Genomic DNA, 72,089 nt, shown 5'->3' with positions numbered 1-72,089 from the left:
GAGAAAACCAGGTACAAGAGGTATAAGGGTGGATCCAGCCATTGCTAGTGAGTCAATGATTGTGGATGATGCTGACAAGGAAAGACAATTTCAGCAACATTACAGAGCTGAAATTGATAACATTTCCTTGGATGCTGACACTTTTACTCATCCTGTGTCAGCCTATCAATTGTTGGCTACTCAGGGCAATGAGGAGGCAGAAAAGACTTTAAACCTAGTACATACTTCAGAATCTCTATAAAGGGATAAAACTGCTGTCAATATGATGCCTTCTACAGCTGGAGAGCCATCTGAAGAATTTGGAGTAAATTCTAATGATGATGACTCTGGTTCTTTTGATGGAAGCATAAGCTTAGGGGGAGATGAAGGCCCAAGCTCTATTCCAGAGTAACCTGAATGGGCATTGACAAAGGAGTCTACACCAGGGCATTTCAATGTATCCTTAGTCAAACAAGTCATGGCTATCCAAAAGGCAATTCATAAAACTTCCAATGCTGGTACCAAGGCCATTCTCCAAGCCCACTTAGATTCTCTACATCTCATGAAGCTACAACAATTGCAACAAAATCTAAGTGTGGATGAACACAAAAAGGATATAGCTGACTTAAAGTCCTACAATACTGAGAAGCTGGATGCAATCATGCCCTTTGGTACCATGCACAAACTGTTACTGAGACTGAGAAGAGAATCAGATGCTGAAAAGAAGATGGCCAAATTGGAGGAAAGAGTTCAAATTATTGAAAACTCTATGGTGATCATTCTTCAAAATCAACAGTCTCAGACTAGTCTTCTAATGCAACTGGCTAAAGTACAGGGCTTGACCCCTCTCCTTGATGATAACAAAAAGGGGGAGAATAAAGGGGAAGGGGAGCCATCTACACACATTCCAATATTAAAAGTGCTAGTTCCTGCCATCACTACTTCTCCAACACTTCAAATCAAAGGAAAGCTTGATGGAATTGATCTAATCCAGCTAGCAGCAGCTGAGATGAAGGTGAAAGAGCAAAGGAGGAAAATTGATGAAAGGATGCAACAAGTGTTTGGTTCTACAACTGCAAAATCTCTATCTGTGAAACATAACACAAAAGTTGAGCCAATCATTATGGAGCACAAGCCAGTAAGAAGGAATAAGGTTGGAGAAACCTCTTCAAGAAACCTGAAGCCCATGGTACTCAGGCCAACCACTAGATTCAACAAGGCCTCTACAAAGAACCCTCTAACACCTGCTCAGCTAAAAGAAGTGGATTTTCCTCTTCCAAAGCCTGATGAAGACAAAATTTTGGATGGCAATATCATAAAGCACAAGGAGACCAAGGATGTAGTGGAAAGAATGAATATGGCTATCATCTATAGAGAGAGAAAGTGTATCTGTGTGATTCAAGGACATCCCAAATTCTCAATAGCTAAGAGGGAAGAGACCATGAGGTTAAAGGAAGAAGCTAAAAAGCTGAAGGATGGCAAAAGAGCACAAGCAAAGCTTGAAAAATAGCTAAAGTCGAGTCTAATTGAAGAAAAGAAGAAGATTGAAAACAAGAGTGAAGGAAACAAGAATGAAAGCATAAATCTAGATATGGAGAATATGGTTGGTGAAAGTGTGGAAGAAGAAAGTGCGGAAAGAAAGAAATGGCAGAAGGGTAACAGAAAGAAGGTTAGGGCAAAAAGGAAGAGTGGAGATGACACTGAAGTAAGCCAATCAAAATCCAAACCACAACCTTCTATTCCTGAACCTTTTGTTGCTAATCCCAGTATAAATATCCATGGTGAACCAATCATCCCTAAAGAGGAACCTATTGATTAGAACAAAATCAAATTTCCTACCTTCTTAACTACTTCTTCACCACCAAAGGAACTGAAAAGAAAATCCAAATCCATACCTCCCCCAACCTCAAGGAAATTCACTCAGAAACATAAACCTAAGCCTAAGCCACAAACCTCAAAGGATGATTATGTTCACATTTGTGACATAAAAGAATATACAGATATTGAACTTTACCTGGATGAGCTGGAGGAAGTAAGGGGAATAAATGCCTATGGACAGCTACCAGAAAGGCTAGTGTTCAAGTATAAAGGAAGTGTGGAAAGGACTTGGCCTCTTCAAAGAATTCTAAATGAGGGCTATTCTACCTTGATTAGAGTCTACTTAGCTATAAAAAGGGACACTGGTTTTACCAGGACTGCCAAGACTGAGATTCTCAACAAGATTGCCAGCAGAAGGAAGACTTGGTGGGAGTCAAATTCCTTGCCTAGAACATTAATCATCCCAGAGCATGGAACTACAATTCATAAATCACCTCATTGGTTGATGGAGTTTAGAGACAATAAAGGAGTCAGAAGATTTTTCAGACTTAAAGACCAGCTTAAGATTTCCAGTAATGAAACTCTCAAAAACATGCAATCTAAGTTGGATATCAGTGATGAAGATGAAGCTGAATTCTACAGACAACTCCAACTCTAAGTAGAGGAAAATGACAGGAGGCTAGGGAAAAAAACAAGGGAACAAAGGAAAAGAAAATGATTTGCTCAGGCTAAAGGAGCACCCTTGGAAACACTGTAAATCTTCAACTCTATCTCAGTACATACACTTTTGCAGTACTTTTGAATTTCTACTTGGTTTCAACTAATATACTTGTTAAGTGTTTTGTTATCATCAAGTTAACCCTGAATTTATGCCTACAATTTTAGTAGACATAAATAGGGGGAGATTGTTAGGAATATATGTGTATTAGTTTGATGATAAGTTAAACAAAACACTTAAGTAGAAATCTAGTGTTTGTAGCCTCAACGGATAAGACCACTTTGGCTATCCGTTGATGGAGTAGATTTACTTAGAAATAAGTTTAGTATTGTAGCACATTTCAGCCTTTGTAAATGATTTATTATTCTTAGAAGTTGTAGGAAATTATAAGTCATGTTGACTACTAGTGGATATGCAAATAGGAGGGCTAATTATAAATATTTAATGCCTTGTAATTTTGTATAAATGAATTAGTATCGACTGGTAAATTAAAGTCCTTCAACGGATGAGAAACAAAGCCTCAACGGATGTCTATAAAGCTTCAACGGATAACATCCATCAACGGATGAGTGCATCAACGGATAAAGCTTCAACTACTAAAGCATCAACGGATAAGAGCATCAACGGATAAAGCTACCAACGGATGAAAGCTTCAATGGATGCTCAGTTCCATAGCAGTTGATAGTGACAATTGATAAGCTGACAGAGGCACATGGGTTGACAGAGATAATTGGAATGTGATAGCCTCTTGGAGGAATCAAGAAAAAGCAGCATTTCCATTCTGGTGCAAACAAGGAAGTATTCAAAGATTCACATATTATCTTAGATTGCATTGGATAGAGAAATTAAGAAGAAACATGTGAAGAACTATTTTATAATTGTATTTTATCTTTGTCTTCACTTGAAATACTTGGTGATATATAAACCAAGTTACAGATTAGGTGTGATTTTCAAGAGCTGTTTAGAAAAATTCAGAGAGAAAATCATCTAGTTTGTACTAGGAAGTAGCTGTGAACAATTCTTTGTATCACAGATTTTCTGAAATACACATCTCTGGTGGAATAACAAATCCACCAGAAAAGTTTTTAAAGCCTCTGTGTTCTTTACATTTGTGTTTTGAATATACATCTGTCTGCACTTGCTTAAAGTAATTCACACACATCTGTTCATCATACACTTAGCTTTTGAAACTGCTCAAAACTTGAAAAAGTTTTAAGATTAACATTCAACCCCCCTTTCTGTAAATCTCCTTGGTAGTTCCTTGGGAATAACAGAACTGCTATCATCATTTTCTATCAAGGCATAGTTTTCCTCATCCTCAGAATCTGAAGCATCTGACCAGCTTTTCTTCTTTGTGACAAGAGCCTTGCCTTTGTCACTTTTCCCTTTTCTGCAATCTGGAGATATGTGGCCTTTCTCACCACAGTTGTAGCATTTAACATTTGAGTAATCTCCTCTGTCAGACTTTCCTCCTTTGCCTTCAGATTTTCTGAAACCTTTCTTATCAGAACTTGCACCTTTCCTGGAAAACGTCTTTCCTCTCCTGAATTTCCTGTATGCAATCTTTGTGATCCCTTTCACCATAAGAGCACACAGCTTCATCATCTCCTCATCAGGGTCTATCTCCGGTATACTTTCAGTTTCTAAGTCATCATTATCAGAAGTTGATGACTCAGTATCAGACTTTGTGATGAGAGCCTTTCCTTTGCCTTTCATTGAGGCAGCTTTTTTGGGAATTTCCTCCTCAGCCACAAAAGCAAATGTTCTTGACTTTCTTCTATTCCTCTTGCTTCTTTGTTCCATCTCAAGTTCATGAGTCTTGAGCATCCCATAAATTTCATCAAGAGTTGTTTAATCAAGATTATAATTATCTATTATTATTGATTTCTTCAAATCCCATCTTTTAGGAAGTGCTAAAAGGAATTTAAGATTTGAATCTTCAATATCATACTCTTTGTCAACTAATGACAAATCATTCAAGAGTTTGACAAATCTGTCATATAAATCAGTTAATGATTCATCAGGCTTTGAGACAAAGTGCTCATACTCTTGAGTGAGTATCGTCTTCCTGTTCTTCTTGATTGTATCAGTTCCCTGACACCTTGTCTCCAAAGCATCCTATATCTCCTTTGCAGTCTTGCATTGAATTACCCTGTTTGACATGACATTATCAATGGCACTATGCAGCAAGTGTCTTACCTTTGCATCCTTTACAATCGATGAGATATCTTCAGCAGTGTAATCACTTTTCTCCTTTGGTACAGACTTTGCTGGCTGACCTGCAACTTCCACAAAGAGTTTAGTTGGCATATATGGTCCTTCATAAATCCTGTCGAGATATTCTAGATCTGTAGCTTCCAGAAACATAGCCATCTTCACTTTCCATAAGGAATACTCAGAAGGTTTCAACATGGGAACTCTTATAGTCTCATATCGACTATGGGTTATAGTTTTTGGAAGTTCTTCAGTTTTGGTGGGCTTGGTTGGAGTTTCTTCTTCAGACATGATTATTTTTGGATCTTAAACTGCTTTTGTGTTAACAGATTGCTCTAATACCACTTGTTAGGTCACACACACTGTAGAAGGGGGTTGAATACAGTGTTTACCACAATCAAATCGAATATAAGAACTCAAGTAACTGAAAACATATTTTATTCAACACATTAAACTCTGTTACAATATGGAACTGTCCTCTCTCAGTGATGAACAAATTATCACGAGAGCTGCTAGAGTAACAAAGAATAATAACTTCGATAATCGTAACACATGTAGTGTAAACCCTATGCCTGTGTTTATATACTACACAGTTACAAGATAAATTCTAATTGATATGGAATATAATTCTGCTTCCTAAAATATATCAACTAGTTATCTTTTCTTCCAAGTATTATATTCTTCATAGAATTCCTTCTTCATGCATAATTCTTTCTGTCTTAGTCTCGATCTTCTTTCCTTTCAATCAGCCGTCTGCCTTATCTGAAAGTCTTCTTAAGTCCTGATATTATCTCCTGATAAATATCTTTTGATCACTTAAGTTTTGATAACTTAAGTTCTGATGTCTTAAGTTTTGTCTTCAGTATAAGTGCTGATTTCCAGTTAAGTACTGATTTGTCCTGTTAAGTAAGATCTGAAAACTAAACACAAATCATATTACACATGACATTATCAAATATATCTAACAGTTTATATAGACACACAGTTACAAGATAAACTTCTAATTGATATCGAACATAAGTTTGCATCCTAAAATATATCAATTAGTTATCTTTTCCTCCAAGTATTCTATTCTACATAGAATTCTTCTCCATGCATATCTCTTCTTATGTTTGTCTTGATCTTCTTTCCTTTCAATCAACCGTCTTCCTTATCTGAACGTCTTCTTAAGTCCTGATATTATCTCCTGATAAATATCTTCTGATAACTTAAGTTCTGATATCTTAAGTCCTGACTTCAGTATAAGTACTGATTTCCAGTTAAGTACTGATTTGTCCTGTTAAGTAAGATCTGAAAACTAAACACAGATCATATTAGACATGACATCACAAATATATCTAACAATCTCCCCCAACTTGTAAATTAGCATAATATACAAGTTTAATAGATATTTGATGATGTCAAAAATATTAAGTACAAATGCATGAGAATTTGATTAGATAACTACAACTTACAGTCCTTACAGCTTTACCATCCTTAATGTCTTATATCAGCTTCAGTCTGTATATCCTTCAAAATTTAAGCAGTTGTAGGTCTTTGACTTGGTTTCAATTTCTGATCTCTTTGATGTCAGGAGTTGTTCTGACATAGTTCTTCAACAGACTTCTCTCAGCATATTCAAGTCACTGACCATCCTCCTTTTAGCATTTTTCAGTTCAACTGTATCTTCACCAGTTTGAAAGATAGCAGCCCTGAGATCATTCATTTTAGCTTTTCTTATATCCTGATCCAGTCTGATGATATAGGCTTTATCAGACTCTAGATTGAATTCAAGTCCCTTAATACCAGAAAATGTAGTGATGATTTTAGCAGTATTAGGCTTCATTTCAACAATATCTCCATAGTGAGATCTGTACTTAGGACAGTATGGGTTGTCACACTTTACAGAGTAAATCCTCTTCTGTCTTTGAATATTTTATTTTAAATAACCTGCAGCACCATCTGTTGATCTGTTTTTCACTTGAAGTAGAAATAGAACATGTTCCAGTTCTTCAAAATACTTCAATGGAATAGCATTCTTCCTGATCTGGAATACCCTCCCATCTGTCACAAAGTATAACATGATATCTTCTTTCAAAACAGAGTGGTAAACCATTTGTACAGATTCAAGTTGATTCAATCTTTCAGGAGTTGCTCCTACTCCTGGTTCACTTAAGGAAGTTGGATCATTGGTAGTGTTGTGTATTCTTCTTTCATCAGAACTACCCAATCCTGATTTGTCTCTTGCTTCCTTTCTTTGAACAACTTTTGCTTCAAAACCACTTGATGTAGTCTTCAAAGGTTGAGTCTGTTGAGCTTTTATGAATCCCGGTAGTAGCATCTTTGAAGGTTTAACATGAGCAATGTCAGAGGTTTCCTTTTCTTTATCTTCTGATATCAAGCCAATTTGAGCTATGTCAGAGGTTGCTTGTTTCACTGTAATATCAGATCTTACTAAGTCCTAATCTTGAACAACATGAGCTCTGTCAGAGGTTGTTTAAATATCCTTTCTCTTCAAAATCAGACTAGTATCTTTATCATTAATTATTTCTTCATCCATGATTGGCATGTATACCTTTACAGGTTCATCCATTTTTGTTTTACCCTTGGATCTTGGATCTACCTTCACTTGCGATTTGGCTTTGGTTGCCTCGGAATTTGTCTTCTCCTTAATCACAATACCCTTAGGCTTTGGAAGTTTCTTTTCAACAATAGAAGCTTTAGACTTGGATTTGACATTTTTTGCTTTAAGTCTGGCATCTTCTTCCTTTAGACTTTCAAAGTCCATTCCTGGATTTTCTTTAAGAAATAATCTCTTTGAAATTTCTTCATCCAGCTTCTGTAACTTAGGGTCTTGATAGTAAACTATTGTTTCTTTCCCCTTGAGCTTCAGTTTCTGCATAAACTCTTGACTTTCACCATGTGCAGGAACATCAGGCTTTGTCAGAACTTGTTTACCAGAACTTATTCTTCAATCAGCATCAGAGTTTGATATATGTATAGAAGTTCCAGCTGTCCTTGATGAAGAACATTTACCTTGACCATGACCTCTACCCTTTTCAGAGTTTCCCTGGTCATCATTTCAATCATCCTTACCCTTCAGTACTTGACTAGATTTGCATTTGGACTTAATCACTTTCTCCCCCTTTTTGGTATTAATAGGTAGAAGAAGAGAGACAAGCAATTCCACTGAGGATTGGATCTCATTGAGTTGAGTTTGCTGAGAAGCTTGATTCTTTAGAACTTCATCAATCTGAACTTGTTGCTTTTCCTGAGTTTTTTCAATATACCCAATTCGGTCAAAGGCTGGCTTGAAAAATCTGTTCTTTTCTAATTTTACATTCATATCTTACTGGATCAGTGATTCTTGAATTTTGTTCACCTTGTCATGAGTTATTGAGTGTTGACCTTGAAGGTGCCTAGTACTCAATGCAGTAACTCTCAGCTGTGCCTTAAAATCATCATTTATCAGTATTTCATCAGCCTTAGCCAGGTGCTCAGCAAGAATTTTTTCAGTAGGAACAAAACTAACTGTGTTCCAATCCTTAGTCCACTCCTTTCCTCTAGGAGTTTCACTCCAACGTACTGGTGCATCTTCTCTAACAAACTTCTTGATCAAATCAGCTTTATTAAATGTTTGTTGAGGTGCATGTCCTGAAGGACCAGCTGCATCAGCATCTAGATTAGTAGCAACTTCACCAGTAGATTCAGCATTGTCAGCATCAGAAATTACAGAGCCTGCAGTATCAGCATCCTCTGATAAAATAACAGTATGTGAGGCTATAGAGGCTTCAACATCATCCTCTAAATTCTGATCTGCAACTAAGTATCGATCAACATCCAAATTTTGATGCCCACCTAAAATCTGATCTTCATCATCTAGATTCATAATTGGTGTTGTTGGAATATTGGCATTGAAATCAGCATCCAAAATTGGTGTTGTTGGTGGAGTGAGTTGAGTTGGTGGAGCTTCCAAGTACAGAACCTCAGGCACAACCAAGTTATGTATGTCTATTTCAACACTTGTACCTGGGTCTTCAACATGTACTGGATCAATTATAGGAGACACAGGAGGTGTAGGCACTTGCTCTGGAATATCCTCTTACTCTTGAATAGGAGACTTTTGAGCTTGAGTACAGTCTGATTTAGCAGTGGGAAGTAATTCAATTACTATAGGTTCTGTTGGGATCAGAGATTCCTGACCCCCTTCATTAGCTGCTGCTTCCAGAACTTCTTCAGAGTGTGATGATTCACTTACAGCCCTCCTGGCTCTTTGCTTTTTAAGTCTCTTTGCTGAAGTTGAGACTTTGGGAGCTTCATCATCAGAATTTAGCTTTCTAAGCCTTTTAAGGGGCCTTGAAATCCCTGTTTCAGTATCTTTCTGAGAAGAGATCTTCTCAGCTTCTACTACAACAGGTTCTGATATAAGAACCTGTTCCCCATTACCTGACTCATCTCTCAGAATAATTCTCCTTCTCTTCTGTTGAGACTAAGGTACCATCTTAGTCCTCTTGGGTTTTGAAGATGAAGGCTTCACTGGATGTGTTGAAGGTTGAGGTTGAGATGACTGTGTAGGTTTGTAATATATCCTGATAGAGGGTTGAGTTGGTTGAGGTTGAGAAGTTTGAGGTGTTTGTGTAGTTGTGGTAGGTGCGGATGGAGATTGGGTTGGTTTTGATGAGTTGGTGGGTTGGACATCAGGATAGACAGATGTATATGCTTGTTGATCAGCATTTACCAAGATCTGTTTTACTGACTGAGGTATCTGTAAGGGTCTCCGCACTTGTTTCTTATTGTCAGCATTTAACAAATCATTAAAAGCCCTTTTTGCAAGCTTAAAGGGTGGAATTAAATCACTGGCTAGTGGGGGATCATCAGCACAACAAAAAGTATATATAAGCTGACAGAATCTAGCAAAGTATACTACATTCCTATCCTCAGTCATCCTATCCCCTATGAAACCTAGCACAACACTTGCAAAATCAAAATGAGTTTGATGGATATGGGCATACCCTATTTGCTGACTTATGATGGGAATAGCATCAAAGTTAGAGCATTTATTGGCGAATGCCTTGGTGATACAATCAAAGAAAAAGCTCCATTCCTTTCTGATATTTGATCTTTTCAGTTGACCCAGCTTTCCCAAACTTTTCTCATAGCCCAGACTGGCCATAAGCTGCTATAAAATAGGATCCTCCACTGTTGAGAATGTACAACCTTCAGGTAAGTGGAGAGCTTTACGAACAGCTCCTGGAGTAACCACATGCTCGACATCTCCTGATGTAAAAATGATGCTTGGTGAACCAACAGCACCACCATTATCAAATAGCCCAGTTTGCCAAAACGTCAGCACTTGTTTGCTTTAAATAGATTGAGGTTGGGTCAAAGCATACCCAATCTCACTAATAGCTAAGAAATCTTGCACAAAGTGCACATCTGACGGAGCTTCAGCCTTGTTCATGATTGCAGCATAGTTATTTTGTACAAACTTGGCTCCATCAATAATTAAATCCTTGGGCCCTATCAGAAATAAGTGAGAAATTAGTTTGCCTGAAAGGTGTTTGATGAAATGTTTGTATAGAAAACCGTCAGAAAATGTGAGAGAATAAGAAAAATAGAGAGAATGAATAGAATAGATATGTGAATAAAAGATTTGAAAATCTTTTATCTCTTTTACTTAGACAACCCATGTGACAACTGTTATTGAGAAGTGGAACAGACCTTTACACCTGTCAGCCATGCAGCAGTTAAGGAAAAAGTTAATGGGCACGGTAAATAAGTAATGATTACATTACACGTTCAGTTTTTTAAAAAAAAACCGTTCCCACTAAACAAATGATTATTACTGCTTTATCTAACATAAACCGATATTCTGTAAAAATATGACCGTTCAAGTAATGACCAAAAATAAATCAAGTAAATAAATACTGCCATGTTAGCATCAGAACTTGATTATTATCAGAATTTAAAAGTCATCAGAATATGGCTCCTTAACTCGAAAAGTGAATGTTTATTTCTGGAATTCTTCACATAAATGCTGATATGGTTTCATCAGAACTTCCATCGGAACTTATCCTCAGAATTTATGCAACTGACACTTAAACTATTCATCCGAAATAACATTTATCACCACAGTAATTTTCATCATTCATATGGAGTGTATGTGTGCAATAAGCTAAATATCAGAGAAAGAGTAAAGTCTGATTCACTTCAGTACATCTTAGAAATAAGGCATAACTAAGAACTATGCTCAAAATCTGTCATTATTCTGAAGTCTACTATAGAATGAGTTCATGCATGAGTCCACCTCAACTATTTTGTGCTCATTTTATGCATCTTTTGAAATTCCTTTTTATAGTGGCTTCTCAGTGTAAGTGAGTCACGACTGCTTATCAAAATTTATGTTGTTTTCAAAGTATTTCTCCGGTAATCAGAGAATGTAAAAATTCACCAAGAAAATTTTATTTTGCTTTTCTAATGCATATTACTTAATACCAGCAATGCACTTGGGTCTTTCCTTTCACATTTTTACTCTAGATCTCAAAGGAGTACCTGATATTTATTTCTTTTCTTTTCTTTTTCTTTTGATAAGTGAGGCTTATCAGCACTTAGTACATCCATCAGATTTACTAACATCAGAACTTAACATATACGAAGCACTATTCTAGTTTTTGACTTAGTAATAAGATACACAAAGTAAACTTTAACCAAGCTCAATATCAGAATTTGGTTGTGTTAAAAGATTTCCACATAAACAATTACTTCAAATATGGGATTATTAATATATTAAAGACTACTAGGTCAGCATCTAGCACAGTTATCCTCATTGGATTGAATAGTCACAGAAATATTCATATCATTATCAGAGTTTAGAAATTCACATCAGACAACAGTCAACACTTAAGGAAATTTCAATTTAAGCACAGACTACATAAAGATATTAATATCTGTAAATACTGATCATGAGGTCTAATGTATCAGAACATAAACTAGGCAGATTTAGAGAAAGAACCTGAAACCATTCCAAGTTCATTTACCAATCTTGTAAAAGTAGCTTCACACAGTGGTTTTGTGAAGATATCTGCTAGTTGTTGATCTGTTGGAACAAAATGTAATTCCATTGTACCTTTTATCACATACTCCCTTATGAAGTGGTACCTAATGCTGATGTGCTTTGTCATTGAGTGTTGAATTGGATTAACTGTCATAGAAATAGCACTTTGATTATCACTATAAATAGGGATTTTAGAATATGTTAACCCATAATCCAGTAACTGATTCTTCATCCAAAGAATCTATGCACAACAGCTTCCTGCAGCAATGTACTCTGCTTCTGCAGTTGATGTGGAAATTGACTTCTGTTTCTTGCTAAACCAAGATACCAATCTGCCTCCAAGAAATTGGCAGCTTCCACTTGTGTTTTTCCTGTCAATTTTGCATCCTGCAAAATCTGCATGTGAGTAACCTATTAGCTTAAAGTCTAATTCTCTAGGATACCACAATCCCAGATCAGCTGTACCCTTAAGGTACTTGAAAATTCTTTTCACACCTGTTAAGTGAGGTTCTCTTGCATCTGCTTGAAATATTGCACAAAGACAGGTAGCATACATGATATCAGGTCTACTTGTAGTAAGATAGAGTAGTGAGCCAATCATACCTCTGTAATCAGTAATATCTACTGATATACCAGTATCCTTATCCAATTTTTTTGCAGTAGCCATAGAAGTGAATGCACTTGAACAGTGTTGCATTCCAAAATTCTTCAACAAATTTATGGTCTACTTAGATTGACAAATAAAAGTTCCTTCTTCATTCTGCTTGACTTGAAGGCCCAGAAAATAGCTAAGTTCTCCCATCATACTCATTTGATATCTTGACTGCATTAGCTTGGCAAACCTTTTACAAAGTCTGTCATTTGTAAAACCAAAAAAGATATCATCAACATATATCTGCACCAAAAGTAAGTCCTTTCCATGGTTGAGATAGAATAAAGTTTTGTTAATTATCCCTCTGTTAAATCCACTTTTCAGAAGAAACTGAGCTAATGTCTCATACCATGCTCTTGGAGCTTGCTTAAGGCCATAAAGTGCTTTATCAAGTCTGTAGACATGATGAGGAAATTTTGAATCTACAAAACCTGGAGGTTGTTCAACATATACTTCTTCTTCCAATTCTCCATTAAGAAAATCACTTTTCACATCCATTTGAAAGACTGTAAACTTTTTGTGAGCAGCATAAGCCAAAAATATCCTTATGGCTTCCAATCTAGCAACTGGTGCAAATGTTTCATCATAATCAATTCCCTCCTATTGAGAATATCCTTTTTCTACCAGCCTTGCTTTATTCCTTGAAATTATGCCATCACTGTCAGTTTTATTTCTGAACACCCATTTTGTACCAACAACTAATCTATTCTTTGGTCTTGGCACTAGGGTCCAGACTTTATTTCTTCCAAATTCATTTAACTCTTCCTACATTGTTTGCACCCAATCAGCATCTTGAAGAGCTTCTTCCACTTTTTTGGTTCAATCTTAGATATAAAAGAATGATAGAGACATTCATTTGATGTAGTTGTTCTAAGTCTGACACCTGCTTCAGGATTTCCAATAATCAAGTCAGGTGTATATGCTTTAGTCCACTTCCTTGCAGATGGAAGGTGATCTCTAGAACTGGATGCTCCCCCATGATCCATGCTGTCTCCTTCAACATTTTATGATGCTCCCCCTGAAATTATGCTCTCTGAGTTGGATCATTCAGAATTTGAGTTTCCAGAATTATCAGAATTTGGCCCATCAGAACTTGATGAATCAGAATTTGAGTTTCCAGAATTATCAGAACTTGGCCCATCAGAACTTGATGAATCAGAACTTGAAGAGCCTGTTCTAGGTTCTGATGCTTCTTGAGATGTGGTTGTATATTCAATATGCTCCCCCTGCACAGGTGCATTTTCCTTTGGCATAGTTACCACAGTTTCAATAACATCAGAGTTTAACCCATCAGAGTTTGCAGTATCAAGATTTAGACTGTCAGGATTTAGACTGTCAGGATTTATAGAATCAGAATTTAAAACTTCATTCTCAAATCTCAGCTGATCATGATCTTTGAAATCTTCAAGTCCTGTAATCTTCTTATCATCAAAAGAGACATTGATAGATTCCATGACAACCCTTGTTCTTAAATTGTAGACTCTGAAGGCTTTTGTGGAAAGTGGATATCCAACAAAAATTCCTTCATCGGCTTTTAGATCAAATTTGGATAGCTGTTCAGGATGAGTCTTAAGAACAAAATACTTGCATCCAAATACATGAAAGTACTTCAGATTTGGCTTTTTTTTCTTCACCATCTTATATGGTGTCTTTCCATGCTTGTTGATAAGTGTTGCATTCTGAGTAAAACAAGCAGTCTGCACAGCTTCAGCCCAAAAATAGGTTGGTAACTTTGCTTCATCAAGCATAGTTCGTGCAGCTTCAATAAGAGTTCTATTCTTTCTTTCAACAACTCCATTTTGCTGTGGAGTTCCAGGAGCAGAAAATTCCTGCTTAATTCCATGGTGTTTGCAGAACTCTTCCATAATCAAATTCTTGAACTCAGTGCCATTATCACTTCTTATGATTTTCACAGAGTCTTTAACCAATTTATCCAGTCGTTTGACATGATCAATCAAGATAGATGCAATTTCACTTTTTCTGTGCAAGAAATACACCCATGTGTATCTGGTAAACTCATCTACTATGACCATAGCATATTTCTTCTTTGCAATAGATATGACATTCACTGGACCAAATAGATCAACATGTAGTAGGTGATAAGGTTCAAGAACTGAAGATTCAGTCTTGCTCTTGAATGAAGATTTTCTTTGTTTTGCCTTTTGACATGAATCACAAAGGCCATTAGGAGCAAATACTGATTTTGGCAGTCCTCTCACAAGATCTTTCTTGACTAGTTGATTTAAATTGCTGAAATTTAAATGAGAAAGTTTCTTGTGCCAATCCCAACTTTCTTCAATTGATGCTCTACTTAACAGACAGATTACAGAACCATCAGTACTTGTTGAAAGCTTGGCTTCATAAATGTTACCATGCCTGTTTCCCTTTAGAACAACTTTGCCTGTAGATTTGCTTACAACTTCACAGTGTTCTTCAAAGAAATCCACATGATAACCTCTGTCACAGATTTGACTAACACTCAGCAGATTGTGTTTAAGTCCTGAGACTAGAGCTACTTTTTCAATGGTGACATTCCCAAGATTGATATTTCCATATCCCAGAGTTTTTCTGATGTTGGCATCTCCATAAGAAACACCTGGGCCAGCTTTCTCCATAAAGTCTGATAGCAGGGCTTTATTTCCAGTCATATGTCCTGAACATCCACTGTCCAGAACTAGGATGTTTTTCCTGTTGCCTTGCAATCACAAAGACCACTAATGATTAGTTTTAAGGACCCAGACTTGCTTGGATCCTTTGGCCTTATTAAGTTTGTTAACATTTGCAGCGGATTTAACATTAGAGTTTATCTTAACATTTTTCTAATCAGAATTTACAATATCAAACTTTGCATCAGAACTTACACTAGAAGGAATAATGCTAACTTTCTTTAAAGAAGGTTTTATTTGATAATAATCATAGTAAAAACTATGATATTCCTTACAAGTATAAATGGAATGCCATAAACTACCACAATGAAAACAAGGATTTTGTGGCGTATATCTAACAGACTGACTCTTAACTCCTGATTTTGAAGGTAAGGAGTTTATGTTCTTATTCTTCCTGTAAAAAGAAGCCAGATGGTTAGAATTTCCATAGTTATAACATTTCTTTCTAGGAGCATGAGGAACAGGCTTATAATCATTGCTTTTATTCACACCTTCCTTTCCATTCCTATTTTTCCTAGGTGGCTTTACCTTGTTTACATTCTTAACATCTTTCAGCTTGTGCTTAAGATGCTTCTTTGTCATTAAGACTATGTTAACTTCAGTTGGATTATCCTGTTTTGGTTTGTCAGAAGTTAATTTCTCTTTAACTTCTGATTTATCAATATCAGACTTTACAGCTACAAACTTAACAGGATTTACCTTTTGCTTTTGTTTAACAACTATAGGATCAATTTCTACAATTCCTTTATTATTCTTATCATCTCCATAACCTAAGCCCTATTTTCAATTTCCACTACTTAACAAATTCTGAGTTGTTCTACCAGAGTTAGTCCAAGTCCTGATAATCTCTCTTTCCTTTTCTAACTCAATTTTTAGAGATTCGTTCATTTTCAGCACTTCATCTCTAACATAGAAAGCATCATCTCTATCTTTATGAGTTTGATGGAACATAACTAACTCTTTTTCTAAATAATCATTCTTCTTTTGATAAGCAAGATTTTCAGAAGTTAATCTTTCACATGTTAAAGTTTGATCTCTATAACTAATGAACATGGTTTTAAGATATCTTCTTAACTCAGTAATATCATTAGTATGAAAAGCATAAGTTGTTTGAGGTACCTTTAACTCAGCAGCTTCAGAACTGCTATCAACATTTGCCATCAAGGTATAGTTCACCTCACTTTCAGAATCTGAAGTGTCTGCCCAGCTTTTCTTCTTTGTGACAAGAGCCTTGCCTTTGTCCTTTTTCCTTTCTTGCAATCAGGAGATATGTGGCCTTTCTCACCATAGTTGTAGCATTTGACATTTGAGTAATCTCCTTTATCAGACTTTCCTCCTTTGCCTTCAGATTTTCTGAAACTTTTCTTATCAGAACTTGCACTTTTCCTGGAAAATTTCTTTCCCCTTCTGAATTTCCTGTATGCTATCTTTGTGATACCTTTCACCATAAGAGCACACAGCTTCATCATCTCTTCATCAGCATCCATCTCAGATAAACTTTCAGTTTCTGAATCCTCATCACCATCAGAACTTGATGACTCAGTATCAGACTTTGTGATGAGAGCCTTTCCTTTGCCTTTCTTTGAGACAACCACTTTAGGGGATTCCTCCTCAGCCTTAAGAGCAACTGTCCTTGACTTTCTCCCATGCCTCTTGCTTCTTTGATCCATCTCAAGTTCATGAGTCTTGAGCATACCATAAATTTCATCAAGAGTAGTTTCATCAAGAACATAGTTGTCTCTTATAGTTGTGGCCTTCAAATCCCAACTTTCAGGAAGACCTAAAAGGAATTTGAGATTAGTATCTTCAAGATCATATTCCTTATCCACCAATGACAGATCATTCAACAGTTTGACAAATCTGTCATATAAACCAGTTAATGACTCATCAGGTTTTGAGTCAAAGTGCTCATACTCTTGAGTGAGTATAGTCCTCCTATTCTTCTTAATTGAATCAGTTCCCTGGCATCTTATCTCCAAGGCATCCCATATATCCTTTGCAGTCTTGCAGTTAATTACCATGTTTGACATGATATTGTCAATGGCACTATGCAGCAAATGTCTTACCTTTGCATCCTTGGCAATAGATGAGATATCTTCAGCTGTATATTCACTTTTTTCCTTTGGTACAGTCTGTGCTGGCTGATCTGCAACTACAACAGAGAGCTTGGTTGGCTTATGTGCTCCTTCATTAATTCTGTCAAGGTATTCTAGATCTGTAGCTTCCAGAAACATAGACATCCTTACCTTCCATATGGGATACTCAGAAGGTTTCAGTATGGGAACCCTAATAGTCTCATATCGATTATGGATTTGAGTCTTTGGAGTTTCTTCAGTTTTGGTGGGCTTGGTTGGAGTTAGTGCTTCTTCAGACATGATTGTTTTTAGATCTTTACTGTATGTATGTTAATAGATTGCTCTGATACCACTTGTTAGGTCACACACATTGTAGAAGGGGGTTGAATACAGTGTTTGTTACAATCAAATCGAATTAAGAACACAAGTAACAGAACACAGATTTTATTCAATATAATAAATTATGTTACAATAGAACTGCCCTATCCCCGTAATGAACAAATATCACGAGAGCTGTTAGGGTTATAATGAATAATATTCTAGATTTTAAGATAACACATATAGTGTAAACCCTATACTGTGTTTATATAGACACACAGTTACAAGATAAATTTCTAATTGATATCGAACATAAGTCTGCATCCTAAAATATATCAATTAGTTATCTTTTCCTCCAAGTATTCTTTTCTTCATAAAAATTCTTCTTCATGCATATCTCTTCTTATGTTTGTCTTGATCTTCTTTCCTTTCCATCAGTCACCTTCCTTATCTGAACGTCTTCTTAAGTCCTGATATTATCTCCAGATAAATATCTTCTGATAACTTAAGTTCTGATAACTTAAGTTCTGATATCTTAAGTCCTGACTTCAGTATAAGTACTGATTTCCAGTTAAGTACTGATTTGTCCTATTAAGTAAGATCTGAAAACTAAACACAAATCATATTAGACATGACATCACAAATATATCTAACATGGTATAAAAATTATCCAGTTCATGTGCTCCAAATATTTTTTATTTGTCACTTTTAAAATAATTTGTAAAATAAAAATACTAATTCTAATACTAGTTCTTAGACTTTAATACAAAGTGAAATGGGCTTATTCATTTATCACTAAATACTCTAATAAATACTAGATTTTATAATTTAATTTGTAAGACTGATTTAAAAGATATTCTCCTGTAAAAAAAATATTCTTGATTATAAGCATGCAATTTTGAAATGAAAGTTTGAGTTATTTAACAAAAAATGTTACTACTAAATAACTTATATTTTTTATTTTTTAAGACAACTCTGTACATAACTTTTTTTACGAATATTACTTATAACATTACAATTTTCTATAACATTATAATTGAGTATCTTGGAGTGAGTCAAGTGGACCTAGGACTAGGGCTGTGTATTCGGTTAAAACCGAACCGAACCGAATTTTAATTCGGTTAACCGAAACCGAATTACTAGAAAAAAATCTGTCGAACACCGAACCAAAATTTATTCGGTTTGAAACCGAAACCGAAAAAAATAAATCGGTTATTACCGAAACCGAAATATAAAACCGAATTTTAAAAGAATAGGCTAAATTTATCCAAAAACAATAAGAGAATTTAAGTTTATAGGCAACAATTTAAAACAAACAGAATTACAAGTTTTTGATGCTTCATAACATTAATTTGCATTCAAAACTTAACAACTTGGATAATATAAAATGAGTTTTGAAATATAAGGAAATTGCAGTGATATTGCTTGGCAGAATGGAAGTTGGCACTTGGCACTTAGCAGAATGGCAGGTGATCAAACATTGAAACTCCAGACTCCAGTCCGGTCCAAATTCTAGACTCCAGACTCCAGAGACCAGATCTCCATTTCTGCATTTCTGCATTTCTGCACTGCTCTCCTGCAAGTCTGTACGGAAAAATAGATAGAATTCAGGATAAAATAGAAAGAATTCAGGATAAAATAAAAAGACTTCAAAAAGTATTTTTGATGAGCCTGAACCTTTTGATCTTTTATACCAAAAGATCCAGACTTTTGATTTTTTATACCATAAGAATGAATCAGAATGCATCAAAATTTTACTATACTTCACACTGCAGATCTAAAGAACCAACTATCCGACATTAAGAGATACTGCAATGCATATTAAACATATTCTTCACCTTAATTTACTGATTTGAAGAGATACTGCAATGCATATTAAACATATTCTAATGGAAGAGAAGTATTGTTGTATTTTTTTTACCTAATTTTCTTTCTTTGAATAAAATAAATTTCAAAAGAAATGGAGGGGGATGCTATAAAACATTCTGGTAATTAAAACATTTCCATGAGCAGGAGCAGAATATAAATAAGTAAATTAAGATCTTGGTACTAAAGTTTGAGGTACCCTGGCTGAGCCTGAGGATTAACTGCTGAGTGCTGAGTCTGACTGATTACAAATTAACTTATTTTAGATGATTATTACAGGGAGTGGGTGTTTATTTTAGATTTAGAAGGAGCTGATTGTTTTTTCATCCGATTCAAGTAATTTAAAACTACAGAAATCATACTACACTAGTACAGTGTACACTGTATTGTAGTCTATTCTCTCACTGTACTGTACAGTGTACAATGTATTACAGGACAGGGACTTTTACCATGGCTGAGTCTGACTAGTTCCACCAGTGGCGGATGCCGCCGTAGAACTTGCATCCATGTTCATCTTCTCTAGTGCTGAAAAAACACAATTTAAACAGAAAAATCATAAGTATTTCTCACTATTTAAATTTAAAAAACCTAGAAATTAATGTAAAGAATAGCATACCTTCATCAAGTTATTTCATTTCATCCGGATCCTCTTCAACACTTATAGCTTTTGCGGTTCGTCTCATCCAATCTTGAGCACATATAAGTGCTTCAACCATTTTAGGTGTTAAAGAACTCCTAAAATCATTGAGAACTCTACCTCCCGTGCTAAAAGCCGATTCCGAAGCTATAGTAGATATTGGAAAAGCTAAAATATCCCGTGCCATTTGAGATAAAACAGGAAATCTCATCGAATTATTTTTCCACCACTCTAATATGTCAAACCTCTCGGAAGTCCTAAATGTTTTTGCTTTTTCACTCAAATACTCTTCCAAATCCGATGCACTACCATCACTTGAAATCATTCCAATATCTTTCTCAAATTGCATTCTCAACAATTGAGATGGATGCACTTGACCAACATTTTCTCCTCTATTTTGCTCTCTAACATCATCTCTTTGTTTCTTTTTTGCAATTTTAGATTTGTATTCATTGAACATTTTATACAATGTTTCTTCTAAAGACTTTCCCATCATACCCCCAACATCTTCCCTGTACATGTGCCTTAACATATACACCACAAATTGCAACTTGTGCCTTGGATCAAGCACCACCGCAATAAACAAAAGATTGTTCATTTTAGACGGACTTCCCCAATACTTTTCAAACTTTTCCAACATCTCCTTTCCAATAGCATGCATTTCAACATTAGCACCATATGTCCAATCATTCAAGGTAGAATGAACGGCATATATCTCATGCAAGAAAATGTTAGAGGTGACATAAGAAGTGCCCGAAATCTTTAAAGTTAGATCATAAAAAATTCTCAAGAATGATGCAAATTTTCTCACGGTAACCCAATCTTCACAAGTAGGCCTTCCATCAACATTACCCACCTTGAGATGTTTTTTATACCTAGGATCTTGTGTATCATACCTACTAAATGCTCTCTCATATTTTTCCGCCACATCTAGCATTTCATATGTTGAGTTCCATCTAGTATCAACATCAAGAATCAAAGATCTTTTAGTCTCAATTTTCTCATATTTTGCACACTCCATAAACACTACCTCTCTCGCGGGTGATTGTCTAACATACTTAACGGCATTTCTCACCTTACTAATTGATCTGTCAAATAAACCCAATCCATCTTTAACAATTAGATTTAGAATGTGAGAAACATACCTTAAATGCAAATTTTTTACATTCAAGACACTAGTATCCCAATTACCAATTCGCTCTTTTAATTTTGTCAAAGCTACATCATTAGAACTTGCATTATCTACCGTGATGGATAACACACTAGTAATTCCCCACTCCACCAAACACTCCTCAATTTCCATTGCAATTGCCTTACCTTTATGACTAACAATTGGACAAAAGTTTAGTATTCTCTTATGCAACTTCCAATCTTTGTCAATAAAATGTGTTGTTAAACACATTTAATTAATCCTTTGATTAGAAGTCCATGTGTCCGTAGTTAGGCAAAGGCATTGAGTTGATTCAAGTAATGATTTTTTTAACTCATTTCTTCTAAGAGAATACATCCCATAACAATCACGTGCAACCTTCCATCTAGATGGAATTTGAAACATTGGTTGCACGGTAGTCATAAATTATTTAAAGCCCAAACCCTCCCCAAACCTAAATGGTAACTCATCAACAATAATCATCTATATATATTTCTCTCCAGCCAAATCTTTGTCAAAAATCCAACTACCCAAAGTACTGTTTCCCCCGTCTTTATTAGTTTGAAAAGCTAATTTCGTTTGACGACCTTCAACATTGTATGACTTGCAAGACTTTAAATGATTACGCAAACTACTAGTACCATTTCTTGAAGTATTTGCACTTAAATCTTTAGCACAATACTTACACTTACCTTTAACAATTACTCCATTTGCATCTTTAATTTTCTCATAATGTTCCCAAACATCACTTCGAGATTCCATTGCCTTTCTCTTTCTCGGATTTGAAGCAACGGTTTCGGTCTGAGCTTCTAATTCTTCTTGATAATCATGCTCGTCTTCCATCTACAACATATTACAGGGGTAACAAATTAAAACTAAAATCATTCAACAGAAGCAGCAGTAAGTACTAACTACTAAGTACTAAGTAGCACACATAAAAAATGAAATACACAGATGACAGACCAGTAGACCACAGACCACGGTAGCTTGAATCTTCACAATCTGTAATTTACCAGTATAAAAATGTATGCAACTTACATTAAAAGAATCAGTCCAGAGACTAAAAGAATCACTGAATCAGTACATTTATAAATTATAACAAACGAATATACTTGTCTCCAGCTCTTAATTATCGAAAAATACGAATTCAATTCAAATACAAACTGATCAACTATCATATTCATAACTGAATAAACATAAGCAAGACAATAAACAAACCCAATTTTTCAAGATAATAAACATAAGCAAAACAAACCCAATTATTTCAAGATAATAATCATATCTTCAATCCAATTTGAAATCCCTAAATCCAATTTGAAATCCCTAAATCCCCAAGTCGAACATAATCTAAACTGAAGTGGAGGTCAAAGTACTTACTTCTCGACGCCGGTAGTGTGTGGACTGTGGAGGAACGGAGGTCGACGCCGGTAGCCAGTGTTCGGTAGGCGGTAGCCGGTAGGAGCCAGGAGGTCAATTACTCGCTTATGGTAGAATTAGAAGTGTAAAGTGAAGTACAGAAAGAAAGTATAGTAGTACATATAAGAAGATATAATATATAATATATAAATTATTATTACATATAAATAATTTCGGTTACTTTAAACGGTTTTCAGTTAACCGCGGTTAAAAATCGAAAAAACGATTTTTTTTAAAAAACATTACCGAAAACCAAACCGAATTTCATTTCTTGGTTAACCGAACCGAAAAAGTATCGGTTATTCGGTTCGGTTTTAGGTTAACCGAACCGGATGCACGGCCCTACCTAGGACAACACATGATTCCTAACCACCACTTAAGGTATGCAATTGTGAACATATTTCTATATTTTTATAATTGTAAAAAATTGTTTTAATATAATAAAATGTGGTACTAAGGTGCCCCTAGTAACATATATACATACATATATTATTTATTACGAATTTATGAATCTTATTTCATAACTATTTAAATAACTAATCAATTATACATAATTAATAGATATTATTATAAGATTATTAAAAAAGTAAACGTGAGATATAAAATAATATTTTATGTCTTTTTCAGGATTATTAGTTAGTTATGTAACATATAAATTTAATGTCAATTTGAATAATAAAAAGTTTTAAGATTGTAAGGATAATATAGTAATAATAACATTACTTTTATAACAATATTATTTATTTTATATAATGTTTTTCTTTTATATTAGGTTTTCTTAGATATGTGAATTTTGTATTTTACTAAATTTAATTGCAAAATTGTACTCATAAATAATAGTAGAATATATAATTACAACAAGTAAAAATATCTTTTTTATTTTATTTCAATTTTGAAATTATTTTATATCCTCTTTTTATATATTTTTAGTTGCAGAATACGAGGCGTCGTCAAAGACGACGCCGAGAAAATTTCAATAAATATGTTATTTCGATTTATTAATATTTCAAAATTATTGTTATCATCTTTTATATCTTTTTAGTTGTATAATACGAGGCTTCATCGAAGACGATGCCGGGAAACTGTCCATCAATTTCTGATTTTGATTTTATTTCAATTTCAAAATTAGTATATATCCTCTATTATATCATTTTAGTTTTAGAATACAAGGTTTCGTTGAAGACGACGCCGAGAAACTGTCAATACATATGTTATTTTGATATAAAATATTTCAATTTCAAAATTATTGTATATCCTCTTTTAACCTTTTTAGTTACGAGGACGACGCCGAGAAACTGTCAATAAATATCTTAATTTAATTTATTTCAATATCAAAACTATTGTATATCCTCTTTTATATATGTTTAGTTGCAGAATACGAGGCTTCGTTGAAGACGACGCCGATAAACTGTCCATAAATTTCTTATTTCGATTTTATTCCAATTTCAAAATTATTATATATCCTCTATTATATCAATAAATATTTATTTTGATTTTATTACAATTTCAAAATTATTTTATATCCTCTATTTTACTTTTTTAGTGTCAGAATATGAGGCGCCTTAGACGACACCGACAAACTGTTAATAAATATTGATATGGGCCTAAAATTAGCCTAGAAACATAATTAATGTTGAATTAATTAGACTTGGTGCGGTCCAATAACGAAGCCCAATTAATGAGGCCTGAAGCCTTAATTATTTATTAATTTCATAATTAATAAATAGGGTAAAATAACAGCTCATTAAGTATATCCCATGAAGGATAGAATTCTTCATTGATTAGCCTCCAAGGCATCCAACCCAATAAGGAATCTGTTTCTTACTTATTAGGATTCCAAAGTCTACCCTAAAACAGAGACTTATTCATCAAGTCTCCTAACCCTAGTCCGATTCAAGGACATCCAATATCTATATAAAGGGTCTCACCCCTCAATTCAGAACTACGTTTTGGCTTGCCTCTCTAAATTCATAGAGATACATAGGTATCTTGTGAAGGCAGATTTAAGCTACGAAACACAAGTGCAGCCATTAAAGGCCTTAAGCTCTCGAACCCTTGTAATAAATATCGCAGTAATTATAACCTAGTTTTTTACCCATAACATTTGGCTCCGTCTATGGGAAGGCATAACATCAACCATGGTGGACACACGAAGCAGAAACAACGCCCCTGAAGAAACCCCAGCTGGCATGACCCAAACAATTTCATCAACAATGGAGATACCCCCGCACTCAACTACGCCTCCACCCAAGGAGGAACCCTGGTGGGAGTAACTGAGCCTCAGCCACAAGGGACGAATCCCCCAGCTCCTCAAGGGATGAATCACAAGGGCATACACCCTAATACATATATGGTTTGGCTCATATTCTGGAGGATCAAGAATTATCTGGACCTTATACTGAAAGAGACTCCAAATTATCGGATGATGATGCGGCCCCAAGGAGGAGGTGTGTTGGTAAAGAACCGATATCTAATGCTAATTAGCGCCCCAGGAGCACCCGAGGGACAAATTACCAAGATATACAGGAGAGAATCAGGGCTCATGAAGCTAAGATCCAAAGGCTGAAGCGCGACCTGGAGGCGCACCTGACTCTGAGACCCCCACTTGCTCTTAGGCGAAGAGACCCCCTCCAATCATAGACCCGGATGGTTCAATACCAAGGAGGGTTGTTTTCCCAAGGGTTGATCCAAGTGATCTTATGCCCTTAGGAGATCCCAATAATTCAACTCCACCATTCAATGAAGAGATAATGAATGCCCACATCTCAAGAAAGTTTAAGATGCCCACCATCAAAGCATATGATGGTACTGAAGATCCCGCTAATCAAATCAGGACATTCTATAATGCACTGGTGTTACAGCCCGTGAACGATGCTATTAAGTGTTGGGCCTTTCCTCAAACCCTGTCGGGAATGGCTCAAAGGTGGTACAGTCATTTTCCACCGAATTCAATTGGGTCCTTTAGAGATCTAAGTCAAGCTTTCATTAATCAATTCATCAGTGGTAGGGTACATGAGAAAAGTTCAGCAGCTTTCATGACCAATGTACAAGGAGCAAAGGAGTCCTTAAGAGATTATCTGAATCATTTCATAAAGGAAGCCTTGAAGGTCCCAGATCTTGACAGCAAGGTAACAATGATAGCACTGCAGCAGGGAGCTAGAGATGAGTTCTTCAAGATGTCCTTAGCTAAGCGCCCCCTGAAAGTATGTTACAGCTCCAAGATAGGGCCGGAAAGTATATTAAGGTGGAGGAAAGTATGAAGAAGACGGTGGTGAATAACGAATCCGTTGGTGGAAAAAAGAGAAAGACTAGTCTAGAATACAATGTCAAGGACAAATATCCTAGAACTGAGCAAAATGTTGATTCAACCCCGAAGAAGGGAGGACCTGGAAAAAAGTTCACCGAATATGCTAAACTGAATGCTCCTAGAAGTCATATCTTAATGGAAATCGAGAGAGATAGGGACGTTCGTTGGCCTAAGCCCTTGAAGGTTGATCCTGTTGAGCTAGATAAGAGCAAATATTATAGATTTCACAAGGATGCTGGTCATGACACTGATGAGTGCCGATTACGGAAGGATGAAATTGAATTTCCTATTCGGAAAGGAAGGCTGAGCAAGTATACTGGAGATGGAGGAGATATAAATAATAGTGGAAGAAAGAACTTTGATGATCGTAGAAAGGACCAGGATGATCAGCGGCGAAACCCTCAACCCCGGGGGCCGATGATAAACACAATATTTGGAGGACCTCAACCCCAAGGACCAGTAATAAACACGATCTTTGGAGGACCAACTGTTGCTGGATTGTCTAAGAACTCAAGGAAAGCTTATACGAGAGAAGTCATACACTTAGTAGGGGAAGCTCCAAAAAGAGCCTGGACCGGAGTAACAATGGTGTTTGATGATTTCGACTTGGAAGGGGTCAAGTTTCCTCATGATGATCCCCTAGTCATAACACCCATAATAGGGAACAGTCCGGTAAAAAGAGTCCTTACAGATAATGGAGCATCGGTAGACATCTTACTCTATGATACCTTCATAAGGATGGGTTACAATGATTCTCAATTAACCCCAATTGATATGCCGATATATGGTTTCGCTGGAGTCGAGCCCCGTGGAAAGGATAATTAAATTGCCTTTGACTATGGGTCAGGAACTAAGGCAAGCAACACAGATGTTGAACTTTTTGGTGGTAAAGGCTTGTTTAACTTATTATGCAATCATGGGAAGAACGGGAATACATGCTTTCAAGGCAATCCCCTCTTCTTATCATTCAGTGATGAAGTTTCCCACCCAGAACGGGATTGGGGAGGAGAGAGGAGATCAAAAGATGGCAAGGAGCTGTTATATAGCCTCCCTCTAGGTTGATGGAGTTGGGGGCAGGTTTTGCCTATTGAAGACCTGGATATTCGCGTGAATGACGAGAAAAGGGGAATGCCAGCAGAAGACTTGATTCCAATCCTTTTAGCTCCCGAGGATCCTGAGAAAGTGACTTTCATTGGAGCATCAGTGGAGGAGCCCCTTAGAGCGAAGATGGTGAGGTTTTTACAAGAAAATAGTGATATGTTTGCATGGTCAGCAGCTGATATGCCTGGCATAGACCCGGAACTGATCACTCACAAACTAAACGTAGATCCAAATCGAAAGACCGTGAAGCAAAAGAAAAGGAGTTTTGCCCCTGAGAGGCAGGAGGCAATCAAGCAAGAAGTAGAGAAGCTCTTAGAGGCTGGTTTCATTGAAGGGATATAATTTTTGGAATGGTTAACAAACCCTATAATGGTAAGGAAGGCTAATGGAAAGTGGAGAATTGTGTGGCTTTCACTGATCTGAATGATGCATGCCTAAAGGATTGTTTCCCGTTACCAAGGATAGATAAACTGATAGATGCGACTGCTGGTCATGAGATGTTGAGCTTTATGGATGGATTTAGTAGATACAATCAGATTAAGATGCATAAAGATGACATCCCAAAGGTATCATTCATCACTGACTTTGGTGTTTTTTTATTTTTTTATGGCCTTTGGTCTCGAGAATGCAGGAGCTACCTATCAAAGGTTGGTAAATAAAATTTTTAAAGATTTTATTGGGAAAACCATGGAAGTATATGTAGATGACATGTTAGTCAAGAGTCTTGTAATGACTGACCACATAACCCATTTGAGGGAAGCTTTCGAGGTCCTTAGATACCACAAAATGATGTTGAATCTTGCAAAGTGTGCTTTCAGAGTGGGATCTGGAAAGTTTTTGGGATTAATGGTCTCTAAGAGGGAAATTGAGGCAAATCATGATAAGATAAAGGCCATTTTGGACATGGAGCCTCCAGGGACTGTCAAATATGTTCACAAACTCACCGAAAGGGTTACTGTCTTAGGAGATTTATCTCCAAATCTGGAGACAAGTGCTTGCCATTATTCATATACTTGAAGAAAGTATAATGTTTCATATGGACTAAAGAAAGTTAAGAAGCATTTGAAGGGTTGAAAAAATCCATGGTTCAAGCCCCATTGTTGGCCAAACCAGACCTGAATGAAACTTTGTACTTATATTTGGCCATGTCAGAAAATGCCTTGAGCGTCGTATTGGTGAAGGAAGAACTTAGGGTCCAGAAACCCATATATTATGTTAGTAAGATTCTGCAGGGAGCTTAGTTGAATTATTCAACTAGTGAAAAGTTTGCTTTAGCCCTGGTGATGGCCTTAAGGAAGTTGCGTCCTTACTTCCAAGCTCATAAGATTGAGGTACTAACAAATCAGCCTTTGAGAAATATCATACACAGTCCTAAAGCCAGTGGAAGGTTTTATTAAATGGGCCATATTAGGTAATATATACAACACAGGGGGGGTGAATGTCTTTTAGGATTATTTTTAAGCTATTTGAATTATTATAGATGTGGTGAACAAAGTGATCTAACTTGTAGAGATAAAGTGTTTTAACATAAATAATAAAACATGCACATGAACACACTATCTTCAAAACTCACTTAATTTTATATTAAAATCAAGCATATCCCACTACAAATTTCTGGGTTCTTTGATAAAGAACTCAGCTTCTTTCTTGAGAGGGTTACAATAATTTTAGATCTATTTATTACAACTAAAACAAAGCATCCAGTGTTTACTTTATAGAGCAGTAAATACATGTTTTACACAGCATGCAATAGCATGTACTAAACCCTACTTTAAGTTAACTAAAACTTTCTATTTCTGCTTAGTGTATCTTTGCAAATCGTGCATGTCTGTGACTTTACTTTTTCAGTTAATCTTAGCCTTTGATCTTGTACTCTTTAAGCTACTTTTTGTAGACTTTTCAAATCAGTGATTGATTTTTTGTTGATTGATAATCTTGGATCTTTAAATGGTCTGCATTTTATACTTTGAGTTTTACATCGAGATCTCCAGTTTGAACTATAGAGAACTAACATCTCGATAAGTATAATGACTTATCGAGATCTCTTAGTTCTCTACAAGTGTTTTGACTTATCGAGGTCTCTGAGTTCTCGAATGTGAGCTTGACTTATCGAGATCTTTGAGTTCTCGAATGTGAACTTGACTTGTCGAGATCTCTTAGTTCTCGAATGAGCTTGTCTTGTCAAGGTCTCGAAGTCTTTGCGTGAAGAATTAACTTGTCGATATCTCTAATCTTCATATCTTTACTTTGGGTTATCGATATCTCTGAGTTCTCTAATGCGGAAATAACTTGTTGATATCTCCAATCTTCATATCTTAACTTTGGCTTGTTGATATCTCTAAGACTTCTCTATAAGCTATTTTTGACTTATCGATAAGTCATTTTGGAGGTCTCGAGTGACTTATGACTTGATCTGTGACTTGTAGATTTCTTGACTTATAAATGTTTTTCTCAAAAAAGATTTATTTAACTCCAAGCTTCTTCACACTTTCTCTAGGGCATGATCTTCATGATCTTCTTCTAGAGTTTATTCTTAGGCTTGAGTCTGTTTACAGAAAAATACTCCATTCTAATCTATTTACACTTTTACAGACTCAAGTAATACAATACAAAATGCAAACTTAGATTATCATACAACTTACTTAGGGCTATCAATTTGACTTAGTCTTGTTATAATATAGGCATGTCTTGTACAACAATCTCCCCCAATTTGTGAAAAAATTGTTTATCACAAATTCTTGCCTGGTAACAAGACTAACCCCAAGCTACAATGAACAATAAAACTTTACATAAAAATTTGACATAATTACAACTTTTATACATAAGGATTTATTGAGTTTAACAGATACATTCATTATTTAAACTTCTCATCTCCTATTTCTTTTCTGATGAGGTCCTTTAATTCTACAAGCACTTCCAGTTCCTCTATGATTGGTGTTCCTCTTAGAGCTTCTACAAGTTTGAGTTTATCTGCTAATGGATAACTTTTCAAGAACCCGACTCTAAATATTGAGAATCTGCCAGCTTTGATGTTTAGAAATTGTCCATCCTTGGTAATTTTACTCATCCCCTTTGCCTTCAGATCTTCAGATCTTTGTATATATATTTCTATCTCCTTAACATACGTTATTTTCCTCTCCTTACTTTCAGCCTTATCTATTGCTCTTCTTTCTTCCCTTTCTACCAACCACTCAGCCAGAACATATATCCATGCTTTAGTTGTAGTATCCTTGTCCTTCCGTAATCTTATCACTCTTTTGATCTTTGTGGGAGAAAATGTGTCCATTAATTTGCTGCCAAGAAATGTGAAGGTTCCATCCTGATAGTAGATTCTTACTTTTCCTAATGTTACAACTCAAACTCTGACCATTTCTTCAGCTAATTGTTGAAAGTAGTCTTCATCTGAGATGCACCAGTTCAGAGGTAGAAAATCACTTTGATTGAAATAGTTCCAGATGGCCCTCTCAGTAACTTGCATTTTCTTTAATTTTCTCCCCAACAGATTTTTAATGATTTTTGGTTGGTGTCTTAACAGAAGGTAGGTTTGAGATTTTCTTTAGAGATGTTTGGCTTCAGGTGATTGGTATTTTCAGTAAGGTTTTAGCAGTTTGTTTGTACAAGAATTTGGGCTTTGAGGTTTGAGGTGATTCAGTATTTTAGTTTGTTGGCTTAGAAGGTTGAGCTTGGTTGATTTAGATATTTAGGGTTTGTTGTTGTGGTTCTGGGCCATCTTCTATTTTCTTCTTTCTTCTGTCATCCCATTTCTTCATCTTATATCCTTTCTTCTCATCCTACTTCTTCTCTTTACTACCAGTTGCTCCAGAGGATTGACTTGGATTTGAGCCAGAAGGTTGTTGATAATCTTAATTCTGCTCATCATCATCCTTGTAATCTTTTAAATTGTATTGTAAGTTTGGCAACATGGTATCAGCATTCACAAGTTACCTTTCAAGGAATTGATCATTTATTCATCTTCAGTTTTCTTGTGCTTTTTACATTTCAGGTCAGATTGAAGAGTCATAATCAGCCTCATGTTTCCTTTTACACAATTCTTAGGAATAGTGAAGATCTTGCATTTCTTAGACTGATGACAGATGTAGGCCGCACATTTGCTTGGATAGAGATAGGCTTCAGGAAAAGCATCTATCTGAGCCTTCTTGAGTTCATGTAGCAATTGTGTGTCCTCAGGAATGACTGTATGTACTTTATCAATCACCACATCCAGCTCAGATGCTCTCAATTTTTGAATGTTGGAGAGAGACACCTGTAGACATTTGTCCAGTCCACAATCATTCACATTTCCTATGATCCTTTTCTCCAGAAAGTTATCAACTTTGACAATAACCACTCTAACAAAGTTGATACTGTTGGCCAATGCTCTTTTATAAGTGATGTAATTGTTCTGGAGAGCCACCCTTAAAATTGACGAAAGTTCATTGAATTCTTTATCCTGACAGGGTCCTTCTACAACTTTTAGAAGTTCGTCCTTCCCAACATCTTTTGATAATTGAGCTTTAGAAGAGCTTTGACCAGTCTGAGTAGTTGATGTCAATTTGTTAGGCTCCTTTGACTTACCAGCATCCCTGGATTGTTGAATCCTAGCTTTTATCTCCCCCTTAGTCTTAGGAACAGACATGAGTAGGGAAGTTGGTATTTCTGGCCTCACAGACTCAGGAAGTGCAGGCAATGGAATGTTAAGTTTTCCCACGATATCTCCCAAAGCCACAGATATTTGCATTTGTAAATACTTGTGGGATTCCACCAAGCTCTGTATATCTGCCTATTGACTCTGCAATAGAGTAGTGAGAGCTTGCACTTGAGCTGTGAGTGGGTCATTGGAGAACTACAAAGTTGAAACTTGTTCTTAAAGAGCTTGAATTTGTAAATTAATGGATGTTGAAGTGGGTCGTTGAGCGCTTGAAGGTATTGAGGACCCAAAAGTTGCTTCCACGACTTCTTTTATTCCTTCCAAGAGCAGTGCAGAAGGCTCATATCTACTTTAATGAAGCTGGTTCAATTTGAGCTTGTAATTTGTTGTTGAACCACCTCATGCAAAGCTATGAAAGACTGTCTGAGATTTTTGACATCCTTTTCCACAGAATTCAGATCAAATCTTGCCATTTGGTCAGCAAAATGTTAAAATTTCGAAGTGATATTGACTTAAGAAGGTATAATCTCATCCATTTTCTCTCTCACCAGCTTCCTGATCTTGTCTTCATAACCAATCAATTTTAGTTCTAGAGCTTTACCAAATAGGTGAAAAGGTTTAAGTTGAGCTTTGTATACTTCATTGATTTCATCATAGACATCTTGTGGAGTCACGACCTTGACATTGCTTCCATATGCATCTCTAAACCTAGCCAAAACATGATCCATCTTCAGAGAAAAATCCTTAGACAACCAAACATCTATATTTTTATCTTGTTCAGCTTCATTAACTATTTTCTGCTTCTTCTCTTCAACTTCTTCATTGTAGGTTAGCAGAATAGCTTGATAGTCTTGGTTGCTCATATCTGAGGTAAGAAGATGCTGTAAGATGTTGGCTAGTACAGAAATTTGATCAACAAGGAGATCATCCACAGTTGTTGGTTGAGTTTCAGTTGTCTGTAGCTATTGGGAGATGATGTGTGGTTGTTGTGATTGAGAAGTAGAAGGTTGATCTAATGGGTTAGAACCACCAGTGATCAAGGTCACAGTTTGACTCACAGATTGCTTTGTGGTTTTGACAGTTTGTTGTTCCTCACTTGTGGTGGGAACCTCCATTTGGATGGGAGGGGAGTTAGCTAGATTACTATCATGTAATCTAGCCTCAAACCCTTGCTCATTTTGCAGTGATCTTTCACTTAAATGTGTTAAACTTGCTTCCCCTTTAGCAGGTTCATTGGCAATTGAACTCCTAGCTTCAATTGTTAGTGCAATTTCAGCTAGGATTGTAAGGGGAGTTGTTCCCGTAACAGTAACCTCCAATTGAATTGGAGAGGTTTTAGATAGCTCCCCCTCAGGTGTACCCATCAAACCTCAGCCTGTGAAGGGTGATTTGCACATAAAGGTGCATCTGTAACTACCATGGGGTCTTCAGTAAGAAATGATGGATCCCCTATGTTTGTGATGGTGTCATCAAGGTCTACCCCGGCTGGTAGCCTCTCTCCATCTAGATTTGGTGTCTAGGTGGTGAGCACAGTTTCATGAACCATGTCACTTGAAGTTGGCAACACTTGAGGATTAGATTCATGTGTTTGACTATAAGATGAAGAAATTTTAGAAATCAGATTTTGAATCTTAGATTAGAGTGTTGGAAGCTCCCCTGAATAAAAGAGGGAGCTTCAAGTGATGTGCTCTCCTTGTGTGTGCCATCCTTATTCCTCGTTCCATACACTTGAATTTGTTCAAGTGATGTTTGTGCAAACTCATTACAGGGTACTCTAGGGAGAGTGCTCTTTTCAATAGAGACACCCAGTTGAGAGGATGCCCCTAGAGTCTATTTTTGTCCCTATTTTATAACTACATCCTTTTGAGAGGATGCAGAGGTGGCTTGAGTGGTCAGCTCAGATTGTTTAGCCTTCTTTGTCTTTTTGACCAAGGGTGACTCAATTTCTGTCTGTTCTTCACCACTCTCATTTATGATTGCCAGGTTTACCTGCTTTCTCTTCTTTGTACTCACTTCACCCTTTTCAGAGGATGAAGTGGTTGGTTTCCTAGATTCTAGTGGTATGGAAAAAGTGGTCTTAGCTTGGGAAGGCCCTTGTTGGTTGTCCTGCGTTTATACTTCCACGGAGACAGGAGCCATAGTTGTACTAGAATTAACATTGCTTCTCATATCAGACATAGGATAAGGGTAAGTCTTAAACCTCTCCATCATAAATGGAGTGATTTTGAGACTCACACTTACCTTATTCTTTGTAGTAAGTGAGCCAAATATAATTTTGGACACTTGCTTACAATTGCCTATTTTTGTACTATCTATACCATTAAGTAAATGAATTTCTAAAACTTTATGATTTGAAGTATACATGATAAACCTAGGAAAGAAAATATCCTTACCTCTTGCAGCTAGGGGCATTGTGATTCTCGTGGCAAGTTCTTCCAAGATCAATAGACCTGCTGCCCAGTAAAGATAAAATTGTTTAAGGGGGTTAGATACAATTGTATAAATGTTTCGAAAAAGTAATAAAATATAACAGCTTTATATATATCTGATAAAAACTTTTACAAAACTCTCTCAAGAAATACTGATGTTCTTGAGAGCTGCTAGGTCGAATGATACTCGAGATCGATATACTATGTGAAGACCTAAACTGTGTTTATATATTACAAATCTACAACTAATCAATCTATGATATGCATTATCAAAAGCTAACTGAAACTGATATATATCTTCAACTGAATAGATAAAGTCCTATAACTCAAATGTAAAAGATATCTACTCCATAATTCAGGGAACAGAACAAATCTTCTAAGCTGACTGTCTTCAAATACTAATGACATCGAAATACTGATGATGTGTCAAATCCTGATGACACATCAAATACTGATGACGCCCGAACAGCCAGATCTTGAGCTTCCTCTGATCATAGAGAATTCAATATGTAACAATCTCCCCCAATTTATGCTTAATGTAATGAAGCACAAATTCCATTCTTAATGATGCCAAAACCAAGAATAAAGAATAAAACTTACTTCAGTATCTTCAGATAACTGACAATTGTTTCCAGAAAATTTTTCAATCTTTCTTCCTCCCTGTCTCGTAGGACTTTAACAAGCTTTTTCTTCACTCTCTCTACTCTTCAGTGTCTTCTCCAAGCTGATAGATGGTTGATCTCAACTTAGAAATTGAGCTTTTGTTTATCTCAAGATCGCCAATTAACATGAAGCTTAAACTGACATCTTCATGATCGGGACTGAAAGATAACTGAGGACTGTTGAGAAAGACTTTTAGCACTGCAGCTCCCTTTTTCATCTTTATTTTTTGACCAGTATAAGTTCTGTACTCAGGAACATAATCACCATTATATTTGTCATCTTTTGTCATGACTCTTCTTCTGATGACTTCAAGTATCATGGAAGAGAAATTTCTGGTGACACTGTTCTCAACTCTAAGAAGATAGTGAATGTATTTCAATTCTGTCATAGTCTTCATTAAGAGTTGCTGCAATGTAAAGCTCTTTACTTTACCATCTCTGAAAAAGTACAGAATCTCTTCTCTGACATTATTATTATTTATCTTTCTATAAACGATCTTCACAGCTTCAACTTTCTCAAGATGTGAAGGAGAAATTCTTTCACCAAGATTCTCTGTCAGAGTATTTGTATCCAGCAGATCAGATCTTAAAATCTCCATATCAGAATGACCAATGCATCCTCTGGTTCGAGATTTGACAAGTTTCAGTTTTTCATTGTATTCCACCGAAGAAGGTTTCTTGATGGACTTATCAACATCTTCCTGTTCTGAAATAGGATCGCTTAACCCTGCTGACACAAATTCAACATGCTTGAACCCATTAGGATAATCAAATATATAAATGTTTTTCCATCTTCTATCCTTCATGCTGAGAGGAGCATAACTTATAGACAGATCATGAATCTTCCCTTTTGCTTTATGCCATAGTTCTCTCTTTGATTTTAAAACTCTCTGCACATAATCTTTGCATGTTTGATCAGCTTTCCTTCTATCAACCTTTTCTTTTTCATCAACCTCTGAAATATGAGGAGTGACTACTGGCATAAGGGCTGACTTATTTAATGCTTCGATCACTTTTTCATCAGAGTCAAAATCAGTTATCAGGTTCATAGCATCAGGATCTACTTTTACCTCAGGATTTGTATCTGTATCAAGAGTTACATTTTGATTTGTTGTTTCAGCTTGATCAATGTCAGTGGCTGATCTTTTCTTCCTTTGTATAATCAACTCTTCTGGCTTATGAACTTCTTCATCTCCTTCATGTCCTTGTACAGGAACATAACCTTCTCTGGATAGAAAATTCAGAAAAGTAGAGTTCAATGCAGTCACTTGACTTGATTTAGAAGTTCTTCCTCTTCCTCCTCTTCCTCTAGCTCTTGTAGATCTCCCGCCTCTTTTTCCTCTTCCTTTAGAAGTGTTAGCTTCAGCTTCAATTTGAGCCATTAACTCATTTTGTTGCATAACTGCTTCTTCAGGTGTTAGATCAAGAAATTCCTCAATTATATACCCAAGAGCACTCCTAGCATTCTTTTGCTCAAACCTCTTGTCTTTGTAGTACAAGAAAATCTCTTCACCTGTTTCCTTATGCCTGTAAGGAAAAAATAATCCATTAGCATCTGCTAAATTAGAGATTATAACGTCATCATCCTCAGAAGCACCAGCAGTAGTCTAGTGCTTGGCTTTATGAGCACCAGTAGACTTCCTTTGTCCTGAAGAACCAGTCTTTTTGGAATGTTAAGGTTGTTGAGCAGTAGAAGCAATTTGAACATCTGTAACTGGATTTTTATTCTTATCACCATCATCATCAATATCCTTATCCTTTGTCTAAATAGAATCTGGTGTACATTTTGTAGCAACTATCTTCTCCCCTTTTTGGCATCAGTATTTAAAAGAAGAGAAAACAGAGCATCCAGTTTGTCACCTATAGAAGAAACCTTATCTTCTAAGGAGGAAAGTCTAGAGGCCATGCTGTGTTGAGATTCAATAACATCTATGATAGTATTTTTCACACTTTTGAATTCAGCTGAGGTAGGTGTGTGAAGCATAAATTCTTCAATTTTCTCCTTCATAACAGCATGAGACTTCTTCATTTCATCAAGGTCAGAGTGAATTCCTTTAACAGAAATAGTGGAGGCCTTAAGATGCAACTTCAGATCAGGAGTTTAAATTTCATCATATGCACGATGAATATGTTACAGGCCAATGGCATATGAGATAGAAGTATTTGCAAGTTTCCATTTATAATCCCATTCTATCTGTCAAAAATGTTCAGCATCAACACTGTAATAAGAAGGATTTTCATTGAAGTGCGAAGAAGAACCAACATCGGACGTCTTAGATGCATCAATTGCAGTCTTAAGCTGAGCTGTGCCAGAATCATCTGCATCATTGTCATTATCAGAATCAGACAACCCATCAGAAGAATTTACAGAATCAGGCAGAATTGCCTTGCCTTTATCCAAATCATTTGCAAGAGAGGCATGTGGCTGATGAGATCCTGAGACAGAAACATGGTAACACCTAAATCTCTCTATTCTTTTCAAGTGATCTCATCACTTCTCACACAATATAATACTTTTAAGAGTAATATTATCCTCACAGAAGAAACTTTATAAGTAAAAAAACTTACAAGATTCTTGTCTCAAAGCTACCTCTCCTTTTTCCAGTACAGGAGACTGCCACTCAAATTTATTTTTTATGATTTTTTCACACAGTCTCACATAAAGGCTCAATCACACATTTAGCAAAGAAATAAGAGATGGCTGAGAAGAGTAGTATGCTTCTCATATAAATAGAGGTAACCTCAAAGAAGAGATTATTTATAATCATACAAACATGAGAATATATGAGGAAGTTAGCAATACATGAAGGTGAGTCCTCAAGTGGAAGTAAGGATAATGGAGGAACAAACAGCACATCCGGATGCTTTTACAAACTAGCAATTCATGGGAGATCATTAATAGTAACTAGTTCAGTTGAAGGATGAATCTCAATAGGAGTTGTTGTAATATTAGGATTTGATCTGTCAGGAGAAGGTGAGAGACCAGCATCAGTACTTTGAACTAATGGTTCTTGTGGAGTCCGAGAAATGTGAGCTACTTCAGCAATGCTTGGTGAAGGTTCTTGTGTGCTCTCTAAAAAAATAGGATCATTTATGATTGCATCCACCTTTGACAGTATCTCCTGATGTGTTTGCTTTTCCTGTAGTAGTTGAACAGAGTCAGCAAGAAGATCACTCTGAGCAATATTAACAATGATTTGTGCAGCCTCGTTGTCTGCATCTTCCCTTTGAGAAGATGGTTCTTGTGTGACTCGATGTATTGCAGTTGCTAAATTCCTTTGAGACTTAGGTTCTTGTGTACTGACATTCTTGAAAAGAGGATGAGTCTTCTTCTTCTTTCTGATTTATCCAACTACTTCTTCACTTTTTCTTTTCAACCGGCTCTTTGCAATTGTCTTGAGTTCAACATTTGCTTTAATTACTGGAAGCTTGTCGAGCAGAGCACTAGCATCAGTAGTTGGCTCCTTGGTTCCAGTAGTGTTAATAGAGTCATCACGATGTTGATAAATGGATTTCTTGATTTTTGACAAAGACCATATTGGCATCTGATCATCTGAGTCAGAATTATCATGTATGATCAGTCTTCTTTTCCTGACTAGAAAACAGTCTTCTTTCTTCTCACTCTCACTCAGTGAGGCTTGTTTAGCTTTCTGTTCTGATGTGACAGATTTCTTAAACAGCCTTTTTTTTGTGACAACTGATGTCTTTTGAGAGACAATAGAGGAGGCAAATTTAGAAGCTGGGTGTATTTGCTGTTTAGAAGAAGAAATGCGTGGGTTAGAAACAAGATGAGTGGTTTCTTGATTCTCAGCATCAGGAACTGTGACAGAGGTACCAGCATCAGGATTTGCAGGCATTTGTGTAGGAGTAGGTCTATTTCTTAACAGAAATTGCTTGACCTTTCTAGGAAAAAAGGGAGGTCCTGAAAATTTATTCTTTTCATCCCTTTTAATATGATCAGTGATAGCTTTTTCAGAAATTTGAAAAACAGGAAGTAATTCATCATCATCAAAAATAGCATTAGGGCATAGAAAATGAAAATCAGTTGTAGAAATCTAGTATACCCTATAACTCCTGAAGCATCTGCTCTCCTAGCAATTATGAATTATAGTATAGTATTACCATAATCAAAATTACCAGAGTAAAGAAGAGAGTACCCAATTTTCAGAGAAGTAGATGGAAGAGCATCAAAATTTGTTGTCTTATTCAAGAAACCCTACTGATGCAATCAAAGAAAAGGTTCTATTCTCTTTTTAGTTTAGTCCTTGCCATTTTTCCAATGGTTGTGATTTCTCCTTGATAGCCTAAAGTCCTTAGCATATCAAACAGTTGCTCAGTGGTATGAGTATAAGGAGCACCATCAAGGGCAGGCAAACTCAAGGCTTGAAGTAGAATATCATCATCAACTTCATATCTTTGGCCCTCATACTCAAAAAAAAAAGCCAGTGTTTGTTGAGTTAACCAAAGTTGTATTCCATACCTGCATGACAGCCCTGTATGACACCTTGACAGGATTCGTAAGAGCATACCCAATTGGACATTGAAGTAAAAAATCATGAATATCATGAAAAGATGATGGTAGATGCTGATGTGTAAGCAGAGCTAAGTAATTGTTAGTGTCAAATGTATTTCCATGAATGATTATGGTTTGGCTGAAAAGTGGTGAAACTTCAGATGGTGTCATGATGTGTATAGCTTGTGAGAGAGAATATAAGTGAGATGTACACAATGAAACTCTATGTATGATGATTTGTGTCACAGAATTTCTTCTGGTTTTATAACTTTACTTAATTTGACTTTGGACAGGTAACAATTACTGAGTAATAGAATTCGACGGTGGAGTAAATTGCGGAAGTAAAGATAAAATACATACAGATATGTCAAGACCCAACTGTAAAAAAAATTATCAGATAATCCACCATTAACAATTAATTAAGTGAGACACTTAATTGCAGCAATGAAACTACTCAAAAATTAATTATTACTAATAATATGAATTAGAACATGCTGACCTGTCATCAGTATTTGAGACCTCTATTCTGTCAGGATTTGACAAACCCAGGATATGTCGATTCAAATTCAACAGTTGTTTGTCAAAGTATCATAAATTATTAGCACACCACAATTTTAATCAAAATAATCATCAAGATATACATTTTAAGTAGATGATGTAAAGATTAACAGGCTTCAATAAGAACATTCACATGCATACATAGCGAAATAAGCATAGACTAAATCTTGCAATTAAAAGAAATTTTATTAATACATCAGAAGAGTACATTTCATGAAATTTATGGATTACATGCAAAAGAAGTTACAAGATAGTCCTAGTCTAAGAAGATCCTCAATAGTCTTAGTCAAAGAACTAAGGCTATTGATGTTGATTAGTTCTTCCTACTATTTATAAATAGCATAGCAAGACGGATGATCCGTTCTTGCTGAAGAAGAGCCTCTCACCGTGCTTCTTCCAAGCGATCAAGATGGAGATGATAATCCATCTCAAAGAATAGGAGATCTGTCTGAATCTCCTGTGGAACCAAGTTCCACACATCATCGGGAATGGTAGTGATTTGCCATTCCTGCTCCAGTCATCACAACTGAACTCTACGTTGAAGTTTTCAAAGTTCATGAACATGTTGACAAGAACCATTTTGTGATAGGAGAAAATAGTGAGAAATGAGAGAGAGAAGATCGTTTTGTGTGAGAATAGGAGATGATATGACTGAACTGAAATGACGGTTAAATAGCCAAAGGAATATTAAAAGACTGGGGGACTGATCAATTTATTAAGTGAAGAGTTAACTTAATGTTTTAACCAAAAGATGTCTTGTTAAGGCACGTCTCCCTAGACTGATTTGTAATGATGACGATGATATATCTATTCCTACATCCACATTTAGCAAATAAATTCACTTAATTCATTATGCATAAAATAAAATACATTAAATATTCCTGGCTTAATATCTAAAACAACATTTAGGACATATCAGGATTTGATCAATATACATCAGGATTTGATTAAATATAAATTAAAAAAATTTATTTGTCCCAACTAACCATACCAAGTTCATTTACAAGCTTTGTAAATATTGCTTCAGGTAATGCCTTTGTGAAGATATCAGCCAGCTGTTGATCAGTAGGAACAAAATGAAGCTCTATGGTTCCTTCCATGACATGCTCTCTTATTAAGTGATATCTGATACTGATGTGTTTAGTAAGAGAGTGTTGCACCGTATTTCTTGTCATAGCAATAGCACTTTGATTATCACAATAAATAGGAATTTTTGAAAATGATAATCCATAGTCCATGAGCTGATTTCTCATCCATAACAACTGAGCACATCAACTCCCAACTGCAATATATTAAGCCTCAACAGTTGAAGTAGAAATAGATTTCTGCTTCTTGCTGAACCATGAGACTAATCTGCCTCCCAAAAATTGACAGCTTCCTGATGTACTCTTCCTGTCTATTTTGCATCCAGCAAAATCAGCATCTGAATAACCACATAATGGAAAATCAGCTTCCCTTGCATACCAGAGTCCAAGTGAACAATACCCTTGAGGTATCTGAAAATTCTCTTTACTGCAATTAGATGTGGCTCCCTTGGATTTTCCTGAAATCTTGCACACAAATAAGTGGCAAACATAATGTCTGGCCTACTAACAGTTAGGTATAAAAGAGAACCAATCATACCTCTGTAGCTTGTGACATCAACTGTTTTACCTTCATGAGGATCAAGTTTTGTAGCAGTTGCCATAGGGGTACTTGTAGTTGCACTTTCTTGCATATTAAACCTCTTCAGTAGATTCTTTCTGTACTTGGACTGATTAATATAGATGCCATTATCAGTCTGTTTAATTTGTAAGACTAGGAAATAGCTCATCTCCCCCATCATACTCATTGGATATCTTGATTGCATCAACTTTGAAAACTTATCACACAGTGTTTGATTAGTTGATCCAAAAATGATATCATCCACATAAATTTGAACTAAAAGCAAATCTTTACCTTTATTCAGATAAAATAATTTTTTATCTATTGTACCTCTTTTGAATCCACTTTCAAGTAGAAACTGAGCAAGGGTTTCATACCATGCTTTAGGTGCTTGCTTCAGTCCATAGAGTGCTTTATCAAGTCTATAAACATAGTCAGGATGTTTAGGATCCATAAATCCTGGTGGCTGTTCAACATAGACTTCCTCTTCAAGTTCTCCATTGAGAAATGCACTCTTGACAGCCATCTGGAAGACTTTAAACTTCTTGTGAGCAGCATATGCCAAGAAGATTCTGATTGCTTCCAGCCAAGCAACAGGAGCAAATGTCTCATCATAGTCAATACCTTCCTGTTGGGAATAACCTTTAGCCACCAATCTTGCCCTGTTTCTTATGATTGTTCCATCAGAATCAGTCTTATTTCTAAAGACCCACTTTGTACCTACAATTGACCTGTTCTTAGGTCTAGGCACCAGCTTCCATACTTCATTTCTTTCGAACTCATTCAATTCTTCTTGCATAGCCATGACCCAATATGCATCCTTGAGTGCATCTTCTACTTTCTTTGTCTCTTCTTTTGAAAGTAGATTATGATATAAACATTCATTCTGAGTTGCACTTCTTGTCTTTACACCATCATCAGGATTTCCAATTATCAGATCAGGAGTATGATCTTTAGTCCATTTTCTAGCACTGGGAAGTGTCCTTCTGGAGCTAGATGCTCCCCCTGAATTGTATGCCTCATCAAATGCATTTGAGTCTCCCCCTGAATCTGTTGTGTTATCTCCTGATGAAATATTGGGACTTGACTCATGTTCATCTGATGTTGAATCAGTATTGGATTATGAGAAATTAGATTGAGAAGAACCTTGAGTTGATTCTTCAGTGTTAGTACCATCAGCTAACCCTTGTTGTTTCTCCCCCTCAACATGTGCAGGTTCATTAGTACAATGATTACCTTCAGAATCTGAAGGAGTGTTAGGATTTGGATCATCAAGATTGACAGTTCATCAGAGTTTGATCCAAATTCTAATAATGCATTTTCATTTGCAAAGATTAGACTTTCATGAGTATCTTCTGTAAAACCAGGAATCTTCTTATCATCAAAAGATAAATTTATGGAGACAACTACAGTGTTTATTCTCAGATTGAAAACTCTGTATGCTCTTGATGGTGAGTATCCAACAAAAATTCCTTCATCAGCTTTTGATTCAAACTTTCCTAGCTGATCAGTATGAGTTCTCAAAACAAAGCACTTTACATCCTAATACATGAAGATGTTTGAGATTGGGCTTTTTTTCTTTCAGCATATGATAAGGAGTAACACCATGTTTGTTTATCAGAGTGATATTCTGAGTATAACATGATGTGTTTACTGCTTCAGCCCAAAAGTAAGTGGGTAGTTTTGCTTCTTCTAGTAGAGTTCTGCCAGCTTCAATCAAAGTTCTGTTCTTCCTCTCAACAACACCATTTTGTTGAGGTGTACCAGGAGCTGAGAATTGTTGTTCTATGCCTTTGTACTTGCAGAATTCCTCCATTTTTGAATTCTTGAATTCAGTGCCATTATCACCTCTCAGAGTTTTCACTTTATGAGTGGATCCATTTTCAATTTGCCTTATGTGGTCCAGAAGAATTTCTGGAGTTTCATCCTTCCTGTGTAGAAAATAAACCCAAGTATATCCAGTGAAATCATCAACAATTACGAGTGTGTACCTTTTTTTGTTGATGGGCATTATGTTCACTGGTCCAAAGAGGTCCAAGTGTAGCATGTGATATGGCTCAGAAATAGAGAATTTTGTTTTGCTTTTGAAAGATACTCTTCTTTGTTTGGACTTTTGGCAAGCATCACAAAGACCATCAGATGAGTATAGTATATTTGGTAATCCTCTTACAAGCTCCTTCTTGGTAAGTTCATTGATTGAATTGAAGTTAAGATGTGAGAGCTTCTTATGCCAGTTTCAACTCTCATCTACTGATGCCTTAGAGATCAGGCAAGTAGCTTCCTTCTCAAGACTTTCATGTAGCCTTGCTTCATATATGTTACCATGTATGTATCCTATCAAGACAATTTTCTTTGACTTGTTATGAACAACTTCACAGTGTGAGTCATAGAATACCACATAATAACCCCTGTCAGTGATTTGACTGATGTTTAGAAGATTATGCTTCAGTCCGTCCACCAGAGCTACATTCTCTATTGCTACCTTTCCAATTATCAAGTTGCCATATCCCAGAGTATGTCCTACATTTCCATCTCCATAAGATACATCTAGGCCAGACTTCTTCTCAAATTCTGACAGTAGGGATTTATTTCCAGTCATGTGTCCTGAACATCCACTATCCAAGACAAGTGTATTTTTCTTGTTACCTTGCAATCAGAAGAATAATTAATTAGAAGGATTTTTAAGGACCCACTCTTGTTGGGCCCTCTTTTTGGATAACTTAAGCCTTTGTGTGTCAGGAGTACTTCTAACAGTTTTTCTTTTATCAGGATTTATCTTGTCAGAAGCAAATTTAGTAGAACCAAAAGAATTAAGCACACAAGCAACTTTATTAAATTTAGGCAAAGGTTCATAATAGTTGTGATATAGCTTATGATAAGAACTACAAGTATAAATCAAATGCCAACTACTACCATAATGAAAACAAGGATTTTGTGGTTTATAAAATACTGATCTACCCCTAACATTAGACTCAGGAATAGCAGTTTTCAATTTCTTACTCCTCCTGCAATCAATAGCAAGATCATTAGTATTTCCCCAGTTAAAACAAGTTTTTCTTGGAGCATTGGGAACAACCTTGTAATTTGAATCCTTAGAAATACCTTGCTTACCATTCCTGTTTCTTTTAGGACTTTTTACTTGAGGTTTGTCAGTAACCTCAGATAATTTCTTCTTCAATTGTCTTGCTGACAAAAGTCCTATGTTTTTTTCTTTCTTAATAGTCTTAATGGTTTCCTTGCTTTCCTTTCTTTGAGATTTATTACTTAGCAATTTTTCTTGTGATACTGATATTGAACCCTTTTCAAAGGTGGATTAGGGTTCATCAGCTTCAGAAAAGATAAACTTGACAAGAGTCTTAAGGGAAATTTTATTTTCAGTGCCAACATCTTTAACTCCATCTTTATAGCCTAGGAATTCTTTCCAGTTTTTCTTTGAGATCATCTCATGAACCTTTTTTCCTGAATCAGTCCAGGCTTTAAGGGTTTTTCTCTCATCTTCTAAATCATTTTCTAACATTCTGTATCTAGCCTCAAGGATCTTTACTGTATGTTTAGCTCTCTCACATTCTTTCTTCAAATCAATATGATTTATTAAGTCAGACTCTAACTGTACATTCCTAGATTTTAAGATCTCAATTTCAGTTTCAAGTCTATCATTTTCTAGAGTCTTATTCTTAAAATTACCATGCGGAGATTGAATAATAGACTTCAACTCAGATATTTCTTCAGTATCAAAAGAGAAGAAAGAAGTTGGTACCTTAGACTTAGAGGAAGCAGGATCATCAAGGCTAGCCATCAATGCATAGCATGTGTCTTCATTTTCAGAATTAGAGGAATCCATCCAATTCTTGCTTGATGTGATCAGGACTTTGTTCTTCCCATTATCATGCTTTATTTTCTTGCACTCTATAGCGAAGTGACCAGGTTCATCACAGTTGTAGCACTTGATTTTTGTCCTGTCTACCTTTCCAGCTTTAGAGTCCTTTCCATCTCTTCTTCCAGTTGACTTCCTTTCACCTCCAGTGAACTTCTTTCTGAAGCTTCTGTTGCTCTTAGACTTCCTGAATTGCATCCTCCTGAAGCCCTTAACCAGCAATGCAGCTAATTGCATAATGTCAGAATCTGTCATGTTCTCATCAGATTCAGAATCAGAATCATCATCGGGATTTGATGATGAATCATCAGTATCTGATTCTGGCAAATTGTTCTTCTTTCTTACAACTCCAATAGACTTTTCTTTTGAAGCTTTATCATTTACTTTTCAAGCAACTGACTTCCCTTTGCTGCTTTTTCTCTCTTTCCTTTGCTGGACTTCCAAATCATGTGTTCTCAGCATGCCATACACTTCATCCAGAGTAATTATTTCCAAATCATACTGATGTCATATGATTGAATTCTGAGTCTCCCATTCTTCACTCAATGCTCTCAGAAACTTGGTGTTTGAATCCTCTCGATCATACACCTTTCCCACCAAAGACAGATTGTTGAGCAGGGTCAGAAATCTGTCATAGATGTCAGTGAGACTTTCACCAGGCTTGGCCTCAAAGTGTTCATATTCTTGAATCAGAATAGCCCTTCTATTCTTCTTGATGGCCATGGTTCCTTGACATTGAGTTTCAAGAGCATCCCAGATCTCTTTAGCAGTCTTATAGGCTATAACCTTGTTTGACATCACAAAATCAAGACTTTTATGCAAAATGTTTCTTACCTTTGCATCTTTCAGCACAACTACTTTCTCTTCTGGTGTCCACTCACTCTTCTCCTTTAGCTGATAGTGTTCAGCAACAGTAGGAGTTGCAGGCACTAGTTTTGTTGGCATGTAGGGTCCATCATTAATCATATCGAAATAATTTGGATCTGTAGCTTCGAGGTGCATGAGTATCTTCACCTTCCATGTAGGATATTCAGTCTTTTAAGAATGGGAATTTTAATACTTTCAAACTTGTTTAGAGACATGTTTAGATCGTTTCTGATTGTAAGTTTATCAGTGTGCTGAGCAGTAAAGATATAATTGTTTAAGGGGGTTGGATACAATTGTATAAATATTTCAAACAAGTAATAAAATATAACAACTTTTTATATATCTGATAAAAACTGTTACAAAACTCTCTCAAGAAATACTGACGTTCTTGAGAGCTGCTAGGTCGAATGATACTCGAGATCGATACACTATGTGATGACCTAAACTGTGTTTATATATTACACAGCTACAACTAATCAATCTGAGATATGCATTATCAAAAGCTAACTGAAACTGATACATATCTTCAAATGAATAGATAAAGTCCTATAACTCAGACGTAAAAGATATCTACTCCACAATACAAGGAACAGAACAAATCTTCTAAGCTGACTGTCTTCAAATACTGATGACATCCAAATACTGATGATGTGTCATATCTTGATGACACATCAAATACTGATGACGCCCGAACAGCTAGATCCTGAGCTTCTTCTGATCATTGAGAATTCAATATGTAACAAGACCAACATTCAAGTGTCTATTGTGGGCTATGGAGAATACCAGCTTCTACACCACACTTGATATGTTGTCATATCCTGTCTTTCTGCAGGTGAAGGCCCTCACTATATAATCAAACAAGAAAGACCATTCCTTCCTCAGGTTTGTTCTATTCAAACTTGCTAGGTTGATTCTTCCACCATAGTTTATGAAATCCATGAACTCAGCTAGCTCATCCTGTGTTGGCACCTCCACCAGATTTTCAGTTAGAAGAACCAATGTTGCATTCACATCTAGCTCATTGAACTCTATTTATTGGCCTCCAATTGAGCAAGTCACCACCATAGATACAGAGTTGTCATGCATAAATGTTCTTACTATAGATGTTGTCCAGAACTCATGCAGGACATCCAAGTACAGGATTGGGTTAGCAGTTAAAGCACCTGCATGATAAGATACAGACAAAAACTTGAAAAACCCCTTGAAACTATCAGGAGCTTGGTTAGCATCAGTGAAAACAAGGTAGTTGGTTCCATTCTTGGGGATTTCAGCTCTAACATTGTTGACTGCCATTGTTGTTGAGTAAGAGAGAATGGAAATGAGAGAGAAAGAGCTTGAAACGAGAGAGAAAACGGTTTGAATTTGAAAATTAGGTCACTTAGAGTTCTCGAAGGCGTAAAGAGCTGTATGTCGAGATGTCTAGGTATTTAGAGTAAAAACTAAATGACTTGTCGAGAACTCAAAATAATCGCTTGGAATTTGCTTATCGAGAAGTCATATTAAGAGAATAGATATGTATCGATATATCATTTTCTAGACTCTTATCGAGAACTAGAAAAAGACTTATCGAGATGTCAAATAAATATCCAATTTGTCCTAAATGGACTGAATTATTTCTAATTTCTATCTAAACAAATCAAAATAAAATCAGAATAATTTTATCAAGAGTATTTTACCAAAATAATTTATCAAAATAAATTATATCATTTCTGAGTTATTTATAAGTCTAAAATGTATGCTTGTAAAGAACTATGTTATTTAATACTTATAGAGAACTCTACAATGACTTATCGATAAGTCATAACAAAGCATATCGAGAAGTCCCTCGAGAAATCAGAAAATTGACTTATCAAAAACTCACTCGAGAAGTCTTAAAATGACTTGTCGATAAGTCAATTAGACTTATCGAGAACTCGGTTCTCTATATATTTTGATCACTTTGATTCTGCCTTGTGCTAATTTTACATATTGAAAAATGAAAATTAACATTTTGACAGTTTTCTTATAATTTGAATAATTACAAGCTAAATGAAAATAAAATGAAAAATAAATATACAGAGAAATCTGAAATATTTATAGTTCATATTTCAGTTAATTTCCAATTAATCAGATGAATTTTGATTTATTAGAAATTAATGTCTAGCAAAATATTTAGCTGAGTTCTTGCCTTTAGGATGAAGAATTTAACATACCAATTTCACCTACAAGTCAGGTGAAGGTTGCTTCATCCAAAGGTTTAGTAAAAATGTTAGCTAACTATTTTCCAGTTGGAACAAAAATTAGCTCAATGGTACCATTTGCAGCATGTTCTATGATAAAATGGTACCTTACATCAATGTGCTTTGTTCTAAAGTGATTAACTGGATTAGCCACAATAGATATAGTATTAGTATTGTCACACATAATTGGAATTTTATGTAACACTAGGCCATAATACATTAGCTAATTTCTAATCCAAAGCACTTGAGCACAACAACTTCCAACGTCTATGTATTCAGCCTCAGCAGTGGAAGTTGACACAGATTATTATTTCTTGCTATACCGGGATACAAGTCTTTGTCCAAGAAACTGACAGCTTCCACTTGTGCTCTTTCTGTCAACCCTGCATCCAACAAAATTTGCATTTGTGTATCCAATAGCTTCAAAACCAATTCCCTTAGGATATCATAATCTCAAGTTTGGAGTTCCCTTCAAATATCTGAAAATTCTCTTTACAGCCATCAAATGTGATTCTTTTGGATTTGCTTGAAATCTTGCACACAGGCATGTTACAAACATGATTTCTGGTCTACTTGCAGTTAAGTACAACAAGAAACACTTAGCAAAAAAAAGTACAACAAAGAACCAATCATTCCTCTATAGCTTGAGATATCTACACTTTTGCCCTTTTTATCTTCATCCAATTTTGTAACTGTAGACATAGGTGTAGTTGCAGGTTAACAATGAACCATACCAAACTTATCCAATAAATCTTTGACATACTTAGTTTAGATGATGAAGATTCCATCACTTCTTTGACTGAATTGAAGTCCAAAAATGTAACTCAATTCTCCCATCATACTCATTTCATATTCACTCTGCATAAGCTAGGAGAATCTTTGACAAAGCTTTTCACTTGTAGAACCAAAGATAATATCATCCACATAGATCTGAGGATCATATCACCAATATATTTCTTATAGAAGGGAGTCTTGTCAATAGTACCTCTAGTGAATCCATGCTTGATCAAGAATTCTGACAGTGTGTCATACCAAGCTTTAGGTGCTTGTTTTAGTCCATAGAGAGCCTTGAGTAACTTGTATACAAAATTTGGAAATTCTGGATCTTCAAAGCCAGGTGGCTGTTGCACATAAACTTCTTCTTCCAACTCACCATTAAGGAATGTACTCTTCACATCCATTTGAAACACCTTGAAATTGGAGTGTACAGCAAATGCAAGAAAAATCCTTATTGCTTCAAGTCTTGCAACTGGAGCAAAGGTCTCATCATAATCAATTCCTTTCTCTTGTGAGTAGCCTTTTGCAACCAACCTTGCTTTGTTTCCGGTGACAATTCCATTTTCATCCATTTTGTTCCTGAACACCCACTTTGTTCCAATTATACTTAAGTTCTTTGGTGCAGGAACCCATTTCCAAACTTTGTTTCTCTCAAACTGATTTATCTCTTCTTGCATAGCAGATATCCAATCAGGATCAAGAACGGCTTCCTCAGTTTTCTTAGGCTCAACTTGAAATAGAAAACATGCAGGAAGACATTCATTTACAGTTGCACTTCTAGTCCTCACTCCTGCATTGGGATCACCAATAATTGAATATGCATTGTGACTCCTATCCCATTTCCTTGTGTGAGTTTGCTGACTTGTGTTTTCTACTACTTCTTCATTATTGGTATGACTTCCAGAATTTTCTCCTCTTTCTCCCCCTGAGTTTCAGGTGTTTGAGATGAGCTTCCATTCTCATGATTCACTTGATCAGTAGACTCTTCATCAATTCTGTGATTTGTGTTGACTTCAGCTTCATCCTCAGAATCACTGTCGATTTTGAGATTTTCAAATTGTAGGGTCTCAGTTTCATTTTCACTAAGGCATTCTAAGCCTGGACATTTGTCATCATCAAAAGTAACATCTGTGCTTTCCATAATTTTCTTCTGTTCAATTACATAGACTTCTTATGCAGTTCTCTCCAATGAATATCTCTAAAAAATTGCTTCAAAAACTTTAGAGTCAAATTTTGCTACATATTCAGATTTGTCCTTTAAAACATAATACTTGCTTCCAAACACATGACGATGCTTCATAGTAGGCTTTCTTTTAGAAAAGATTGAGTAAGGTGACTTGCCAAGATTCTTGTTGATGAGATATCTGTTTTGAGTGTAGCATGCAGTGTTCACAGCTTATTCCCATAAACTTGTTGGCAACTTTGCATCTTTTAGCATTTTTCTAGCAGCCTCTACTAGTGTTCTATTCTTTCTCTCAACTACCCCATTTTTCTGAGGTGTTCTAGCAGCTGAGAATTCTGGAACAATGCCCTTGTCTTTGCAGAATTCAGTTAAGGTTGCATTCCTGAATTTTGTTACATTATCACTCCTCAATCTTTTCATATAATTCTGATCTTCAGCCTACTTCTCAACCTTCTTGATGTGTTCAATTATAATGTGCGGAGTCTCATATTTGGAATGCATAAATTCTACCCATGTATATCTTGAATAGTCATCCACCATCACAAGTGCATATCTCTTTCTTGAAATTGACAGGACATTAACTGGTCCAAACAAGTACATATGAATAAGTTGCAACGGTGCACTTATAGAATTTACAGTTTTACTCTTGTGACTTGATCTTTTCATTTTTCCCTTTTGACAATCATCACATACTTCATTTCGAACAAATTCCAGATTAGGCATGTCTCTCACTAACTATTTTTTTACTAGAGTATTGATTGCCTTAAAATTCAAGTGAGATAGTTTCTTATGCCATAGCTTGCTTTGTTCTACATATGCCTTGGTATAGAAGCAATAAATTCCATCCTCATTTGTTGAGTCTAAGTCTACAACAAATAAGCTTCCCTTCCTTGCTCCTTTCCGATCAATTTCACCAGTCTTTTTGCTAATAAAAGTGCATTCTCCTTTGTCAAATGATACTTTGAATCATTTGTCTGCAAATTGACTAACACTAAGGAGATTCACTTTAAGACCAGCTACCAGTGCTACATCTCCAAAGATAATATTTTCAGAAATCAATTTGACATATCTCATTGTGAAACCTTTGTTGTTGTCTCCAAAAGTCAGTTATGGGTCAGCCTTCTCCTCAAACTGTGATATCAGGGCCATATCACCTGTCATATGTCTTAAGAATTCACTGTCTATGATCCATATGACTTTCTTCCCTTTGCCCTGCACACAATGAGGATTAAGTATGTTTAGCAACCCAGGCAGTGTTGGGTACTTTCTTCTTGTTAACAAAATGAGTAGAAATAGAATGAGTTATTTCAGAAAGAATAGTGTTTATGGACTTTTTTGCATTCTCCCTTTTTGATGCAGACCGAATATTTACTTCTTTGAGGTCTATTCTCAGCTTATGACAGCTTTTCATCACTTTCAAGTTGCAAGGGATGCAATCAAACTTGTCACATAATGAATAAGGATCATTTGCATTTGCTTCATTGTACTTGCATGCTCCTTCTACTGGCTTGCTAAAAACCTTTTTACAAAGGTGAGTTAGATGATTTACAGAGCCACATCTTTAACATTATTTCCTTGGAGCATCTGCAATAAATGCAAAGTTGTTACTTTTGTTTATCATAATCTTCTCATTTCTATTCTTTTTCTTCTTTCTTGCATCTTCAGTTTTTACTTCCTTGACAGGTGTCTTAATATCTTGGTTGACCATGGGCTTCTTTTTAACTTTGGAAGATGGAGTTGTTTCTGCATTTTTCTTTTCATTGTCTTCATCAACAATTTCTTGCTTTATAATCAACTCTTTTTTACTGAAGTCTACTTCACATGCCTTGAACATAGGTGAACCACCCTTTCTCAGCATAGTTGGGACATCTTCATTTTCAGTTGCTTTTCCTTTACCACCTACAGCTTTCTTGTTTCTATTCAAAGCATCATTATCAGGATCAATAACTATGTTAGCATATGGCTTGTTCTTCTCATGGTACTAACCAAACAACTCAGATGCATTCCTGAAAGACTTTAAATTTACTTCATTCCTTTCCAGCTTCTCCCTCAACACAGCTTCAATTCCAGCAGCACACTTCAGCTTATTTTTCAGATATTCATTTTATTGCTTGACTGACTCAAGCTCCACAAGCAGCAAATCCAGCTTTTGCGTCTCACTCTCAAGTTTTTCATTGGCTTTTGTGAGGCTACTGACTTCCTCAGTAGCTGCTACCAAGCTAGTGTGTATATGAAACATCTCCACACTCATCTTTTCCACAGTCTCCTTATATTGACTAGCATTTAAATCAATAGTGGTTAGAGTTGGTACCTTGAATTTTGAAGTGGATGCTTCTCCATGCTCAAAGGCCATTAGTGCATAGTTTCCTACTTCTTCATCCTCATCATCATTATCAATGTCATCCCAACTCTTTCCTTCTGCAATATAGGCTTTTCCAGACTGTTTCTTCAAGAGAGCTTCATACTTTGCTTCCAATTCCAACTAAGCTTTATCCTTCTTCACCTTTTTGGGCTTTCTGCATTCAGTAGCAAAGTGACCTAACTTATCACAGTTGAAATACCTTATCTTTGATTTGTCCATAGATCCTGTTTTGTAGCCTCCTTTGCTAGCTGAATTGTACTGAGCTTTTGGTTTCCAATTATTGCTGCTAGAAGATTATCCCTTGCCTTTGAAAAACCTTGGCTTCTTGACTCTTATGTTGGAAAATTTCCTAGCCAAGTAAGCCATGGATTGGTACATTTCATCTAGATCTTCCTAGGTGTAATATTCATCTTCCTCCAGCTCCAATACAACTTGCTTCTGAGGTCCTTTGTTCTTTTGTTTCATAGCTTGAATCATTGGAACTTGATCATCTTGCTCATCTTTACTTTCTTCTTTATCATGAACAATCAAAGCACTTGAACCATCAACAACATGTCCATGATGTGCTTTTAATAATTTTCTTTGCAACATTTTAAGTTCATAAGTTTTCAAGATTCCATATAGAACTTCCAAAGTCATTATGCTTAGATCTCTTCCTTCTCTAATAGCTGATATTTTCTGTCCAAGATGGTCAGGAAGAGCTAGCAGGCACTTTAGGTTAACCTCCCCAGCTTCATAATATTTATCATGTAGTTGCAAGTCATTTATCAATTTATTGAACCTCTCAAAAACTTCAGTAATTCCTTCTTTTGGTTTAGCCATAAACCCCTCATACTGAGAAACCGGAATCCTTATTTGGTTTAACCTAACTTTCTCTGTTCCTTCACACAGGATCTCTATCTTCTCCCAGATCTTTTTGGCTGTGTCATAGTTGACAATGTTATTGTACATTACATTGTCAAGTGACTCTATTATAATCAGCTACAAGCCACTATCCAGAGAGACTTTTTCCTTTTCAAGTTCAGTATATTCTAAAGGATCTTTAGGAGCATAATGTGCAGGAATGACCATGTCTCCATCTGTAGATTCATCAACTCTTACCATGGGGTGAAAGGCCCATTCTTGAGGATCTGAACATATAATGGTTGGCCATCCTTATGAACAACATCATTTTCTTTTTCCATAATGTGTAGTTAGATCTATCAAAGGTAGGGATTTTGATACTGTTGAACTTCTGTGTATTCATTCTTCCAAGATCTTTAATCTGTTTGCTTTCAGATTTTGCTCTGATATCACTTGTTGGGTAATAAATACAACACAGGGGGGGTGAATGTATTTTAGGATTATTTTTAAGCTTTTTGAAATGTTATGGATGTGGTGAATAAAGTAGTCTAACTTGTAGAGATAAAGTGTTTTAACAGAAATAAGAAAACATGCACACGAACACGCCATCTTCAAAACTTACTTAATTTTATGTTAAAATCAAGTATGTCTTGCTACAAATTTCTGGGTTCTTTGATAAAGAACTCAGCTTCTTTCTTGAGAGGGTTACAAGAATTTTAGATCTATTTGTTACAACTAAAACAAAGCATCCGGTGTTTACTTTATAGAACAGTAAACACAGGTTTTACACAGCATGTAATAGCATGTACTAAACCCTACTTTAAGTTAACTAAAACTTTCTATTTCTGGCTTGGTGTATCTTTGCAAATCGTGCATGTCTATGACTTTACTTAATCAGTTAATCTTGGCCTTTGATCTTGTACTCTTCAAACTGCTTTTTGTAGACCTTTCAAATCAGTGATTGATTTGTTTGTTGATTGATAATCTTGGATCTTTAACTGGTCTGCATTTTGTACTTTGAGTTTTACATCGAGATCTCCAGTTTGAACTATAGAGAACTGACATCTCAATAAGTATAATGACTTATCGAGATCTCTTAGTTCTCTACAAGTGTTTTGACTTATCAAGGTCTCTGAGTTCTCAAATGTGAGCTTGACTTATCAAGATTTCTGAGTTCTTGAATGTGAACTTGACTTGTCGAGATCTCTTAGTTCTCGAATGAGCTTGGCTTGTCGAGGTCTTCAAGTCTTTGCATGTAGAATCAACCTGTCGATATCTCTAATCTTCATATCTTTATTTTGGCTTATCGATATCTCTGAGTTCTTTAATACAGAAATGACTTGTCGATATCTCCAATCTTCATATCTTCACTTTGTCTTGTTGATATCTCTGAGACTTCTCTATAAGTTATTTTTGACTTATCGATAAGTCATTCTGGAGTTCTCGAATGACTAGTCTATATGACCTGATCTGCGACTTGTAGATTTCTTGACTTAGAATGTTTTTCTCAAAATAGATTTATTCAACTCCAAGCTTCTTCACACTTTCTCCGAGGCATGGTCTTCTTCTAGAGTTTATTCTTAGGCTTGAGACTGTTTACAGAAAAATACTCTAGTCTAATCTATTTACACTTTTAAAGAATCAAGTAATATAATAAAAAATATAAACTTAGATTATCATACAACTTACTTAGGGCTGTCAATTTAACTTAGTATTGTTATAGTACATGCATGTCTTGTACAACAGGCCATTGAGATGGGAGAATTGGACATAAATTATAATCCATGAACGGCGATAAAAGCTCAGGCCTTGGCTAACTTCGTGGTTGAATGTACCATCTCCAACCAAGAAGTCGGGGGGCAGGGAGATACCGAACCGCAGGGCATGGAGGGAAAAGAATGTAATGAAGGAGGACAGAATAGGGACAAGGAATTCTGGGTTCTCTATTTTGACGGAGCATCAAAAACAAATTCGAGTGGAGCAGGGCTAGTTTTACAAAGACCCGATGGATTTTTGATTGAATATGCTATGATGTTAGACTTTCCAACTACAAATAATGAAGCCGAGTATGAAGCTCTGATAGCAGGCCTTGGCCTAGCAGGAACGTGGAGAGTTAAAAACTTGAAAGTTTGTGAGGACTCGAAACTGGTGGTATCCCAGGTCAAGGGAGAGTTTGAAGCAAGGGATGAAACCATGTATGTACGCTTAGTGAGGGCCGTGATGACTCAGTTTGATGAATGCCATATTGAGCACATTCCAAGGGAAGAAAATGCTAAGGTTGATGCGCTGTCCAAGTTCGCTTCGTCAGAAGTAGAAAAAAGTTATGGGAGCGTATATTTTCGTGTTTTAAAAACACGAAGTATAGATGTAAAGTTGGTTACCCCCATAGGGTTTGGATGGTCATGGATAGATCCCATTAAGGCTCATCTACAAACCGGATGGCTTCTTAGTGATGTCATGGAAGCAAGAAAAGTGTCTGTAAGAGCCTTATTAAGATATTCTATGATCGATGGGATTCTTTACAAACGATCGTTCGTAATTCCTTATTTAAGATGTCTAAGGCTAGATGAGGCTCAAATTGCTTTGGAAGAAGTACATGAAGGTATATGTTGCCAAAACTTGGGGGCAGGGCCTTAGCCCACAAAATTGCCCGCTTAGGCTTCTATTGTCTAGAAATGATGGACGATGCCAAAGAATATGTGAAGAGATGTGATCGTTTTCAGAAACATGCCCCAATAGTAAGGAAACCTCCCGAAATGCTCACTTCCATAAATTCCCCAATCCCATTTTCTATGTGGGGAATGGATATTCTCGGGCCTTTACCAATGGCCACTGCTCAAAGGAAGTTCTTGATTGTAGCGGTTGATTACTTTACCAAGTGGATTGAAGCTAAGCCCTTGGCAAAGATTACGATTAGCCAAGTCGCTCAGTTCCTGTGGGAGAATATTATGTGTAGGTACGGGATTCGGCGAATCTTGGTGACTGACAATGGAACACAATTCAACAATGAGGAGTTCAGGAAGTATTGTTAAGAGAATGAAATTGACTTGAGATTCACTTCTGTTGCTCACCCTCAAGCTAGTGGGCAAGCAGAGGTTGCAAATTGGATCATTCTAGATGGGTTAAAGAAGGGAATTGAAAAGTCCAGAAATAATTGAGTGGATGAAATACTGCCAATACTTTGGGCTTACAGAACTACATGTAGAGTCACAACAGGAGCAACGCCCTTCATGTTAGCATATGGAGCAGAAGCAGTTGTACCAGTAGAAATATCACATTCGTCCCCAAGGATCCAAGCATTCAACACTGAGGAAAATGAGGAGGGGAAAAGATTAGCCCTGGATTTAATAGATGAAGTACGAGATGCAGCGCACACAAAGATTGTGGAATATCAGAAAAAGCCTCTTTTTACTACCACCGGAGGGTGAAAGAGAGATTCTTCAAGCAAGGAGATTTGGTCCTAAGAAAGGTGGAAGCTTCTGGAGTAGGGCGGAAATGAAAGCTCATCCCAAATTGGGAAGGTCCATACAAGGTTAAGAGTGTTCAAGGAAGATGATCTTACAAATTAGAGACCATGGACGGAGAAGAAGTACCTCGGACTTGGCATACTCAAAACACGAAGATTTACTACATATAGTTCGTACTTATTAAGATGGTAACAAGGTTCAAAAGCACCGTGAAACTTTGTTTGCTTAGGGTTTTATATCTCAATTTTAGTAGGATTTACATTCTAGTTTGTGATTATCATGGTTGGACCCATTTTATATAAGGTTTTGAAAAACCAGGGTATATATTCTTAAGTTGAAGTTATTTCAAACTTTGAAGAGCCAAGTTATGATAATGCTTTGTTTACTTAGCAGAATTCGTGCTTTGATGAACAGAGTAATAAATAACAAAAGAAAGAGAAGTTCATGAATTCTTCTATTATAGGAATGCCATAAGCAGCATTTGCAAGTCTGTCATTTTCATTTATTTTTCAGTCTTGTTCCCATTATTCAACGCATGACTCTTAGAACTATGTGGTTCAGTTTGCTAATCAATCCAAAAAGCATCTAAAACTTAAAAATAAAGCTATAAAAGGCAAGCAAATAAAGCAAGGGAAATAACATAAATAAAACCCCGAAGGGTAACAAGGTTAAAGTATAATAAGTTAATACAAAGAAAACCACGATGGGATAATAAGAAAAGGAAACTAATCCAAATCCTTAAATAAATCATCATCATTCCCCTATCAGTAGTAGTAGGTGGAGGGAGAACGAGCCCGTCTTTCATAGGAGTACGTCTCGAGAAGGAGAAGCTGTGGCCTCAGCAGAATTAGTAGGAATGGGAGAAGGTGGAAGGTCCTCGAAAGGAGACCCTTGCCCAAGAATAGGAGGCACTGGGTAAGCCGCAAGAGTCACCTATGGCACCTTCTTCCCAATATCTCCCACAATCTGCTCCCAGCAGGTGGCAAAAGTAATAGAGAAGTTAGCATCATACTCAGCATTCAGGACCTCTTGAAAGTCCTCTGATGCCTTGTAGTCTGCTATCACCTCGTCTCGCCCCCTATGAACATCCAACTCCAGCCAACGAACTTTTTCCTTTTCCTCAGCTAACTCTCTTTCCACCTCCTGAAAGCGAGTAAAATTGGCCTCTAAAGCCTTGAGGTACCTATCTCTGACCCTCTCGGTGTTAGTCAGACTGGCTCTCACCTCCCTCAGGTTATAAAGGGCAGCCTGAAGGTAGGTGTTCATCTGCCAAAGATATATTTTAACACAAGTAGCTCTATGTGTAAAGGAAAAGCAAAAAACACTAAATAGGGGGAAATAGAAACTTACTGAAGCCACTGCCTGGGAACCAAGGCGCTCAATCTGAAGATCATCAGATGACTCCACGATCTCAGCCCGATCACGAGGTGTTACCACACTCTCGGACCACACGGAAGCCGCTTCGGAACTCCCTACGATGGTGTCCTTTCTCTGTAGGCCCCGGGTCACAGTAAGGCTAGTGTCCTCATCAAGGATGAGAGGCCTCTTGGATATAAAAGTGGGAACAACCTCTGTAATAGTGACCGAAGGGTCGTCACCAATCCTCACCCGCTTTCGCTGTGGGTTTCAACTGCGGAGCCGCGAGAGGCGCGGGACTCCCTTTTCTTGAAAATGGAGTTCAAAGATGCCTTAGCTGCAAAAGATGCAAAAAAATATTAAAAAAGCAATGATGCATGAAAAATAAATAACGAAGTTAAAAAGGGGAAAGAGATACCCTCGGGACCCAGGCCGCTTAGACCTAAATTTTATAAATTGCCCTCTAAAAGAATGAGAGCACAATGGTGCAAGTTATCAGCTGTTATGGCCTTGATGGCCTCATCTTCATTTATCCCCGATTTTAAATCTCTTAAAGACCCGTCTACGCTTTTAGAGAAATTGGGCATGAAATAATGGTCCCCACCCACCTCGGCGTCCATATATACATAAAACTACTCATCCTTCCAAGTAGGATATGAGTCAGGGTTGGTACTAGAAACAAAACAAGAATGAGCGAGAGACCTATGAACTATTTTGACCCATTCTTGGTCGTCAGGAGCATTTACAAATTAAACAAATAGCGAAAAATACAAACACTGGGCTTAAAATCATGTTTACGAGATTGGGCCATGTAACAATGAATAAAATGCCAAGAATTGGGCGTAAGTTGGGTTGGAAAGATGCGGGCTTCGGCTAAAAGACGAAAAACAAAAGGATATGGGGGAAGACGAAAACCAGCATAAAAAGTTTCTTTATACACACGATGGCCCCAGGCTTTAGGTAACAAGCCCTGTCATTTGGGCCTAAGGCCTCAGCCCTATAAGGAGCAGAAATTTCAAATAAACGAGCTATGACACCTACCTTGTCAGAATCATACTTAGAAGGGTAGTTATATGCATCTAAATGGAGCAAGTTAGGAAAGGCTTCACCAAACTCTGTTAAAAGATCCCTAAGAGAAATAACGGAAGCATGAACTAGGGATTTTTTACCTCGATTGGCCCTAGAAGGACGGGGGCGGCCAGGGGAGGCTGAGAATGGGAGGAGTCGGAATCTTCCATTGAAGTTCTTGCAAAGAATGTTTGAAACCCAAAAAAACCTTGAAGGTGGGGAAGAAGATGAAGATTAAATGGAATCTTCAAAAAAACCCATAAAGCAGTGAGAACTACGGCGGTAAAGAAAGTCGGAAATCACCTTGGGGTGGCAAAGAAAGAGAGAAAAAGTTGCAGAGAAAAGGTATGAGAGTGAGTTTTTTAGAAGTGATGTGTGATAAATGAGATCACACCTCATATAGCCCTCTATGCGGTAACTCAATCATCTTTGGGCCAAAAAAAAATGGGCCTGTCAAATTATCAAAGGCGGGAATCCTATAAAATTCAAAAATTTGAAATATACTACCAAATTCGAGAATACTCTTGAATGTTCCTAACCAAAAAAATAAAGGAATAAAATTATTTACCCGAAATTTGTGAAAAATCACGAGGGAAAATATAAGGTTTTTAACCACGTCTAGGAGACACAGTTCCTAAGCGTGGCTCAAACCATGTCTCCTAGGCGGGGGTAACCCACGCCTAGGAATTATGGGAGAATGAAACCCAACCACGTCTAGGAAGCATGAATCTTAGGCGTGGTTCATAAGTTGTCTCCTAGGCGGGGGTAACCCACGCCTAGGAATTATGGGAGAATGAAACCCAACCACGTCTAGGAAGCATGAATCTTAGGCGTGGTTCATAAGTTTTCTCCTAGGCAGAGGTAACCCACACCTAGGAATTATGGGAGGATAAAGCCCAATCACGTGCAGAAAGCATAATTCTTAGGCGTGATTTGTAAGTTGACGCCTAGGTGGGGTCACCCACACCTAGGAAGTATTGGAGCATGAAAGACCATCCACGGCCAGGAGACATAAATCCTCGGCGTGGTTTACAAGTTGTCTCCTAGGCGGGGATGACCTACGCCTAGGATGAATGCTAGCATAAGAGCCAACAACGCCCAAGAGACATAAATCCTAGGCATTGTTCACAAAGGCGGGGGTGACCCACGCCTAGGAGGCATGACACCCTGCAGCCCATTTTCTGATTATTTTATTAATCAGAATATGGGCAAAAATGAGGGAAATAGCTAAAAAAATCCCAGAAAATAGGGGAAAATAGAGGAAAAATCCAAAAAAATCAGAAAAATTAGGAAATAATTTCTAAAAATTATTTTTGAGCAAAATATTTTTGAAAAAATAAGAAAAATACCTATGAGTATTGGAATATTCCTGAAAAATCAAGGAAAAAACTTGAAAATACCAGAAGGTACCAAAAAATTCCCGGAAAAATAGGGAAGCCCATAAGGATGAATTCTAAAGGGAGCATCGTTGTAAATATTTAGGTCGCTCCACACTTTACAATAAAAATGATAGCTAGAAAAGGCATAAAGTTTAACTTCTACGAAATCTTCACCAAATTTTGTAAAAGTTGAGGGGCAAATGATATTGGCCTGAAATTAGCCTAGAAACGTAACTAATATTGAATTAATTAGACCTGGTGCGGTTCAATAATGAAGCCCGATTAATGAGGCCCGAAACCTTAATTATTTATTAATTTCATAATTAATAAATATGGTAAAATAACAACTCATTAAGTATATCTCATGAAAGATAGAATTCTTCATTGAGTAGCCTCCAATACATCCAAACCAATAAAGAATCTGTTTCCTACTTATTAGGACTCCAAAGTCTACCCTAAAATAGAGACTTATTCATCAAGTCTCCTAACCCTAATTTAATTCAAGGACATCCAATATCTATATAAAGGGTCTCACCCCTCAATTCAGAACTACGTTTTGGCTTGATTCTCTAAATTCACAGAGATGCATAGGCATCTTGTGAAGGCAGATTTAAACTACGAAACACAAGTGCAACCATTAAAGGCCTTAAGCTCTCGAACCCTTACAATAAATATCGCAGTAATTATAACCTAGTTTTTTACCCATAACAATTATCATATCTTGATTTTGTTTTAATTTCACAATTATTTTATATCCTTTTTTATATCTTTTGGCGGCACCAAGAAACTGTCAATAAATAAAATATAATCTTAGATCAAAAGTTGGTCAATTTAACCACCAAAAAGTAAAACTAGAAAGGGATGCATGAAGTATTATATAATGAAACTCAACAAATTTGTTCTTTTTTTTATCGTAGGTAACCCGCAGCCGCTACCCTTCGGGTATGTACTGGGTAAACCCTACGGGCTCACGCAATAGCCTGCAAACCATGTGAACCAAGGTAAATCGCAATTAAGTGACAGGCTCTGACTCAGAAGGCATAATCATAAATTCTCCTCCCGTGGGGATTCGAACTTGTGACCAAGAGGATAGTTATCCACTCTTTAACCTACTGAGCCAACCCTTACGGACAAATTCTTTTCATGTAATATAGCAATTGAGTTTAAAGGATAACTTGATATGTAATATTGTACATCAGTTTAAAGGAGAGTAAATGTCCAATTGTGAATTGCGATAAATTTGCATTGAAATTTGCAACACACAATGAAGTTGTTTTCAACTGAAAATCCGCAATATTCGAAGCAATATTATTTTAATTTATTTTTGTAGACCAAATGATACCATGACATTTACTATAAATTTAAATTTAAATAACCAAAAAATAATAATTAATTTCTTATCTACTCATCATAAGGCACGACAACATATTATACATTTAGGTTAAGTAAACTTAAAAATTTGTTAAAATTATACTATGTTATATGTATAGTTTATTAGTAAAATATTTATTTAATTAATTAATCGCCTGGTATTTCATTGATATACATTTTAAAAATCTAATTTAAGACTACGATACTTATATCTCAAGTCATAATTAAGAAAATTAATGAAAACATAGTATAACTTTAAATAAGCACGTAAATTTGAATGGTATATTTTTTAAATAAATTACATTTGCAATTTTTATTACATGTCAGTGAAAAAAATATCTTGAAACTCAATTAATTAATTTATTTTGTTTTATCTTATTTTTTTAATTATTTCTCGACGGTTTAAAAATAACGAAAAACAAATTATTTAATATATAAAATATTATATATGATGTATACACATACATATATATAATATTAAATTATTAAAAAATTAATAAAAAGAGCACCGCATAGCGCGGGCATAGGTCCCCAGCATAACTAAATAGATATAGATTCCAACGGAGATGACCAGAAGTATAATTCGTGTGTGAATTTACGTTGTACATAATAGAGGCCGGGACAGAAAAAGGTTGAAATCCGGAAATAATTCGCTATTTATTACAAAAATCTGGTTCGATATTATAAAGTAACACATGCATGTGATAATTGGTCGGGTCCCTGGAGTGGTGTCTATGTGAAAGGTAAATAGTACTAACCCCTTACTCCCGAATTTTAATTAGGAAGGAAAGTAAATGGTGGGTGAGTAAAGTAATTTCACTTACATTCATATATGTGTTCCCGAATTTTTAAAAGGAGCGAAAACAAGTGATAATAAATGTAAATTTAACAAACTTTCATTCCAAAACTTTCACTCCAAAAGTGGGATGAAAGTACTTTACCTCCTTATTACTTACTTCCTTCCCTTTAAAAAATTCGGGAGCGAGTACAAATAGCGAAAGAGAGGGGGCGGTTTAGATCAGACCGATTTTGGAGTAAAACTTGAATTAAATTGTAAAAAATGATTTTAAAAAATTGTCATCCGTATGCGATTAACTGTGTCAATTACGATTACGAATTTAAGATTATTGCGGATCAGTTAATGGTTCAATCATTTATTATAAAATAATTAATAATTTAAAAAAATCAAAGCACTAAATTTAATTTTAAATTACTTGATAAAATTATATTTAAAAATAAAATACAACATAATACTCAATGTATTTCTTATGGACGAAAGTCTTAACATTAACTTAAGATTAGTTATATATCTATAATATACTTGAAAAAGAAACTTGGCATATATGTGTAGATTTCGAAAACATAAGTTTAGTGAGCAAAAGTTTAAATACAACAGTTTTCGCACTGTATGCAGAAATTGGAAACAGTAAAATTAAGTGGCAAATTTTGCATCTTTAACGATGGTGAAGCTACTTGAATAAAGAACAACTTTTTAATAAATAAATGTATTTAGTTGTTAATTTATATGATATCAAGTGTATGTTTGAAATTATATTTTATTATAAATATAGTTCGCGGTTTACGGTTTGAGATTTGCGATTTTGATATTTTTAAAAATTTAAATCGCATTCAAATTGTAAATAAATAATTATTAAAATTTAAATTCGTAATGAATCCGCGTTCCGTGATTATTTATAAAAATATGATTCGATTATTAGTAATGGGTCCCTATCCACAGCCATAGTTGGATAGGGACCCTATCCAACCAACAAATCAGGACCATTGAAGTAAAAAATGAATGGCTAGGATCCGTTATTGCCGCTATGTTTCATTGCGAGGGCGTAATGAAATATTGCGGGAGTGGCCCACATACTCCATTCCCCTTTTTACCCTTTTTCTATGTTAATTCATTTATCAATGCTTTTTTAACTACATAAATATTAATTTAATAAGATATTATTCTTAATATTTCTGATTAAAAATATAATATTTAAAAAATATTATAAAATATTTTATAATAATATTAAATATTATATTTAATATTTAATATTCAATATTTTAAAAGTATTGAAACAATAAAATGAAATTAATATATTTAAATATTTAATAATATATATTAAAATAATAAAGGAAAATATTTTTGATATTTAAATATTTTAATTATTCAATATTTTTAATAATAAATGAAAATATTTGAATATTTGAAAATATTAATAATGTTAAACATTAATAATGTCAAATAAACACAAATATTATACCTCCGCAATGTTTCATTGCGTCCCCGCAATGTTTCATTGCGGTAGTCGTTTTACCTTACACACAGACACAGAAACTCAGGCACAGATACTCGCATATACACGCAGAAACTCAAAAATAGACACTCAAACATGACCATCAGCGACATTAAAGCGATTTGAGACAATTTCAATCACAACCACTCCACTGATCTTCTTGTTCATCAGGTATACAAACGATTTATAGCTATGCACACACTTATACACACGATTACACCAACACACACACGATTATACAATGAGTTTGAGTTTGAGTGCGATTTTATTCGATTACTATTCAATTTTTTTATGTGAATGTGATATTTGTTCGAAATTATGTTGATTATGTGATAATTAGGGTTCGAATTAGGGGTAAATTAGTTAATAATTAGGTTAAATTAGGTTTCGAATTAGGGGTAATTTAGATGGGTTTTGGGTGTATTTTGTAGTTTTTTTGATTTTAAGCTAATTTTTTATTAATGCCAATGAAGTGTTTGATGAAAGTCCTCTGAGAATTAGTTTGTTTTTACATTAGTAAGTAGCTGAAGAGTATCATTCTTAAGCTTGAGATTTTTTACATCAGTTGTCTAAACTGTTAATGTGTGAAGTACAATATTTTAAGATCATTGCTTGAATTCAAGTATAATTTATCTAACAGTAAACTTTATTTTTTGTTGCATTCTGGATAGAGTTTTTATGTCCACAAATTGTGATAATGCAACTCTACAAGATGGCATTCCACTCATTAGAATGTCATTTATTTATAAGAACATAGTAAGAATTCTTAAACTTGTCATTACCTATATCTTCTGCAGTTGTTGAGACACCAGATTGATAAAAAAAAATTGTGAATATCTTATTCTAGTATTCTTTGCCATTCCTCACTAATTTCTTTCTTCATGTATATCTAATAAGAGAATCTTTAAAACAAATGTATAACCAGTATTTTAACCAAGAATTGTGGAATCATGCTACATTATCTAATCTTATATCTACTACTCAAGTCATAAGAGTCCATATAAATAATATTATCATTCAGAAGCTGTGGGATTGGTGTTGTTAGTGACAGCATTGAAATTTCTACTCAAGATTCTCAATGCTGGTTCCATGGCTAAAGAAAGAGCCACAGTTTTAGTCCAACTAAAATCAGAATTTTGACATATCGAAAACTGGAGTTTTAAAACACAGAAGTAGCTGAAGAGTATCATTCTTAAGCTGAAAGAATGTTTGTTTTCTTTTTCGTAATTACTGTTTGTTTGGAGTTGTACTGATGTGCTTTTTGGTTTAAAATATTGCAGATACTATGGACATGGAGTGTGGACCTCTTGATCGATCCTTGCTCACTATGCAGGACCGCCATATTAGCAGTCTGATCTGGGAGGGCGGGGATAGGAATACCGTAGATGTTAGACAGCTGACAGCGAGGATGGGTGAGTGGCATATACTTCCAGATCAGCAGGCTCTGTTGGATGCATATGGTTTTGGGGCGTTCGGCAACCCCCGAGTGGTTCGGCAGAATGACATCAGACTCAATACGGCCTTGATTGAGAGGTGGAGGCCAGAGACTAACACATTCCATCTGCCGTGTGGGGAGATGACTATTACTTTGAAGGATGTTTATATGATTCTGGGATTACCGGTTACTGGCCGTCCTCTCACCCAAGGCGAGCTTGAGCACTCGAAGGCGTGGTTCATGAAGAACTGGGAGGATCCGTCTATGTCAGAGCAGGAGCGCAGGGAGTTCTATAAGGATGGGCTGCATTTTAACCAGCTGAGGAACCGGTACGGGGCGAGAGCTGATACCAGAGATATGGATGCTGCTCAGATTGAGGTGCAGTGCAGAGTGCATACACGAGCCTATATGTTATTTATTATTGGAGGCGTGCTTTTCCCTACATCTTCACGGGACGTGGTGCATCCCCGGTATATGCAGCTGCTGATGGAGGAGTCGGAGATTCGTGATTATGCATGGGGTGCAGCTGTTTTGGCACACTTGTACATATCACTGACTTTGTCGGCTGATAGGTCTGTTCGCACCTTTAACGGGTGTAGTCTGCTATTGATGTTGTGGGCTTACGAGAGATTGGCACCCGGGAGGCCGGAGATTGCGCCTCAGCAGGAGATTCGGTGGCCGAGGGCGTGCGCGTGGGCTGAGCCAGTGAAGGTTAGTAGAGTAAACCCCCACCACCATACACGTAACTACCGGGGTGATTTGGACAGTTTACAGCTACACTGGTGACATGGCAGCCGTATACCAGACTTTACGAGAGAGAGGCTGATCCTGATGATGTTGATGCTACTCATTTCCCGGTGTGCCGTCATATGGCTCTTGGACGTATCCCGATGGTAGCATTTGAGATCATTGAGTACCAGTATTCTGATAGGGTACTGAGACAGTTTGGGATGTGCCAGCATATACCGGATGATCCGTTTGACCACGTTGTTCTGAGGTTGGAGAGACAGTCTTCTTTTCAGCGGCCTCACCGTCTTGCTATGCATCAGCAGTATGTTGCTGAGTGGGAGAGTTATGTGGCTACGGGCGGGCCGGAGATTGTTGAGGGCGGGTTTGTATCTTTCGCCGAGTATATGCAGTGGTATAGACGGGTAAGTAAGATAAGGATCGCTCGTTGTGTACCCCCTGAGGGCGATATCATACAGCCCCGTGACTGGTACCCTCAGCAGATGATGGGTGATGCGGTATGGTATTCTTCACTTGTTTCCAATTGTAGTCTTTACCTGTTTTCCTACAACTATTTAGGTTATTTTCCCGTGAATTATCGTTAATTCCCTACAACTACTTATAAAATGGATTAAAAATGAAAATAAGGACTTATTTAGGTTAGTTTCCCGTGAATTATCGTTAATTCCCTACAACTACTTGTAAAATGGATTAAAAATGAAAATAAGGACTTATTTAGGTTATTTTCCTGTGATTAATCATTAATTCCCTACAACTACTTGTAAAATGGATTAAAAATGAAAATAAGGACTTATTTAGGTTATTTTCCCGTGAATTATCGTTAATTCCCTACAACTACTTGTAAAATGGATTAAAAATGAAAATAAGGACTTATTTAGGTTAATTTCACGTGAATTATCGTTAATTCCCTACAACTACTTGTAAAATGGATTAAAAATGAAAATAAGGACTTATTTAGGTTATTTTCCCGTGAATTATTGTTAATTCCCTACAACTACTTGTAAAATGGATTAAAAATTAAAATAAGGACTTATTTAGGTTATTTTCCTGTGAATTATCATTAATTCCCTACAACTACTTGTAAAATGGATTAAAAATGAAAATAAGTACTTATTTAGGTTAATTTCCCGTGAATTATCGTTAATTCCCTACAACTACTTATAAAATGGATTATCGTTATTTATTTGTAGTTAGAGAGTGCTATGAAGATGACATACATGATCCACATGCGCGGCCCTCCTAGCTGGTTCTATGATGTCATTCCCGATTTTCTCGCACATTATGATCGGGTAATGACTGAGTGGAAGGGTCTTGGATACAGTAGGCCCGCTTTCATCAGACCGAAAGATATTCAGCAGCCTCTTGTTGAGCGTCAGCCTCCTTCTGGAGATGCACGTGAGGTAGACATTCATGATACAGCTCCTAGTAGCTCGCAACAGACAGCGCCCCCTATCTTTCAGGAGTGTCCTCGTGAGGTACTAATAACTATCATTCACGAACTTGTGATCTTTTTAATTTCATCTATTGAATATGTAAATGACCTGTGTGTCTTTAATTTACATTAATGGCAGGATGAGACCGGTGGTCCTGAGGAGGATACCGCAGTACTTGTCCCCCCTAAACATCCACGTGAGGTATAAATTTCTAACAAAAGCTTTCATTTCATGCATCGTAGAAATTCGATTAATATGTCTGTGTCGGCTGTAATTGCAGGAGGTTCAGTCTACTGGTGATATTCCAGCCACCCATGCTCCTACACATGTATCTATTCCCCCTCAGGTACAAATATTTTATAAATATTGTCCTCCTGTGCACTTACATATTTACAGCTTCTTGTGTTGAATAATGTTTATGTATTGGCTTGTAATTGCAGGTTGAGGTTCAGTCTACTGGTGATGTTCCACCCGCCACTGCTCCTACACCTGTATACATTGCCTCTCTGGTACAAATCTTTGACAAATATTGTCCTCCTATGCACTTACACATTTTTAGTTTCGAGTGTTGAATATGTTTATGTATCGGCTTCAAATTGTAGGTTGAGGTTCAATCTCCTGCTGATGTTCCACCCACCACTGCTCCGACACCTGTATCCATTCCCCCTTAGCTACAAATATTTAACAAATATTGTCATTCTATGCACCTAAAATATTTTAGCTTCGTGTGTTGAATATGTTTATGTATCGGCTTCCAATTGCAGGTTGATTATACTACTCCAACACCATTCCACAGATCTATGACATTTCAACCTATTCCACTAAAGGTATTATTTGTTCCCTACTATGTCAACTAAATGGGATTAAAATAGATTAATTCCCTACAACTAGTTATAAATGGATTAAACTAAGTGTTAAATGTATACTTAATTTATGGATTGCAGATGCCTATTACTCCAGAATCTTTAGAGGCCTCTTCCTCCCTTGTCACTCCATATGTACATTTGGGCATAGGTGAGTCTTCTGTTCCTAGTGAGCTACGGGACATGTTTGATGTAATAACTCTTAACTCTTTTTTAAAGTAAATGGCCTTAGATTAACTAGTTCCAAATATGCTAATTGTGTTTTTGTTTATTTTGTAGATAGACTCAATTGAAGATTTGGCGGAGGATGCGGCGAAACAAGGTGGTCCTGAGCGGCGTGGTGATATGACAAGGCCACTAAAAAATCGGAAAGTGAGGTGGTTGTATCGGCATTTCTGGAGTTTAGAGGTTGATTACATTTGGCGTGATCACAGTGAGCGGGGCATTACTTATCCTCTTACACATAGCCAAGTAACAACTTTGCGACCAGAGTTTTGGGTGGAGGATGATGTTCTCAATGCCTATGGTGAACTCTTAAGACTTAGAGAGGATAAACTCTGGGAAAAATGGGAAAAAATTCCCAGAACTGAAAGTTTCAAGCCCAGGCGGTATTTCATTGCTCTTAGCTTTTTCATGGCGATGGCACTTGAGTTTTGTCCTAACTTGAAGGTACTCTATTAAACAAATAGCAATGCTCCAACCTGCTTTTCTATAAACAGATATCAATTATGCTGTATAAATGTTAACCTATTTTTTGACTTGTAATTGTAGGCTTCTCCGAGTGCCATAAAAGGTGATGCCAAGAAGTCAATGGAGAAGTTCTTTAGAGATTATGCTAACAAGGGGGGTAGCTTGCCTCTTCAGTTTTGTGACTTTGCATTTTTCCCCACGTGTGATAGCTCTCATTGGTTCTTGTTTGTTGTTAATCTCAACAAAATGAGAGTGCTAAACATTGATCCTCTTAGGGATGACAAAGACACAACAGGGAACATCGCTCACCCCTTCCAGTATTACATTATGGTAACTATATCATTCTTTAATTCCCTACCAGTAGTTTTAAATAGATTAATAATTAAATAATGACTTGTTAGGTTCATTTCCCGTGAAATATCATTATGGTAACTATATCATTCTTTAATTCCCAACCAGTAGTTTTAAATAGATTAATAATTTAATAATAACTTGTTAGGTTCATTTCCCGTGAAATATCATTCTTTAATTCCCTACCAGTAGTTTTAAATAGATTAATAATTAAATAATGACTTGTTAGGTTCATTTCCCGTGAAATATCATTCTTTAATTCCCTACCAGTAGTTTTAAATAGATTAATAATTAAATAATGACTTGTTAGGTTCATTTCCCGTGAAATATCATTCTTTAATTCCCTACCAGTAGTTTTAAATAGATTATTAATTAAAAAATGACTTGTTAGGTTCATTTCCCGTGAAATATCATTCTTTAATTCCCTACCAGTAGTTTTAAATAGATTAATAATTAAATAATGACTTATTAGGTTCATTTCCCGTGAAATATCATTCTTTAATTCCCTACCAGTAGTTTTAAATAGATTAATAATTAAATAATGACTTGTTAGGTTCATTTCCCGTGAAATATCATTCTTTAATTCCCTACCAGTAGTTTTAAATAGATTAATAATTAAATAATGACTTGTTAGGTTCATTTCCCGTGAAATATCATTCTTTAATTCCCTACCAGTAGTTTTAAATAGATTAATAATTAAATAATGACTTGTTAGGTTCATTTCCCGTGAAATATCATTCTTTAATTCCCTACCAGTAGTTTTAAATAGATTAATAATTAAATAATGACTTGTTAGGTTCATTTCCCGTGAAATATCATTCTTTAATTCTCTACCAGTAGTTTTAAATAGATTAATAATTAAATAATGACTTGTTAGGTTCATTTCCCGTGAAATATCATTCTTTAATTCCCTACCAGTAGTTTTAAATAGATTAATAATTAAATAATGACTTGTTAGGTTCATTTCCCGTGAAATATCATTCTTTAATTCCCTACCAGTAGTTTTAAATAGATTAATAATTAAATAATGACTTGTTAGGTTCATTTCCCGTGAAATATCATTCTTTAATTCCCTACCAGTAGTTTTAAATAGATTAATAATTAAATAATGACTTGTTAGGTTCATTTCCCGTGAAATATCATTCTTTAATTCCCTACCAGTAGTTTTAAATAGATTAATAATTAAATAATGACTTGTTAGGTTCATTTCCCGTGAAATATCATTCTTTAATTCCCTACCAGTAGTTTTAAATAGATTAATAATTAAATAATGACTTGTTAGGTTCATTTCCCGTTATTTGCAGGAAAAGTTGATCCCATATATGCTCAATTATTTGCATCCATCTCGATTTCCATTAAAATATATTCGGGTTCATGGTCTTGATGCTCGACCCAAGCAAGATGGTGGCAATGATTGTGGTGTGTATGTATCCAAGTACATGGACGCTATGCTCAACGGGATCTCCTTGCCATCAGCTGTGTGGAACCCTAAAGTTGATGTACAGACTTTTCCCTATCAGATGGCGCACGAGTTATCAAAAGGGGTTGCTAGACACATTTCTGAGTGGGGCATTCGACAAAGAGAGGCAGGACACTAGTTTGTTATTTGATTAGTGACTTGTAGTTACTTTAGTTAGTTGTACATATTTTTCCGGGTTGTATTTTGTTTAGATTGGTTGTATTTATTTTGGTTGGTTAGATGTATTTATTTTAGTTGATTTGTTTGTAGTTGGCATATCAAGGCCATTTTTTTTAAGTTTGGTTTGGTTTGGTTTGTTTATAGTTGGCATGTCAAGGCCATTCATTTTTAAGTTTAGTTTGGTTTGGTTTGTTTTTTTTATAGTTGGCATGTCAAGGCCATTCATTTTTAAGTTTAGTTTGGTTTGGTTTGTTTGTAGTTGGCATGTCAAGGCCATTCATTTTTAAGTTTAGTTTGGTTTGGTTTGAAATTTTACAGGTTTTTGGTTGACTTAAAAATAAATAGGTCATGCCGGTTTTTTTATTTTACAGGTAAAGTTTAACTTAAAAACAAATAGGTCATGCCGAATTTGTTATTATGTACTTTGAATATTAATGAATTTTAATTAAATATTTTCAATGTTGTTAATG

The 72,089-nt window shown here is 36.0% G+C and overlaps 1 protein-coding gene across 1 annotated transcript; it reads left to right on the top strand.

Annotated features, from left to right (window-relative positions):
• Positions 1–55,560: 55,560 nt before the first annotated feature.
• On the top strand, positions 55,561–56,166 carry LOC141690770 (uncharacterized). Its single transcript, XM_074495540.1, has one exon. The coding sequence runs from the start codon at positions 55,561–55,563 to the stop codon at positions 56,164–56,166; it is 606 nt and encodes a 201-aa protein (XP_074351641.1).
• Positions 56,167–72,089: the final 15,923 nt, after the last annotated feature.

The sequence above is a fragment of the Apium graveolens genome, chromosome 2 (genome assembly GCF_009905375.1).
Source record: "Apium graveolens cultivar Ventura chromosome 2, ASM990537v1, whole genome shotgun sequence".
Taxonomy (NCBI): Eukaryota; Viridiplantae; Streptophyta; class Magnoliopsida; order Apiales; family Apiaceae; genus Apium; species Apium graveolens.
This window is presented reverse-complemented; position numbering and strand designations above follow the sequence as displayed.

Excerpts from the sequence above, each read along its gene's own strand:
- LOC141690770 (XM_074495540.1), top strand. The coding sequence starts at position 55,561 with ATGTTAGACTTTCCAACTACAAATAATGAAGCCGAGTATGAAGCTCTG.